The 64,384-nt window shown below is 44.4% G+C and overlaps 1 protein-coding gene across 1 annotated transcript; it reads right to left on the minus strand.

The window, feature by feature from the left end:
• Positions 1-2,072: 2,072 nt before the first annotated feature.
• Positions 2,073-51,851, minus strand: LOC139380594 (synaptic vesicle glycoprotein 2A-like). Its single transcript, XM_071123419.1, has 13 exons — positions 51,636-51,851; positions 28,078-28,845; positions 10,493-10,673; positions 9,805-9,956; positions 9,400-9,533; positions 9,079-9,168; positions 8,619-8,726; positions 6,659-6,747; positions 6,105-6,269; positions 5,715-5,848; positions 4,154-4,360; positions 3,544-3,703; positions 2,073-2,854 (listed from the first exon to the last, which is right to left on the minus strand). Exons 2-13 carry the CDS (start codon positions 28,682-28,684, stop codon positions 2,671-2,673), a joined length of 2,211 nt encoding a protein of 736 aa, XP_070979520.1. The 5' UTR covers positions 28,685-28,845; positions 51,636-51,851; the 3' UTR covers positions 2,073-2,670.
• Between the last annotated feature and the right edge of the window lie 12,533 nt (positions 51,852-64,384).

The raw sequence follows: 64,384 nt of genomic DNA on the forward strand, positions 1-64,384 counted from the left end.
GTGCGCTGTTCACAACTGCATGCGTGACTCATTTGGTACCAATGAATCATTTGGCTACTGTCTTAAAGTGGTCACTTGTAAAGCAGTTGTTGTGCCTACGTCACCTTCTGTTACCCTTCATGTGCTAGCTACTGATATATTTTATGTCACAAAGGTTTTGGTCTTTTGAAGAATGCAAGGCATTAACAACTGTGCATGTACAGCTAGGTACATTTAGTGCAATGGATTGGTCTTTATCTAGAATTCTGTTAAGTCTACATATGGCTGCTATCCTAAAAAATGGCAGTTTATGATCATTTCCTTTGTGGCTGAATCAGTGCTTGTTGCTTTTCTCTGTTTGATTCTTTGTAACATGCAATTGTGAACATACCACACTTGATCAATGTGCTAGCTATAAGGGAAATGGGAAATGTGTTTTGGTACCAAACCAATGTACAGGAAATCTATGGATCAGATATCCCATGAGGACACTGCCCTTAGCAGTGTGTTTAGTCCTAGTCTATCATGTATGATAAAAAACCTCAGCGGAGGTGTGTAACATGTTAAATGTACCCATATATCATGATGTTCTAAGCTTCTAGGGTGGAAATCAAAGGAAAGTTATACTACTTCTATTTCAATGCTCGGTGAAATGTTTCCCAATAGCATCCAATAGCATCCAATAATGTTCCCCATCTCATTGAGTTTTAATTGTCGTTTTGATCATCCGATCAATAAAGCAGCTTTCACTTGTATCGCCACATCAGTTAATCATACTCCGAGTATCGAATAAAACAACTAATAAACAAGCTATCAAGAATCCACAAAAGAGTCATCAATATTGCAGGTCAAAGTTCAATCTTGCACAGGCAAACAAGCACATTCTCACACCCATATCAGAATTATGCTCAGAATAAGATATGGGCTATGACGTACATGTTAGTGTTTAATGACAGTGCATATATGTGCTTCCCACTATAGTCTCTTTTGAAACACATATATTGCACCAAAAGTAAATATATCTAAATGTCTTTCAAACTCAAAACAAATATCAATTGAAATCTACTGAAAATATATCACAATGTTTCACTGAAGTTTAGTATATCCTTTCCATACCTTTGTGTCTTATTTTCAACTTCATTATTTTGAAGATTTTCACTTTACTTTTAACATCTACTTCCTGTATGGAAATATCACACAAAAAATGAAAACGGATGTTTCAGTTGTGCACATTAAAATGGTTTGATGTGTTTAAGGGATGCGAGAATGTTCCAGAAATCCAAGGTCAATGTTAGAACAGCCGAATGATATCAAAGGCAGTGTGATTTCTCTCGTGAAAAGGACTTGGATATAACATCTAACATCTGACTTATTGATCTACAGTAACATGATACACTTCAATGCCACTTTCATATCGTGTTCTATCTTTCTAGCAAACTGTCCATGAATTCACTTACATACTTAGTTACATGCATACCACTTTCCAAAAACACATTTTGTAAGAGCAAAACATAATGCCTAAGACAGATGGAACAAAGAAGGCATTTGTTACTACAGGATATATGAAGCAAGAATGCCGATTGAACTGTGGGATTTTAAACGTTTGTTTAAAACGTGACAATAGTAATAACTATTGTAACAAGTTGTGACAAGAGTCATATTTGCATCCGCAAACATTTGTGCTTTAAACGTGGAATGTTTGAACAAAAGTGTTGTTCTAAAAATGTACATGGAGAACAATATGGGCTGAACAAATTTCAACACAGTCAGAAATGGAGATTTGAAGGATTGATTTGAGCGACTGTTTATGATTGACTGAGATAGAACGGCTAGAAAGAATGTTTTAAAGGGGAAAAAGCTCAACAGATCACGTTTGTCAACAGTCTCATTCAAACCATAACGAAAGTAAACCTAGAATGTTCTAGCATCTATAAAATGGCAGTTATTTTGTACATAAAATAAACACAAGACCTTGGAAGGTATGATCATGAGGAGAGGCCTTGGTTTAACTGAATGTTCTGGTTTAACCCATTAAGTCAAAAATGGTTCAAATCAAGGTATGACGCATCATTTATGACTGACGTTCTCCCATAACAATGTAGACACATGTAGATGGGAAGTGAGCTGAGCTTATCGGAGAAATTGGTCTGAATACAGATCGGATGGCTAGTGGTCATTTCTATTACGGGCTATTGGCATGGCTCATGAACTAGACCCCATGTCCCTACCCCATAACCCCATAAATCTGTCTTCATTTTGGAGACCTGCATCTAAACTAGTTCCTCAACCCTCCTAAACACATACACTCAGTGATTAAGATTGCACTGAACAAGCATTAAAGTTGGAACAGCTTCTGTTGGTCTAGGGGCAGAGTTTGGTTGCACTTCCCTTCCTCGACCAACTCACAGCATATTCATGGGGATCAATGTCAAGCAGCGGCAGCACAGTTCCACAGATCTTAGTAGTATAGAGATGTGTCTATCTAAACAGTACATCCAATATCAGGCAATCCACAATATTTACAACTTAGTAGATCTGTGCAGCATCTGCATTGAACTAATTCCTGTGAATAGGCTGTGACTTCAATGGGGCGTACAGGGCAGAGTTTAGGGGTTTCTTGGGCTGCTTGTTGTTCACAGTGTGGCTTACTCATTCCGGCCCCCTACGTTGCCCCCTAGGGGTGTGGCCACATTATTGCAGCACCTGGCCCCGTGTCTCCGGCAGCTTGAACGCCAGGAAGCTGCCCGCTGCAAGCGCCCCGGAGGCAAACAGGATGGGCACAGCCTTGGTAATGCCCACGAAAGAGGTGAAGATGCTGATGCCCAACACGGCTGCCAGCTTACAGAGGGCGTTTAGAAAGCCAAACGCTGTGCATCTGGGAGGAGAGAGGAAGATCAGTCAGTTCCCTAATGACCTCTATTCAAACAGTCTCAGATTGAACTCATAATATGACACCTGCAGGAGGACTGTTCAGCCAGATAGGGAGCGCTACTACTCTTTCTGAAATTGGAAAATAATATTTAATCATGGTCAGATATTATTAAGCAATGAGGCATGTGGTATATTGACCATTTACCACAAACCCCTGAGGTGCCTTATTGCTTTTATAAACTGGTTACCGACATAATTAGAGCAGTAAAAAATACATGTTTTGTCATACCCATGGTATACGGTCTGATATACCACGGCTGCCAGCCAATCAGCATTCAGGGCTAGAACTCCGTTAATAATAATGAACAGCCAGTCTGCTATGATGAGATCTCAGAGTTTTGAAATGGCCAGAAATGTTTCAGTCAACCCAGTTTACTGGGATATACAGGATTTTTTAGTATAGGTTGGTTGAGGCAGTGCAGTGTTCACTCAGCCATGGGGTGGCAGTAAGGATTCCCACCCAGTCTCACACACCACTACCACCGATGCTCTTACACAGTACTACTTCCTCCATTTTCCTACATCTAGTGTAGCCAATCACATCAAGGCACCACTTTTGCCAGTAAACCCTGGAAGCTACAACCTTCCACAGTGCCAAGGTTTTGGTGTGGCTCTCTGGTTGGGGTTTCCTACCTCTTGTCAGAGGGGTAGAGCTCCACCGTCAGCACGTCCAGGGCGTTCCAGGAGGCGATGCTGATGCCCCCGAACAGACAGAGCAGAGCAATCATGGCCGACTCGCTGTTGCCGAACGACAGGAAGAAACAGCTGACACAAGAGATCACACTGGAGCCCGCTGGAGAGCGAGAGGAGAGGAGGGAAAGAGATGGGGAGGAAGGGAAAGGGAGGGAGATGTGGGGTAAGGAGGGGTAGAGAGAGGGAGGGGGAAAGGGGAGAAAGAGAGAAGAAGAGAGGGAAAATTAGTGAATCTATGAATATGTCATTTAATATGCCTGCTATTTTTGCTGAATCCATTTTGGCCGTTGTGAGACAGGAAATTCTGCCCAATCTACCATAGGTTTTAAACAGACAACATTTTGTTTTCTAGCTCTTAGTGGGAAATTAAAAAACGTTTTTAAAAAGAATAGAAAACAAAGTGATAACTGGATCAGGCCACAGTGTACTGTGCATTAGTTTGGTCCGCTAGTGATCTCTATGTGTCGAAGACATGCACCAACAGTACAGTGCAAAATCAAATGACACCATTGTAGCCGTGACAACACTGTGCCACTCCTCGCTCTATTACCCAACATCCTCAGCCGTCCAATCTTGTCCATGAGCAGCGCCGACACAATGTTGCCAGGCAACACGGCCAGGGTGCCCAGGAAGCTGACAAAGTAAATCATGTAGGCGCTGTTCTCGTCGCTGAAGTCGCTAAGCATGCAGCCCTCCTTGTTGTGCAGGAAGGTGCTGTTGACCAGTTTGCTGTTGATCAGCCTGTACTTGAACAGATCTGCAGGGGAGAGAAGGAGGGGCGAGAGGGGAGAGGGGTGTATTGACGAGAATTGTGGTTAAATGGATTCAATGTAGGGATAGACTTTAATGCATTCTGTAATGCTCGGATCTTTAATGTCAGCTATTTCATATGAACACAGTACAATAAACCACAGTCATTCTAACGGATGAACGACAGAATATGAACTGGGGCGTAAGGTTCACATCTCTAGGGCCTATTCAATGAGTAACTCAATAAAATACATTCATAATACTGAATTCTTTATTCTACTGTACATAAGAGAACGGTGTGTCCATAGTGTCCAAGCCTAACCTCTGACCTCCAATCTCTAGGTTTTGCTCTGCTGTACTTCTCAGCATAAATCCATCATGTGGTTGTTCCCATAGTGGGTTAACATTCTGCACTATGGCAACAATCTAGCAGCTTCTAGCTCTTAGTGGGAAATCACAGAGGGATTAAGAACTAAAGCAAAAGCAGTGAAATTAGTTTCTAACTCAAATGAGTAGCTCCTGCATGGCACTGATAGCAGCAGAGTTATTGCTTGACTAGTCTAATGATGGACAAACACCTAACAGAACGAGAGGGAGGCGTTTAGATAGTCCCTATCGTATGCTCTGATAACATCTTGAGAGAGAGAGAGAGAGAGAGAGAGAGAGAGAGAGAGAGAGAGAGAGAGAGAAATAGAGAGAGAAAGAGAGAGAGAGAGGCTAAGCCATTATAGGCTTGTGTTTGGCTGATAGTAGGTTCCTATCATTGAGTGTGTAATGTCAGAGATGAAATTGGATTCTGCCGCTGGATCGAGAGGACTTCAAGCTCATCAATATTACCCATCTTTTGTCATCAGCCATACAGATGAATCATCTTCTTGTGCAGGCTGCTTTTTGTTCTGGAAAAATCTATCATTCAGTTTGAGATGACTGACAGTTATGTAATATGCAGGCTGAAGTAAAATAGGATTTGGGGCTGTGTTGCTAGGATACCTCTCTCTGTCGGCATTGCTACATTATGTTACAGGGCCAGGGAGTAGAGTGACGGTAATTGAGCCATTTTGTCTTGTGTGAAGCATATAATTGGAGCTGATTCTCTGCTCTGTTTCTGGCTCTGTTTCTGTAAGAGAGGTTGAACACCTTAGTAAGAAATGCATAAGATCTATATGAACAACGTGAGACATTTTTAGCTCCGTAGACAAAATATGGTAGACAATTGTATTTTCTCTGTCAATCAAACACAGAAGCCACTAACACGATTGAGATTACAGTACTTCGATGAGTTAATGAAGGAAAACCCCAAAACAAGACATACACAACTTGTAATTCCAACAAACACTGATACAACACTCTCATCAGCAGACCTGTGTTGTAGAAGAGGGTAGCAATAAAGGTGCAGTTCTTGAAGAAGGTGTTGCTGGAGGTGATGTCTTCAAAGTAGCACTCCTCAAACAGAGAATCCTCAAACACCATGGACTTCATCTTCAGATTCATAAACCTGACAGAGAGATAGAGAGACAGAGAGAGAGAGATCGGGAGAGAGAGAGAGTGTGAGAGACAGAGAGAGAGAGATCGGGACAGAGAGAGAGAGAGATCGGGACAGAGAGAGAGAGAGAGTGTGAGAGACAGAAAAAGAGTTTGTTTAACATCAGATTGACTGATAGACCCTTGACCTATTTACTGTATGAATGGCTTGGTACCCTGCTGTGTTCCCATGACAACGCTGATGAAGGAAGAGGGAAAGGGGGACCTACTTGTTGTTGAAGTACTCTCCGTTGCGGTGCACCTGGTTCTCCAGGGTGAAGTTGAAGGTGACGTGCTCCACCTTCTCCTTGATGAAGACCTTGGTGCGCGAGGAGTACTCCTGCTTCTGGAGATACTTGATCATGTCAGGGAACCACACCGTCAGCCCATAGTAACTGAGGGAGAGAAGGGAGATGGATGTTAAGACAGACGTAGGGATCATGATGATATACTTAACATAATCCACTTAGAAGGGATAGGACACTAACTACATCATCAATATCAGTAATGTAAAACTACATTTTCACTTGAGACAGACAACATCTAATCAAAGTGTGTTGGTTACATATGCAGATTTGCAGGTGTTATAGCAGGTGCAGTGAAATGCTTATGTTACTAGCCCCAACAGTGCAGCAGAATGCCTCGCAAATACAATACTAGTACACAAATAATCTAAAAATCTAAACAAGAAATCAAGTTAATTTATTATACCATTAATTCCTTCTATGCGGATCTGACTTTGGCTGAATATTATCTGAAAACAGTTTTGGGAGCTTGACTTTACCTGAACGACATAGAGAACCACACAGCCATCATCATGAGAGTGGTGCGACGGTACTCGGGAGAGAATATGGCCAGGAAGTTGCTCCACACCTACAGGGAGGTTCACACACACACACACACACACACACACACACACACACACACACACACACACACACACACACACACACACACACACACACACACACACACACACACACACACACACACACACACACACACACACACACACACACACACACAATATATCTCAAAGGAAGTCTTCTACAATCTACAACAGCATTAAAAGAACATAAAGTTCCAAGTTCCACACAAGCCAACAGTAAACACAGCTAGTAAACACAGCTAGTAAACACAGCTAGTAAATATAGCTAGGGAATCTCTGTACACAGGCACTTTATAAACAACGGGGGCTGATATACAAACAATCGTTCCAGTCTCTCACTCTGTAGTTAAGAGCATATAAACATAAACCTACTCCATTCTCTTTGACAGTAATAGCAGTGGTGATTGTCATTCAGGGAAGTATGAGAGACTATAGGTGGAAGGTAGCCTAGCGGTTAGAGCGTTGGGCCAGTCACAGAAAGGTCGCTGGTTTGAATACCTGAGCCAACAAGGTAAAAAAATCTGTTGATCTGCCCTTGAGCAAGGTACTTAACCCTAATTTGCTCCATGGGATCTGTACTACCATAGCTGACCCTGACATTTCACTGCACCTATCTGGTGTATGTGACAATAAAATATATTGTTTTGGTATACAGATGCTATTTAGATAGGTAGAGTATGTTACCTGGTTGAACAGGTTAATAAGGTTGAGTATGTTACCTGGTTGAACAGGTTATTAAGGTAGAGTATGTTACCTGGTTGAACAGGTTATTAAGGTAGAGTATGTTACCTGGTTGAACAGGTTAATAAGGTTGAGTATGTTACCTGGTTGAACAGGTTATTAAGGTCGAGTATGTTACCTGGTTGAACAGGTTAATAAGGTTGAGTATGTTACCTGGTTGAACAGGTTAAGGTAGAGTATGTTACCTGGTTGAACAGGTTAAGGTAGAGTATGTTACCTGGTTGAACAGGTTATTAAGGTAGAGTATGTTACCTGGTTGAACAGGTTATTAAGGTCAAGTATGCTACCTGGTTGAACAGGTTAAGGTAGAGTATGTTACCTGGTTGAACAGGTTAAGGTAGAGTATGTTACCTGGTTGAACAGGTTAAGGTAGAGTATGTTACCTGGTTGAACAGGTTAATAAGGTTGAGTATGTTACCTGTTTGAACAGGTTAATAAGGTCAAGTATGCTACCTGGTTGAACAGGTTAAGGTAGAGTATGTTACCTGGTTGAACAGGTTAAGGTAGAGTATGTTACCTGGTTGAACAGGTTAAGGTAGAGTATGTTACCTGGTTGAACAGGTTAATAAGGTTGAGTATGTTACCTGTTTGAACAGGTTAATAAGGTCAAGTATGCTACCTGGTTGAACAGGTTAAGGTAGAGTATGTTACCTGGTTGAACAGGTTAAGGTAGAGTATGTTACCTGGTTGAACAGGTTATTAAGGTCGAGTATGTTACTTGGTTGAACAGGTTATTAAGGTAGAGTATGTTACTTGGTTGAACAGGTTATTAAGGTAGAGTATGTTACCTGGTTGAACAGGTTAAGGTAGAGTATGTTACCTGGTTGAACAGGTTAAGGTAGAGTATGTTACCTGGTTGAACAGGTTATTACGGTAGAGTATGTTACCTGGTTGAACAGGTTAAGGTAGAGTATGTTACCTGGTTGAACAGGTTATTAAGGTAGAGTATGTTACCAGGTTGAACAGGTTAAGGTAGAGTATGTTACCTGGTTGAACAGGTTAAGGTAGAGTATGTTACCTGGTTGAACAGGTTAAGGTAGAGTATGTTACCCGGTTGAACAGGTTAAGGTAGAGTATGTTACCTGGTTGAACAGGTTAAGGTAGAGTATGTTACCTGGTTGAACAGGTCAGCCAGCTTCATCCTCCACCTCTGGTGCCAGGCGGTGCCCTCTCCCATGTCCACCAGCTCATCCATCTGCTTAACTGTCTTGATGGTGGTCACCTAGGGGCAACAACACAACTCATTCACACTAACCTCCTTAACATAATTACTCCCAAAACAAGTTTATCAAAGCTTAATTCATCCTCAAAGAACTAATAAGTTCAAGCTAATTCATGCAAATTGAAAAAGGGTCCTCCTCACTGTAAACGTATGAGAGAGGCTGTGTTTGCTCAGAGGCAGTAATTGCAAGTTGATAAATGAATATGAAAATGTCCCCTCATTTCTTTTACCTGAATAAAAGACTGCTTCTCTTCACAGACTAGATGTGTCTGATAGGGGTTTGATAGTAGTTTAGGATGGATGTACTGTGTGTGTGAGTGCGTGTGCGTGTGCGTGTGTGTGTGTCACTCACAGAGAAGACCCTCTCTGGGTAGCCCTTCGCCCTCATGTTGGTGTCATGGACCTGCTTCAGAATCATCCAAGCCTCATCGTGTTTCCCATTCTACAACAGACAAGACAGACACATTTGTCTAATGAATAGCTAAATACATAGGAACTCATTCTAGTATATTTGTCAGGATAATCAGGATCCCAGTAGGTGTATGATGTATCTACTGTAGGTGTCATGATATTCAAACACAGAAGTAAGTCCCAAGTTAAACCCAGGATGAGAAACAATGCCTTCGGTAGCTACTATTTTTGTTATATTTTCATTGGTGGTTGGTGGATTGACCTCCAGGAAGAAGCGTGGGCTCTCGGGCATTGTGGTGAGGGCAGAGATGGCTGCCACAGAGGGGAAGGCACACACTAACACAAACACACGCCAGCTGTGGAACTGGTACGCAGAGCCCATCTGGAAACTCCAGCCTAGAACAGGGACATAAAGAGGTTGAAGAACTATGGTGCAAGGGTCATACCAGACAGCAGTATACAGGACGATAAGCATATGCATCCATGTTAGGAGCATACATTTTTTTTTTATGATTGTTTCTCTGTGTATAAATCGTGTGCATTCAATTGTCTTTGTGCAGTATGTGTAATCCTTGCTTGGAAACCAAACCCAACCGACTCACTGATTTGTTGATTGATTCATTGAATGATTGACTGGTTGGTTGATTGGTTCATTGACATTTCTCACCATAGTGGGGGATTATGGCCCAGGCCATGGCAGAGGCGTAGATGCCACCGATCATCCAGAACATGCAGAGCCAGCTGAGGTGCTCTCCTCTCTTCTCCTGGGCCAGGAACTCGGAGTAGTAGGAGAACACAATGGGGATGGAGCCACCGATGCTGCAGAGAGGGAGAGAGAGAGGGGGGAGAGAGAGAGAGAGGGGGAGAGAGAGAGAGAGAGGGATAGAGAGAGGAGGGAGAGAGAGAGAGAGAGAGAGGGATGAGACATTGAGAAAGAGTGAGCAAGGGACAGGGATGACAGAGCAAAAATGTGGAAGAAGAGATGAGGGGGAAGGGAGTTATGAAGACAGGCAATGAAAGAAAGAGAAAGAGAGAGAGCGAGAGAGCGAGAGAGCGAGAGAGAGAGAGAGAGAGAGAGAGAGACAGAGACAGAGAGAGGAAATAAAGAGTCTCTTCAGCATACTAAACCATTTCAATAATCTGTGCCAGCATAATAACATTCAACATCAATAATAGACAAGCTTTATACACATTTCATCCAGTTGATATAACCAAGCTGTGATCACTTCCAGATTCCAGCTTTGGGAGTCATTGCGGGGCCCATTCATTTTGGGATCATTTACAGTCGGCACTAGTATTTATAGCCGAGTCGTTCTCAGAGGAGAAGGGGTGTATGACACAGCGTCCTTCCTTACCCCACGCCGGAGAGCAGACGGCATAAAAGGAAGGAGCTGTATCCTTGAACGAAGGAGGAGAAGAAGGCAAACACACTGTTGATGGAGAGAGAAATGAGGAGGGTCTGTCGCCGTCCGATCCGGTCGGCCAGGCCGCCCCACAGGAAGGCCCCCACCATCATCCCCAGGTACACAATAAGACCTGAGAGAGGGAGAGAGGGAGAGAGAGAGAAGGGGTGGGGGAGTGGGAAGGAGAACAAAGGAGCAAGATGCTCTTATCCAGAGCGACTTACAGGAGCAATTAGGGTTAAGTTTCTTGCTCAAGGGCACCTGGACAGATTTTTCACCTAGTCATCTAGGGGATTCGAACCAGCAACCTTTTCGGTTACTGGCCCAAAACTCTTAACCGCTCTCTCACAAGCACAAGTGTGCACACACATACCACAGACATCAATGCAGACCCGCGTGTGTGTACTGTATGTCTGTAGCATGTGTGTGTACCACAGACCACAGACATCCAGTCAGTCTCAAGTTCTTACAGAGCTTGGCATACACACACTCTCACACACACACACACACACACACACACACACACACACACACACACACACACACACACACACACACACACACACACACACACACACACACACACACACACTCTATCTCTCTCTTTCAACCCCATTGACTTCCTGTCAGTGGCGTTGGCACTCGCTAAGCACCCAATGACACGAGATAGTGGGTGTGATTGATCTGACTGAAATAGGATTGCGTTCTGTTCTCTCTGGCGTTGGGATGTCTGTGTTTGAATATTTCCTCTGTGTGGTGCGGAGAGCTTTTTGGCTGCTTGATACTGAAGTGGATTGATTCTAATGTAACTAACTTGGATGAAGAGAATAAAAATCTCTTGATCATGTTTTAACGGCTATTGGACTTACCATGTCATTGAGAAACGATTTCTGTAGTCATAATGATTTTAAGATAAATAGCATTCTCACTATGTCTCAAAGCTGAACATTGTATGAGGATGATGGATGGCAGCCATTTTGTGCCAGAATTCTCAGTTGTTCACCACACAATGGCTATCACAGTGAATGCACTAAATCACAATAGAACAGTAACACAGCCCTAATGTTGCTAAGTGGCGCAGCCAGTGTTGGCCTGGCAGATAATAACACACTATGGGCCCATTCACACCAATAAGTCAACAAGCCCACAATCGGTTCAAGGGATCTGTAATATCAGCTGTGCTAATTCATCACTAAGGCTAGAAAACAAATTAGTGTTGGAGCTCAGGTGAATGCAGGGTCAGTGTTAGCTAACGTTCAAATAGCACTTTCATGGTACCAAGTCTAAAAGTACAGAAGCACTGTGTTAATGGTGAGTCAGAGACCTGGGTGAGGTTGTGTGTCCCACTGCCTTTCCTTTCAGCTGTGTGTGTGTGTGTGTGTGTGTGTGTGTGTGTGTGTGTGTGTGTGAGCAATTATTGCAGTGCCGAAATTACACTTAAGGTGATTTTCTTTGTGTACGCATGTGTGTCTTGTACAAAGCCTGCAATGTCTGAAGGGGACTTTCTTCCTCTTACTAGGAGGTGTGTACGAGACCTCTATCTCTGTGTGTGTGTGCAGCGACGGTGTAGAGAGGCAGCTGTCAACGCTGTCGTGTGTCCCCTGCCTTAACAATAGGCCTGAGCGGCAGGAGGGAGCTGGTGATGGTGATAGCTTGAAAGCCATCGCCGCAATGCAGTAGCAGTGGCAGCCAGTGTGGCCTGTGTGGCTGTGCCTCTCTCCTTCTCTTCCCTGGCCTATAGGGGGAGCAGAGCTCTGCTGGGGGAGCTGTCCGTGGTGCTGATCCTCAATCTACCCTAGCACTCACTGTATCACTCTGTGCTTCCCAAATGGTACCCTACTTCCTGTATAATGCACTTATTTTGACCAGGGCCCATAGGGCTTGGGTCATAGGGATCTGGTCAAAAGTAGTGCACTAAATACGGAATAGGGTGCCATTAGGGACGCACCCTCAATCTCTATATCTGTATTTCTGTCGTTAAGTTCGCCACCAAGGCCATTGCAGCCACAGTCAGCAGCACATCCCAGGGACTGGCCGGAATGCAATAGCCCAGCCACAGAGGAAATCACATAGGGTGTGATAAATGCTTTATCTTTTAATGTTGTGAGAGATTGTTCCTGGTGAATTGAGTCAGTCTGACATGGCCTGAAAAATACATCTACAGGCATTTTATTACGAATACAGTGGGAGAATATTACAACGCCAATCCAAGGTCTGAAATAGAAGATCTGACAAAATAAATTCTTTGCCATTTTAAAATAAATGGTTCCTGATGGAAACTGTATAAAACATCTACACTCACAAACAAAATGCTATAGTTGAGGAGGTATTCACAAATGGCTTGTGAATTCTGCCATGATACCCCTTCCATATTTCATATTAGGCATTTTACAAATTCTGGCATATTGGCTACGGATCCCATGATGAACCTTACAGTAGCCTACTGTAGTACTCATAAACATCGCTGATGTTTATTTTTCATTCCAACGTAATTAAGTGAGTTTATTACGATATTAATTATGTCGTGCCGGCTTGCATCCAATGGTGGTCTGTTATAATTCTGCCAACCCTGAGTGCTGTTGCTAACCAAAGTTGAATCTGTTTACTGTACCCAAGAGGCCCATGGAAACAGTAGCGGAGATTCACATGGGAGGCAGTTAGATAGAGATAGAGAGAGAGAGAGAGAGAGAGAGAGAGAGAGAGAGGAAGAGAGAGAGGTAGGAGGAGCCTTCCAGACATCTGAGCTCCACATGATTCAAAAGAGAAAATAGGATGTGGGGAGGGGAGGGGAGAGGAGGAGAAGAGAGAGAGTGATGAGAGGAGGGAGTCCACACAATCTGTGAGCTGCAGTGCGGTGACAGAGCTCACTGAGGCTTTAGGGCTATGGAGGAGTGTGTGTGTGTGTGTGTGTTTGTGTGTGTGTGTGTGTGTGTGTGTGTGTGTGTGTGTGTGTGTGTGTGTGTGTGTGCGTTCGAAGCGGGGTTAAGGGGGCGCTATTAATAGCCATTTTCCCCTTTCTGCGAGAGCGCACAGGGCTTTTTTTGAGTGAGCCAGGGGCAGAGGATCCTTCATAGAGTAGAGAGCATTGTGCCAGTTGATTTAGTTGACCATCACCATTACAGTCAAAATGCTACTGCTCTCACAAATTCTGTCCCCTCGTAAAAAAGCAGTAAATCTATCATGGTGTTAATGTTTCTTTGCAAAAGCTAAAAAACGTCCTACTTTGCTGTACATGGTTAAAATGCTGATGTTGCGCCTTTGCTAAAAACACTAAACATAGGACATTCTGTTCACTCACAAAATATCCTAAATGCTAATATAATACTACCAATGCTAAGATCGTTTTCTAATACACTACTACATCCATCATACATCACTAAATGCTAACATGACTCTACCTTTGCTAAAAAGCCGTACATCTTCCATTGCTATTATACTAACACACTGCCTTCACATCCCTTAAATGCTAACTATGTTCCTCCTTGCTTTGCTGAGTAAAACAGACACAGCTCTGCTCTGCGGTCACGGTCCAGCCCTTTTTTAATCATCCCTCTCTCCCTCCTTCCATCTCTCCCACCCTTCCGTTGATATACTAAGCAGTTTGTGCCAAGTTAATCTAAAGGCCAAGGAGACACCGGGAGAGAAAGGTTCTCTCTACCCTCAGGGCTACCAGCTGATCTGAAAACAAGAAACAAGCACACAATGAAAAGACCAAAGGGGACAGTGGGAATTTTCCCAAGGTTATGGCTATGTTAACATCCACCTTGAAAACATGACCACGGTAAAGAGAAAAGGCACCATAACTAACGGTTAGAATTTAGCCACACTGTCAACAAGACACAATGAGTCTTGATATTGGTGGCAGTAGAAATGAAGTGTATCTGCTCAACTGTGTTAAATCTGTCTGACAGTGAAATCGTACAGCTACATCTCCAGCAGTTCCCCAGAAATCTCTTGCTGAGCGGCAGACAGTACTACCGTAAAATGGCAACCAAAGATTCTCCATTTGCGTTCTGTACAGAGAAATGTAACGATGCATCTGTAGCTATGTACCTTCCTGTCTTTAATGAAAAAAGGGATGTTCCAAGCACAGTGTCACAATTTACAAATTCACCTCTTTGACTAATGTGGATGCTTACTGCTGCTGGATGGGTGCAGCAGGGGGGAATATATTATGGTCATTATCACACATACAGACGCACGCACGCACGCACGCACACACACACACACACACACACACACACGCACGCACGCACACGCACGCACGCACACACGCACGCACGCACGCACGTACGCACGCATAAACGCACACACACGCACGCACGCACGTACGTACGCACGCATAAACGCACACGCACGCACGCACACACACGCGCGCACACACGCACACACACTGTGTGGTTCCGCCAGAGTGCATCAGGTTGAAGAGACTGGCTCTCTGACAACACTAACAGCGGTCTATTCTGCCTACTAATACAATGGCAGGCAGGGTAATACAATGGCAGGCAGGGAGGAGGGAACAGCGAGGACACTAGGACCCATGGGAGGCACAGTGGCATACATGAGAGACGCACTTCAGCCTGAGTCAGGCATGTTGTGTAACAGGGGAGAGACCAAGGGCCTTGTTTCCATACCGGCTCCCCCAACACAGCACGTACAGAGACCCAGTGAGGGACAAAGAGACAGAGAGAGAGAGAGATCGAGAGAAAGAGAGAGTCCACACACATGCCATTCACACAGACACAAACACAAGCATATACGCCTGCCAGAGCACATGTGGGAGAGTGTCACTACTGGGAGTCCATACTTACACATCCATTACATACGAAAGCATGCACACATACCATTTGTAGACTAGAAAACAACCCACACATGCGTGACTGGATGTCAAATGAGTCATCTCTATGTCAGTGTGATGTGGATGATCAGACACTGAATACATCTAAATATGAAAACTGTCATTTACAAAATAATCAATATGGACCAGTATGACTTTTGGCCGAACAACAAGAGAGGAGAACGTAATGGTGATGGAGAGAGATTGTTTTGAATCCATTCTCAATCCTGCTGCGCTATAAAAAACATGATACCCCTTTTAACACCCCATTCAATACGCTGACCTCACTCCCCACATCAAACAAAAAGCAACAAGACAAACAAAATGAATCGATAAAAACATGCACAACACAGCATGCCAGTAAAATGGAGAATGAGTTGAATGTGTTATGACCATAGCCCTCGTTCATTGTGTCCTTGCTGAATGGCCAAAGAGAGGTGTCGTGTTAGGCATGGAATCTGACTGGACATTGTCCCCCAGGAAGGGAAATGGTCACATGAGTAACTTCGCACAGCACACACCATTATCTTAATGAGCCTATGCTATGGTCTCCAGTGTGCAGTATATTCTGCTACAAAACACCTGAACCAAAGCATGTATAGGATTTGGCTTGGATTTCAGAGACGGTTTGAGAATTAAAGGGGGCGTTCAGTAGTTACAAGGGCAGTGAATCCTAAAGGCCTTGAGATACTGTAAACCCATATAAAGTGTGTTAAAATAATAAGAGTATGGGTAAATGTGGCATGGGGAACATTTTATATTAAAGGGATACTTGTGGATTTTGGCAATGAGGCTCTTTATCTACAGTCGTGGCCAAAAGTTTTGAGAATGACACAAATATTAAATTCCACAAAGTTTGCTTCAGTGTCTTTCGATATTTTTGTCAGATGGAACACTGAAGTATAATTACAATGCATAATTACAAGTGTCAAAGGCTTTAATTGACAGTTACATGAAGTTGATGCAAAGAGTCAATATTTGCAGTGTTGACCCTTCTTTTCAAGACCTCTGCAATCCGCCCTGGCATGCTGTCAATTAACTTCTGGGCCACATCCTGACTCATGGCAGCCCATTCTTGCATAATCAATGTTTGGAGTTTGTCAGAATTTGTGGGGTTTTGTTTGTCCACCCGCCTCTTGAGGATTGACCACAAGTTCTCAATGGGATTAAGGTCTGGGGAGTTTCCTGGCCATGGACCCAAAATATTGATGTTTTGTTCCCTGAGCCACTTAGTTATCACTTTTGCCTTATGGCAAGGTGCTCCATCATGCTGGAAAAGGCATTGTTCGTCACCAAACTGTTCCTGGATGGTTGGGAGAAGTTGCTCTCTGAGGATCTGTTGGTACCATTCTTTATTCATGGCTGTGTTCTTATGCAAAATTGTGAGTGAGCCCACTCTCTTGGCTGAGAAGCAACCCCACACATGAATGGTCTCAGGATGCTTTACTGTTGGCATGACACAGGACTGATGGTAGCACTCACCTTGTCTTCTCCGGACAAGCTTTTTTCCGGATGCCCCAAACAATCGGAAAGGGGATTCATCAGAGAAAATGACTTTAAGCCAGTCCTCAGCAGTCCAATCCCTGTACCTTTTGCAGAATATCAGTCTGTCCCTGATGTTTTTCCTGGAGAGAAGTGGCTTCTTTGCTGCCCTTCTTGACACCAGGCCATCCTACAAAAGTCTTCGCCTCACTGTGCGTGCAGATGCACTCACACCTGCCTGCTGCCATTCCTGAGCAAGCTCTGTATTGGTGGTGCCCCAATCCCGCAGCTGAATCAACTTCAAGAGATGGTCCTGGCACTTGCTGGACCTTCTTCGGCATCCTGAAGCCTACTTCACAACAGTTGAACAGCTCTCCTTGAAGTTCTTGATGATCCGATAAATGGTTGATTTAGGTGCAATCTTGCTGGCAGCAATATCCTTGCCCGTGAAGCCCTTTTTGTGCAAAGCAATGATGACGGCACGTGTTTCCTTGCAGGTAACCATGAACTCAATCAGCATGACAGAGTGATCTCCAGCCTTGTCCTCATCAACACTCACACCTGTGTTAATGAGAGAATCACTGACACGATGTCAGCTGGTCCTTTTGTGGCAGGGCTGAAATTGCAGTGGAAATGTTTTTGGGGGATTCAGTTCATTTGCATGGGGGACTTTGCAATTAATTGCAATTCATCGGATCACTCTTCATAACATTATGGAGTATATGCAAATTGCCCTCATACAAACTGAGGCAGCAGACTTTGTGAAAATCAATATTTGTGTCATTCAAAACTTTGGCCATGACTGTACTTCCCCAGTGCCAGATGAATTTGTAGATACCATTTTTATGTCTCGGTGTCCAGTATTAAACTTTTTTATTAACCTTTATTTAACTAGGAAAGGCAGTTAAGAACAAATTCTTATTTACAATGACTGCCTACCCCGGGCAAACCCGGACGACGTTGGGCCAATTGTGCGCCGCTCTATGGGACTCCCAATCCCGGCCGGATGTGATCGAACCAGGGACTGTAGTTACTCTTGCACTGAGATGCAGTGCCTTAGACCGCTGCGCCACTAGGGAGCCCAGTATGAAGGGCGATAGAGGTAGTTTCTCGAACCAATGCTAACTAGCATTAGTGCAATGACTGGAAGTTTATGGGTATCTACTAGCATGCATGCCTCATTGCCAAAATCCCGAAGAATCCCTTGAATAGGCATCCTCTGTGAACTCAAGCTTGCTATTGTAGGGAATAGAGAGATGCAGTCAAAAACTGATAAAGAGAGTAAGAGGGCTAAAGAGAGTTAAGGGGCTAAAGATTGTGAGGGGCTAAAGAGAATGAGAAGAATAAATAGAGTGAAATGACTAAATAAAGTGAGAGGACAAAAGAGAGTGGGAGAACTAAAGAGAGTGAGAGAACTAAAGAGAGTGAGAGGGCAAGAAGAGAGTGAAGGGGCTAAAGAGAGTGAGAGGGCAAGAGAGAGTGAGAAGGCTAAAGAGAGTGAGAGGGCTAAAGAGAGTGAGAAGGCTAAATAGAGTGAGAGGGCTAAATAGAGTGAGAGGACTAAATAGAGTGAGAGGACTATAGAGAGTGAGAGGGCTAAAGAGAGTGAGAGGGATAAAGAGAGTGAGAGGGCTAAATAGAGTGAGAGGGCAAGAAAGTGTGAGGGCTAAAGACAGTGAGATGGCTAAAGAGAGTGAGAGGGGAAAAGAGAGCGAGAGAGAAAAAGAGAGCAAGAGGACTAAATAGAGAGAGATAGCTAAAGAGAGTGAGAGGGCTAAATAGAGTGAAAGAACTAAATAGAGTGAGAGGACTAAATAGAGTGAGAGGACTAAATAGAGTGAGATAGCTAAATAGAGTGAGAGGGGAAAAGAGAGCGAGAGGGAAAAAGAGAGCGAGAGGGCTAAATAGAGTGAGAGGACTAAATAGAGTGAGAGGGGAAAAGAGAGCGAGAGAGAAAAAGAGAGCGAGAGGACTAAATAGAGAGTGATAGCTAAAGAGAGTGAGAGGGCTAAATAGAATGAAAGGACTAAATAGAGTGAGAGGGCTAAATAGAGTGAGAGGGGAAAAGAGAGCGATAGAGAAAAAGAGAGCGAGAGGACTAAATAGAGAGAGGTAGCTAAAGAGAGTGAGAGGGCTAAATAGAGTGAGAGGACTAAATCGAGTGAGAGGGCTAAATAGAGTGAGAGGGGAAAAGAGAGCGAGAGAGTAAAAGAGAGCGAGAGGACTAAATAGAGAGAGATAGCTAAAGAGAGTGAGAGGGCTAAATAGAGGGAGAGGGCTAAATAGAGTGAGAGCGAAAAAGAGAGTGAGAGGGCTAAATAGAGCGAGAGGGCTAAATAAAGTGAGAGGACAAAAGAGAGTGAGAGAATTAAAGAGAGTGAGAGAACTAAAGAGAGTGAGAGGGATAAAGAGAGTGAGAGGGCTAAAGAGAGTGAGAGGGCTAAAGAGAGTGAGAGAACTAAAGAGAGTGAGAGGGAAAAAGAGAGTGAGAGGGCAAAAAGAGAGTGAAGGGGCTAAAGAGAGTGAGAGGGCTAAAGAGAGTGAGAGGGCTAAAGTGAGCGAGAAGGCTAAATAGAGTGAGAGGGCTAAAGAGCGTGAGAGGCATAAAGAGAGTGAGAGGGGAAAATAGAGTGAGAGGGGAAAATAGAGTGAGAGGGCTAAATAAAAGTGAGAGTGATAAATAGAGTGAGAGTGATAAATAGAGTGAGAGGGCTATAGAGAGTGAGAGGGAAAAATAGAGTGAGAGGACTATAGAGAGTGAGAGGGCTAAAGAGAGTGAGAGGGATAAATAGAGTGAGAGGGGAAAAGAGAGCAAGAGGGAAAAGAGAGCGAGAGGGCTAAAGAGAGCGAGAGGACTAAATAGAGTGAGAGGGCTAAATAGAGTGAGAGTGATAAATAGAGTGAGAGGGGAAAAGAGAGTGAGAGTGCTAAATAGAGTGAGAGGGCTAAATAGAGTGAGAGTGCTAAATAGAGTGAGAGTGCTAAATAGAGTGAAAGGGCTAAATAGAGTGAGAGGGCTAAAGAGAGTGAGAGGGGAAAAGAGAGCGAGAGGGCTAAATAGAGCGAGAGGACTAAATAGAGAGAGATAGCTAAATAGAGTGAGAGTGCTAAATGGAGTGAGAGTGCTAAATAGAGCGAGAGGGCTAAATGGAGTGAGAGGACTAAATAGAGAGAGAAAGCTAAATGGAGTGAGAGAGCTAAATAGAGCGAGACGACTAAATAGAGAGAGATAGCTAAATAGAGTGAGTGGGCTAAATGGAGTGAGAGGACTAAATAGAGCGAGAGGACTAAATAGAGTGAGACAGCTAAATAGAGTGAGAGGGTTAAATGGAGTGAGAGGGCAAAATAGAGTGAGAGGGCTAAATAGAGTGAGAGGGATAATTAGAGTGAGAGGGAAAAAAGAGAGTGATAGCGATAAATAGAGTGAGCGTTTAAATAGTGAGCGGACTAAATAGAGTGAGAGGGCTAAATAGAGTGAGAGGGATAAATAGAGTGAGAGGACTAAATAGAGTGAGAGGGCTGAAGAGAGTGAGAGTGCTAAATAGAGTGAGAGGGAAAAAGAGAGTGATAGGGATAAATAGATTGAGCGTTTTAAATAGTGAGAGGACTAAATAGAGTGAGAGGGCTAAATAGAGTGAGAGGGTTAAATAGAGTGAGAGGGCTAAAGAGAGTGAGAGGGCTAAAGAGAGTGAGAGGGCTAAATAGAGGGAGAGGGCTAAATAGAGTGAGAGGGCTAAAGAGAGTGAGAGGGCTAAATAGAGGGAGAGGGCTAAATAGAGTGAGAGGGCTAAATAGAGTGAAAGGTAAAAAAAGAGTGAGAGGGCTAAAGAGAGTGAGAGGGCTAAAGAGAGTGAGAGGGCTAAATAGAGGGAGATGGCTAAAGAGAGTGAGAGGGCTAAATAGAGGGAGAGGGCTAAATAGAGTGAGAGGGCTAAAGAGAGTGAGAGGGCTAAATAGAGGGAGAGGGCTAAATAGAGTGAGAGGGCTAAATAGAGTGAAAGGTAAAAACAGAGTGAGAGGGCTAAAGAGTGTGAGAGGGCTAAAGAGAGTGAGAGGACTTTAGAGAGTGAGAGGGCTAAATAGAGTGAGAGGGCTAAAGAGAGTGAGAGAGCTAAATAGAGTGAAAGGAGTAAATAGAGTGAGAGGGCTAAAGAGAGTGAGAGAGCTAAATAGAGTGAGAGGAGTAAATAGAGTGAGAGGGATAAAGAGAGTGAGAGAGCTAAATAGAGTGAGAGTAAATAGAGTGAGAGGGATAAAGAGAGTGAGAGAGCTAAATAGAGTGAGAGGAGTAAATAGAGTGAGAGGGCTAAATAAAGTGCGAGGGCTAAATAGAGTGAGAGGGAAAAAGAGAGTGAGAGGACTAAATAGAGTGAGAGGGCTAAAGAGAGTGAGAGGGCAAAAGAGAGTGAGAGGGAAGGGAGTGAGAGGGCAAAAGAAAGTGAGATGGCTAAAGAGAGTGAGAGGGCAAGAGAGAGTGAGAGGGCTAAAGAGAGTGAGAGGGCTAAATAGAGTGAGAGGGCTAAAGAAAGTGAGATGGCTAAAGAGAGTGAGAGGGCTAAATAGAGTGAGAGGGCTAAAGAAAGTGAGATGGCTAAAGAGAGTGAGAGGGCAAGAGAGAGTGAGAGGGCTAAAGAGAGTGAGAGGGCTAAATAGAGTGAGAGGGCTAAATAGAGTGAGGGGGCTAAATAGAGTGAAAGGTAAAAAAAGAGTGAGAGGGCTAAAGAGAGGGAGAGGGCTAAAGAGAGTGAGACGGCTAAATAGAGGGAGAGGGCTAAATAGAGTGAGAGGGCTAAAGAGAGTGAGAGGGCTAAATAGAGGGAGAGGGCTAAATAGAGTGAGAGGGCTAAATAGAGTGAAAGGTAAAAAAAGAGTGAGAGGGCTAAAGAGAGTGAGACGGCTAAATAGAGGGAGAGGGCTAAATAGAGTGAGAGGGCTAAAGAGAGTGAGAGGGCTAAATAGAGGGAGAGGGCTAAATAGAGTGAGAGGGATAAAGAGAGTGAGAGAGCTAAATAGAGTGAGAGGAGTAAATAGAGTGAGAGGGATAAAGAGAGTGAGAGAGATAAAGAGAGTGAGAGAGCTAAATAGAGTGAGAGTAAATAGAGTGAGAGGGATAAAGTGAGTGAGAGAGCTAAATAGAGTGAGAGGAGTAAATAGAGTGAGAGGGCTAAATAAAGTGCGAGGGCTAAATAGAGTGAGAGGGAAAAAGAGAGTGAGAGGACTAAATAGAGTGAGAGGGCTAAAGAGCGTGAGAGGCATAAAGAGAGTGAGAGGGGAAAATAGAGTGAGAGGGGAAAATAGAGTGAGAGGGCTAAAGAGAGCGAGAGGACTAAATAGAGTGAGAAGGCTAAATAGAGTGAGAGTGATAAATAGAGTGAGAGTGATAAATAGAGTGAGAGGGCTATAGAGAGTGAGAGGGAAAAATAGAGTGAGATGACTATAGAGAGTGAGAGGGCTAAAGAGAGTGAGAGGGATAAATAGAGTGAGAGGGGAAAAGAGAGCGAGAGGGAAAAGAGAGCGAGAGGGCTAAAGAGAGTGAGAGGACTAAATAGAGTGAGAGGGATAAATAGAGTGAGAGTGATAAATAGAGTGAGAGGGGAAAAGAGAGTGAGAGTGCTAAATAGAGTGAGAGGGCTAAATTGAGTGAGAGGGCTAAATAGAGTGAGAGTGCTAAATAGAGTGAGAGTGCTAAATTGAGTGAAAGGGCTAAATAGAGTGAGAGGGCTAAAGAGAGGGAGAGGGCTAAATAGAGCGAGAGGACTAAATAGAGAGAGATAGCTAAATAGAGTGAGAGTGCTAAATGGAGTGAGAGTGCTAAATAGAGCGAGAGGGCTAAATGGAGTGAGAGGACTAAATAGAGAGAGAAAGCTAAATGGAGTGAGAGAGCTAAATAGAGCGAGACGACTAAATAGAGAGAGATAGCTAAATAGAGTGAGTGGGCTAAATGGAGTGAGAGGACTAAATAGAGCGAGGGGACTAAATAGAGTGAGACAGCTAAATAGAGTGAGAGGGTTAAATGGAGTGAGAGGGCAAAATAGAGTGAGAGGGCTAAATAGAGTGAGAGGGATAATTAGAGTGAGAGGGAAAAAAGAGAGTGATAGCGATAAATAGAGTGAGCGTTTAAATAGTGAGCGGACTAAATAGAGTGAGAGGGCTAAATAGAGTGAGAGGGATAAATAGAGTGAGAGGACTAAATAGAGTGAGAGGGCTGAAGAGAGTGAGAGTGCTAAATAGAGTGAGAGGGAAAAAGAGAGTGATAGGGATAAATAGATTGAGCGTTTTAAATAGTGAGAGGACTAAATAGAGTGAGAGGGCTAAATAGAGTGAGAGGGTTAAATAGAGTGAGAGGGCTAAAGAGAGTGAGAGGGCAAAAGAGAGTGAGAGGGAAGGGAGTGAGAGGGCAAAAGAAAGTGAGATGACTAAAGAGAGTGAGAGGGCAAGAGAGAGTGAGAGGGCTAAAGAGAGTGAGAGGGCTAAATAGAGGGAGAGGGCTAAATAGAGTGAGAGGGCTAAAGAGAGTGAGAGGGCTAAATAGAGGGAGAGGGCTAAATAGAGTGAGAGGGCTAAATAGAGTGAACGGTAAAAAAAGAGTGAGAGGGCTAAAGAGAGTGAGAGGGCTAAAGAGAGTGAGAGGGCTAAATAGAGGGAGAGGGCTAAAGAGAGTGAGAGGGCTAAATAGAGGGAGAGGGCTAAATAGAGTGAGAGGGCTAAAGAGAGTGAGAGGGCTAAATAGAGGGAGAGGGCTAAATAGAGTGAGAGGGCTAAATAGAGTGAAAGGTAAAAAAAGAGTGAGAGGGCTAAAGAGTGTGAGAGGGCTAAAGAGAGTGAGAGGACTTTAGAGAGTGAGAGGGCTAAATAGAGTGAGAGGGCTAAAGAGAGTGAGAGAGCTAAATAGAGTGAAAGGAGTAAATAGAGTGAGAGGGCTAAAGAGAGTGAGAGAGCTAAATAGAGTGAGAGGAGTAAATAGAGTGAGAGGGATAAAGAGAGTGAGAGAGCTAAATAGAGTGAGAGTAAATAGAGTGAGAGGGATAAAGAGAGTGAGAGAGCTAAATAGAGTGAGAGGAGTAAATAGAGTGAGAGGGCTAAAGAGCGTGAGAGGCATAAAGAGAGTGAGAGGGGAAAATAGAGTGAGAGGGGAAAATAGAGTGAGAGGGCTAAAGAGAGCGAGAGGACTAAAGAGAGCGAGAGGACTAAATAGAGTGAGAGGGCTAAATAGAGTGAGAGTGATAAATAGAGTGAGAGTGATAAATAGAGTGAGAGGGCTATAGAGAGTGAGAGGGAAAAATAGAGTGAGAGGACTATAGAGAGTGAGAGGGCTAAAGAGAGTGAGAGGGATAAATAGAGTGAGAGGGGAAAAGAGAGCGAGAGGGAAAAGAGAGCGAGAGGGCTAAAGAGAGCGAGAGGACTAAATAGAGTGAGAGGGCTAAATAGAGTGAGAGGGGAAAAGAGAGTGAGAGTGCTAAATAGAGTGAGAGGGCTAAATAGAGTGAGAGGGCTAAATAGAGTGAGAGTGCTAAATAGAGTGAGAGTGCTAAATAGAGTGAGAGTGCTAAATAGAGTGAAAGGGCTAAATAGAGTGAGAGGGCTAAAGAGAGTGAGAGGGGAAAAGAGAGCGAGAGGGCTAAATAGAGCGAGAGGACTAAATAGAGAGAGATAGCTAAATAGAGTGAGAGTGCTAAATGGAGTGAGAGTGCTAAATAGAGCGAGAGGGCTAAATGGAGTGAGAGGACTAAATAGAGAGAGAAAGCTAAATGGAGTGAGAGAGCTAAATAGAGCGAGAGGACTAAATAGAGAGAGATAGCTAAATAGAGTGAGTGGGCTAAATGGAGTGAGAGGACTAAATAGAGCGAGAGGACTAAATAGAGTGAGACGGCTAAATAGAGTGAGAGGGTTAAATGGAGTGAGAGGGCTAATTAGAGTGAGAGGGAAAAAAGAGAGTGATAGCGATAAATAGAGTGAGCGTTTAAATAGTGAGCGGACTAAATAGAGTGAGAGGGCTAAATAGAGTGAGAGGGATAAATAGAGTGAGAGGACTAAATAGAGTGAGAGGGCTGAAGAGAGTGAGAGTGCTAAATAGAGTGAGAGGGAAAAAGAGAGTGATAGGGATAAATAGATTGAGCGTTTTAAATAGTGAGAGGACTAAATAGAGTGAGAGGGCTAAATAGAGTGAGAGGGTTAAATAGAGTGAGAGGGCTAAAGAGAGTGAGAGGGCAAAAGAGAGTGAGAGGGAAAGGGAGTGAGAGGGCAAAAGAAAGTGAGATGGCTAAAGAGAGTGAGAGGGCAAGAGAGAGTGAGAGGGCTAAAGAGAGTGAGAGGGCTAAATAGAGGGAGAGGTCTAAATAGAGTGAGAGGGCTAAAGAGAGTGAGAGGGCTAAATAGAGGGAGAGGGCTAAATAGAGTGAGAGGGCTAAATAGAGTGAAAAGTAAAAAAAGAGTGAGAGGGCTAAAGAGAGTGAGAGGGCTAAAGAGAGTGAGAGGGCTAAATAGAGGGAGAGGGCTAAAGAGAGTGAGAGGGCTAAATAGAGGGAGAGGGCTAAATAGAGTGAGAGGGCTAAAGAGAGTGAGAGGGCTAAATAGAGGGAGAGGGCTAAATAGAGTGAGAGGGCTAAATAGAGGGAGAGGGCTAAATAGAGTGAGATGGCTAAATAGAGTGAAAGGTAAAAAAAAGAGTGAGAGGGCTAAAGAGAGTGAGAGGGCTAAAGAGAGTGAGAGGACTTTAGAGAGTGAGAGGGCTAAATAGAGTGAGACGGCTAAATAGAGTGAGAGGGTTAAATGGAGTGAGAGGGCAAAATAGAGTGAGAGGGCTAAATAGAGTGAGAGGGCTAATTAGAGTGAGAGGGAAAAAAGAGAGTGATAGCGATAAATAGAGTGAGCGTTTAAATAGTGAGCGGACTAAATAGAGTGAGAGGGCTAAATAGAGTGAGAGGGATAAATAGAGTGAGAGGACTAAATAGAGTGAGAGGGCTGAAGAGAGTGAGAGTGCTAAATAGAGTGAGAGGGAAAAAGAGAGTGATAGGGATAAATAGATTGAGCGTTTTAAATAGTGAGAGGACTAAATAGAGTGAGAGGGCTAAATAGAGTGAGAGGGTTAAATAGAGTGAGAGGGCTAAAGAGAGTGAGAGGGCAAAAGAGAGTGAGAGGGAAAGGGAGTGAGAGGGAAAAAGAAAGTGAGATGGCTAAAGAGAGTGAGAGGGCAAGAGAGAGTGAGAGGGCTAAAGAGAGTGAGAGGGCTAAATAGAGGGAGAGGGCTAAATAGAGTGAGAGGGCTAAAGAGAGTGAGAGGGCTAAATAGAGGGAGAGGGCTAAATAGAGTGAGAGGGCTAAATAGAGTGAAAAGTAAAAAAAGAGTGAGAGGGCTAAAGAGAGTGAGAGGGCTAAAGAGAGTGAGAGGGCTAAATAGAGGGAGAGGGCTAAAGAGAGTGAGAGGGCTAAATAGAGGGAGAGGGCTAAATAGAGTGAGAGGGCTAAAGAGAGTGAGAGGGCTAAATAGAGGGAGAGGGCTAAATAGAGTGAGAGGGCTAAATAGAGGGAGAGGGCTAAATAGAGTGAGAGGGCTAAATAGAGTGAAAGGTAAAAAAAAGAGTGAGAGGGCTAAAGAGAGTGAGAGGGCTAAAGAGAGTGAGAGGACTTTAGAGAGTGAGAGGGCTAAATAGAGTGAGAGGGCTAAAGAGAGTGAGAGAGCTAAATAGAGTGAAAGGAGTAAATAGAGTGAGAGGGCTAAAGAGAGTGAGAGAGCTAAATAGAGTGAGAGGAGTAAATAGAGTGAGAGGGATAAAGAGAGTGAGAAAGCTAAATAGAGTGAGAGTAAATAGAGTGAGAGGGATAAAGAGAGTGAGAGAGCTAAATAGAGTGAGAGGAGTAAATAGAGTGAGAGGGCTAAATAAAGTGCGAGGGCTAAATAGAGTGAGAGGGAAAAAGAGAGTGAGAGGACTAAATAGAGTGAAAGGGCTAAAGAGAGTGAGAGGGCAAAAGAGAGTGAGAGGGAAGGGAGTGAGAGGGCAAAAGAAAGTGAGATGGCTAAAGAGAGTGAGAGGGCTAAATAGAGTGAGAGGGCTAAAGAAAGTGAGATGGCTAAAGAGAGTGAGAGGGCAAGAGAGAGTGAGAGGGCTAAAGAGAGTGAGAGGGCTAAATAGAGTGAGAGGGCTAAATAGAGTGAGGGGGCTAAATAGAGTGAAAGGTAAAAAAAGAGTGAGAGGGCTAAAGAGAGTGAGAGGGCTAAAGAGAGTGAGACGGCTAAATAGAGGGAGAGGGCTAAATAGAGTGAGAGGGCTAAAGAGAGTGAGAGGGCTAAATAGAGGGAGAGGGCTAAATAGAGTGAGAGGGCTAAATAGAGTGAAAGGTAAAAAAAGAGTGAGAGGGCTAAAGAGAGTGAGAGGGCTAAATAGAGTGAGAGGGCTAAAGAAAGTGAGATGGCTAAAGAGAGTGAGAGGGCTAAATAGAGTGAGAGGGCTAAAGAAAGTGAGATGGCTAAAGAGAGTGAGAGGGCAAGAGAGAGTGAGAGGGCTAAAGAGAGTGAGAGGGCTAAATAGAGTGAGAGGGCTAAATAGAGTGAGGGGGCTAAATAGAGTGAAAGGTAAAAAAAGAGTGAGAGGGCTAAAGAGAGTGAGAGGGCTAAAGAGAGTGAGACGGCTAAATAGAGGGAGAGGGCTAAATAGAGTGAGAGGGCTAAAGAGAGTGAGAGGGCTAAATAGAGGAAGAGGGCTAAATAGAGTGAGAGGGCTAAATAGAGTGAAAGGTAAAAAAAGAGTGAGAGGGCTAAAGAGAGTGAGAGGGCTAAAGAGAGTGAGAGGACTTTAGAGAGTGAGAGGGCTAAATAGAGTGAGAGGGCTAAAGAGAGTGAGAGAGCTAAATAGAGTGAAAGGAGTAAATAGAGTGAGAGGGCTAAAGAGAGTGAGAGAGCTAAATAGAGTGAGAGGAGTAAATAGAGTGAGAGGGATAAAGAGAGTGAGAGAGATAAAGAGAGTGAGAGAGCTAAATAGAGTGAGAGTAAATAGAGTGAGAGGGCTAAATAGAGTGAGAGGAGTAAATAGAGTGAGAGGGCTAAATAAAGTGCGAGGGCTAAATAGAGTGAGAGGGAAAAAGAGAGTGAGAGGACTAAATAGAGTGAGAAGACTACATATCGAATAAACAAGGAGGAAAAGACAGATAAGGGAACCGGAATAGAGAGAGTGTAATACATTTAGAATAATCGACAGCAGGCTGGCCATTAGAACCATCTTACCCAACATGCCCTTGCTTTCCTCTGACAGACACATGTCCTTCTCTGCGCTGGGCAGCACAAAGCCCACCACGAAGATCTCCACACCGTCCGCCATCAGCGCCAGCCCCAGAACAAAGTACAGCGTCCACTGGAACTTCCCATGGCCACACTCCTGCAGGATGGTCTCGTACTGCTGGGCCAGCTCCTCCTGATCCTTCCTCCTCTCCGCCTCGAACTGGGCCAGGTCCCTAATCTGAGCTTGGGGGGCAATTCCGTCCACCGGAACCGTTTTTCCGGACTCTGCCCGGGGGATTCCCTGATACTCGCCCTCGTAGATCTCATCGTCTTCGTCGTGACCTTCCGTGGAGTCGCTGTGGCCGCCCTCGTCGTCGTTGGCCCGGCTGTCGTTGCGGTAGTAGCCGTCGCCATCTTGGCTCTGCTGCACGGGGTAGTCGTCATCGTCGTCCTCTTCCTCGAAGCGCTTGTACGAGCGCTTGGTGTACTCGTCTGCCATTTTGTCCACGCTGCGGCCCACCTTCTTGCCCGCCTGCTTCTTCACCACCTTGGCGATGTCTTTGGCGCCGCGGATGAAGTCCTGCCGTCCGTCTCGTCCATAGCCGTCGTCCATCTTGGCTCTGGCGGTGAGGTTGGTTGCTGCTAGGAATGGGAGATATCAGGAGTGGCACAAGAGCATGGGTGTGAACTGGGGATCTCTGTGGATCTGGAATTCAGCGCCACGGACAGCTCTTCTATCAGCTACAGCCAGAATATTTTCCTCCAAATTGAGACCTGGAATGAAAGAGAGGATTCTGTTAGAACGGCACCTCCAACACTGTGGACAGACACTACGCAGCATCAACTGTCCATCGCAGTTCTCACTCATTCTCACTCCAACTTCCAATCAAGAAATACAAACGATGATGTTTCCATACTGTTCCAATTTTCACAAGAGTATACACCTGCGTCTGTACATGACAGCTGGCCGGTGGCACCTTAATTGGGAGGATGGGCTCATAGTAATGGCTTGAACGGATAAATGGAATGGTATCGGACACATCAAACACGTGTTTGATACCATTCCATTCACTCCATTCCAGCAATTATTATGATCCATCCTGCCTCCTGTACTGCACATGCCACAGAAAGCCAAACTCAAGTGAAGTCAGTAACCGCATGGAGGTTCTCAATACCTGTATTCATGGTTCTCAACAAATGGCCTTATTCCTATGGCTGAACCCAGTCAGCCCACCTTATCTGACCTAATGTAATGTCCTTAATAAGTGGACATGACAGCTTTAAGTAGAAAACGACAGAAGAGCTCTTGTTCAAACTCAGTGGCCTACATTGATTGAGCACCAGTTATCTCATAGGTCTCTCCCAGCCCATCCACAGGTCACAGCATGGCATTTCCAATGGCTCTCGGCTTGAATCAAACCTTCAAGGGAACATACTGCTACACTGACGGCCCAGTTAGGAGCACTGCAATTACATTTGTTCCCAGGAAGTCTATAAAGAGACATTATTACTTCCTGTCTGACAATCTGGAGAATGGGGTGATATAAGCCTATATGTCTAGCAGATGAATGTATTAATATGATGAGCTACAGTAGGCTATTAGGTAACACTACCAGTTTCTTTTGGGAGATAGCTTAGTCCTTCAGCGATATCACTTTAAAATCATCTTGTGGTATTCAGTGAACTGATGTGACGTGGCAATAATGTTTTCTTAGTTTGTCTAGTGTCTGTCTAGTGTGGTCTAGTGTGGTCCAGTATGTGTCTAGTGAGTGTCTAGCGTGTGTCTAGTATGGTCTTCTGTGGTCTAGTATGTGTCAGGTGAGTGTCTAGTGAATGTCTAGTGAGTGTCTAGTGTGTGTCTAGTATGGTCTTGTGTGGTCTAGTATGTGTCAGGTGAGTGTCTAGTGAGTGTCTAGTGTGTGTCTAGTGTGTGTCTATTGAGTGTCTAGTGAGTGTCTAGTGAGTGTCTAGTGAGTGTCTAGTGTATATCCAGTGTGTGTCTAGTGAGTGTCTAGTGTGGTCTAGTGAGTGTCTGGTGAGTGTCTTGTATGGTCTTGTGTGGTCTAATATGTGTCAGGTGAGTGTCTAGTGAGTGTCTAGTGTGTTTCTAGTGTGTGTCTAGTGTGTGTCTATTGAGTGTCGAGTGTGTGTCTAGTGAGTGTCTAGTGAGTGTCTAGTGAGTGTCTAGTGTGTGTCCAGTGTGAGTCTAGTGTGAGTCTAGTGAGTGTCTAGTGTGGTCTAGTGTGGTCTAGTGAGTCTCTGGTGAGTGTCTAGTATGGTCTTGTGTGGTCTAGTATGTGTCAGGTGAGTGTCTAGTGAGTGTCTAGTGTGTTTCTAGTGTGTGTCTAGTGTGTGTCTATTGTGTGTCTAGTTTTCACATCAAGGATCCTTGGAGGATCATATTAACTCCACCCTACCTGATACCCTAGACCCACTCCAATTTGCTTACCGCCCCAATAAGTCCACAGACGACGCAATCGCCATCACACTGCACACTGCCCTAACCTATCTGGACGAGAGGAATACCTATGTAAGAATGCTGTTCATTGACTACAGCTCAGCATTTAACACCATTGTACCCTGTAAACTCGTCAATAAGCTCGAGACCCTGGGTCTCAACCCCGCCCTGTGCAACTGGGTCCTGGACTTTCTGACAGGTCGCCCCCAGCTGGTGAGGGTAGGAAACAACATCTCCACCCCGCTGATCCTCAACACTGGGGCCCCACAAGGGTTTGTTCTCAGCCCTCTCCTGTACTCCCTGTTCACCCATGACTACGTGGCCATGCACGCCTTCAACTCAATCATCAAGTTTGCAGACAACACTCCAGTGGTAGGCTTGATTACCAACAACGACAAGACGGCCTACAGGGAGGAGGGGAGTGTGGTGTCAGGAAAATAACCTCTCACTCAACGTCAATAATACAAAGGAGATGATCGTGGACTTCAGGAAACAGCCGAGGGAACATCCCCCCCATCCACAATGACGGGACAGTAGTAGAGAAGGTGGAACGTTTTAAGTTGCTCGGTGTATACATCACGGACAAACTAAAATGGTCCACTCACACTGACAGTATGGTGAAGAAGGTGCAACAGTGCCTCTTCGTCCTCAGGAATTTGGCTAGTCACCTAAATCATTCACAAACTTTTACAGATGCACAATCGAGAGCATCCTGTCGGGCTGTGTCACCGTCTGGTACGGAAACTGCTCCGCCCACAACCGCAAGGCTCTCCAGAGGATAGTGCGGTCTGCACAACACATCACCAGGGGCAAACGACCTGCCCTCCAGGGTACCTACAGCATCCGATGTCACAGAAAGGCCAATCATCAAGGAAAACAACCATCCGAGCCACTGCCTGTTCACCCTGCTATCATCCAGAAGGCGAGGTCAGTAAAGGTGCATCAAAGCTGGGACCGAGAGACTGAAAAACAGCTTCTATCTCAAGGCCATCAGACTGTTAAACAGACATCACTAACATAGAGTGGCTGCTGCCAACATACAGACTGAAATCTCGGGCCACTTTAATCAGTCTAATAAATTGATTTATTAAAGGAATCACTAGTCACTTTAAATATGCCCACTTTAACAATGACTACATATCCACATTACTCATCTCATATGTACACTACCGTTCAAAAGTTTGTGGTCACTTAGAAATGTCCTTGTTTTTGAAAGAAAAGCACATTTTTTGTCCATTAAAATAACATCAAATTGATCGGAAATACAGTGTAGACATTGTTAATGTTGTAAATGACTATTGTAGCTGGAAACTGCAGTTTTTTTAATGGATTATCTACATAGGCGTACAGAGGCCCATTATCAGCAACCATCACTCCTGTGTTCCAATGGCACGTTGTGTTCCAATGACCAGTTGGATGAGCTAACACAACGTGCCATTAGAAAACCCTTTTGCAATTATGTTAACGCAGCTGAAAACTGTTGTTCTGATTAAAGAAGCAAGAAAACTGGCCTTCTTTAGACTAGTTGAGTATCTGGAGCATCAGCATTTTGGGGTTCGATTACAGGCTCAAAATGGCCAGAAACAGTGTGCGCACACTGTTCATGGCTCTACACCATTAGAGCGAGACCAGCTGCGCTTGGCCCGCGACTGGAAAATGTTAGCTGACATTGGCCGGCAACTTGTGTTTCCTCCGGAGATCGCAACCACCACCCTAAGACCTGACATGGTGCTCTGGTCCCGTTCGCTCAATAAGGTCTTCATCATTGAGCTCACAGTACCCTGGGAGGACTCAGTAGATGAGGCTTATGAGCGAAAACATCTGCGCTATGCTGATCTAGCTGCCGAAGCACGGCATCATGGCTGGAACACAGAAGTCCGACCAGTGGAGGTGGGCTGCAGAGGTTTTGTGGCAACATCTACAACCAGACTGCTTAGAGACCTGGGAATTAAGGGCCAGAGCCAGCGTTCGGCAATCAAAGCTGTATCGGAGGCGGCAGAAGGCAGCAGTCAGTGGCTCTGGATGAAGAGGAAAGACCCCAGCTGGGCCCCGAAGTGAGAGGGCCAGGAGGTATGCGGTCAACAATGCTTGACTCAGGGAGGAGGACGCCCCTGCCATGCATAGTCCCATGGGATGTTAGCTATCAACAACAAGGCAACTCCTATGACTAATTGGGAATGGGACGCAAGCGTAGGATTGATCACCCTGTCGCTGGCCGCCTTTGGGGAGGGTGTATAGTGTGAAAGGCCGAAACACCCTAGGAACCAAAGGTACACTACTGACGATGCGCTCCCCAAATTTCACCACGCTCACTGTTCATTAACTCTTGGAAGTGCTTGCACAAAGGATAGTGACATCTCATCCTGTGTTCTTGGAATCTGTATTCAATACCATCTACTGCATCTTGCTTATGCCGCTCGGCCATCACTCATCCATATATTTATATGTACATAGTGTGTGTCTAGTGTGTGTCTAGTGAGTGTCAAGTGAGTGTCTAGTGAGTGTCTAGTGAGTGTCTAGTGAGTGTCTAGTGTGTGTCTAGTGAGTGTCTAGTGAGTGTCTAGTGAGTGTCTAGTGAGTGTCTAGTGTTTGTCTAGTGAGTGTCTAGTGAGTGTCTAGTGTGTGTCTAGTGAGTGTCTAGTGAGTGTCTAGTGAGTGTCTAGTGAGTGTCTAGTGTGTGTCTAGTGAGTGTCTAGTGTGTGTCTAGTGAGTGTCTAGTGTTTGTCTAGTGAGTGTCTAGTGAGTGTCTAGTGTGTGTCTAGTGAGTGTCTAGTGAGTGTCTAGTGTGTGTCTAGTGAGTGCCTAGTGTGTGTCTAGTGAGTGTCTAGTGATTGTCTAGTGTGTGTCTAGTGAGTGTCTAGTGAGTGTCTAGTGAGTGTCTAGTGAGTGTCTAGTGTGTGTCTAGTGAGTGTCTAGTGTGTGTCTAGTGAGTGTCTAGTGTGTGTCTAGTGAGTGTCTAGTGTGTGTCTAGTGAGTGTCTAGTGTGTGTCTAGTGTGTGTCTAGTGTGTGTCTAGTGAGTGTCTAGTGTGTGTCTAGTGTGTGTCTAGTGTGTGTCTAGTGAGTGTCTAGTGAGTGTCTAGTGAGTGTCTAGTGAGTGTCTAGTGAGTGTGGCCCCTTTTTCACATTTCCTTCCCTATTTTTTCCTTTTTCTCCACTCATCTCAGCCTCTTTCTCTATTACCGTTCTCCTTCCCTGTCTTCCTCCTCTCTCCTTTCTCCATCCTTCATCTCTTTCCCTCTTGTCATTCTCCCCCTCTCCTCACACTCATTCTCTGTCACTCCTTCCCTATCTCTGTTTCTCTCTCTCCCTCCCCCGGCTCTCTCTCTCTCTCTCTGTTATTTGTGGGTAAGGATAATTGGTTCTCAGCTTCACTCTGTTCTTTCTGTTGTGTATTCCTCTCCTCGTGGCCCTATCAGCAACGCTAACCTGACTGGGCTGTGCCGTTTAACCTCCCAGAGTCTCTCTGCTCCTGCTAGAGTCTCCAGAGATAGCAGGCAGGTTAAACCTTGACCCGGAGAACAAGGCCGACAGAAAAAAGGCCAGTCTAAATCTGGCAGCTGAGTGGTCTGCTATTTTCCCTGCACCTCTGTCACCATTAACACACGCAGGTCCGTCTAATTTGTCTCACAGGGGAATACAGCAATACAGCCAAGGGAAACAGATGCAGTCAGATTGTCAGATTACTATACAGTATCTTTAGAGAGAAAGTGTGCGCACACTGTTCATTGAAATCCCGGCACAATATATAGCCCAGACTACTATACAACCTTAAATATGATGTTTCTTTAGTGAATACTAATTTGATTATCTCAGAAATGTGACTGTATGCTGTTAGTTTGATAATAACACCCATCTGAAATGGTGGTGTGTAGGAGACAGTGTGAAGCTGATCCCTTGATAGAGTGGTGTTGGTGCCCACTGTGGCTGCCTAGTGCTATTGGATTCTCTGGCCCTTTAAAGAGGAGGAGACACAGCAGGAGAAGAGAACAGGCCTCAGGGAGGATCCATAGACCATAGCTGAACCCAATGACCATGCACACACTCTGAAATAATGTAACAGTCCCCACCTTTCTTTGGTTAGTGGCCCCCCTTTTATCTGTTAACACTATTTTACAGTGCTATTTCAGCTTGTACCTGTTATACAAGGGGTACTCTCTGGTGCTGGGATTCAGTACCTGGTACCTAAAAGGCACATACGTAACTACCAAGTCAACTGTGTAACAGGCTACTATTACAGCCTTACCAAACAGACTACTCCCTGTACTGTATTAGAAGTGTCCTGGTTAAGTAGCATGAGATCAGATGGGATAGAAACTGGAGGAGATGAGGGAAGGGGCTGGGGGGGGGTGGAGGGCTGGGGAACAGCTCACACAACAGACTGGCAGAGATCACTGAACCCAAAGGTCTTCTGGGAAGACTGGGTTTCCAAGAAACACTCACTTAGACTGAAAATGAACCCCGGAAACAACAGCCGCTATATCAGTCATCTATGACCTCTGTCTTTTCTACCAAGTCAATATAGTGTGGCTATATACAGGGGGTACCGGCCATTTGATTAGATGTTCAGGAGTCTTATGGTTTGGGGGTAGAAGCTGTTTAGAAGCCTCATGGACCTAGACTTGGCGCTCTGGTACCATTTGCCGTGCGGTAGCAGAGAGACAGTCTATGACTAGGGTGGCTGGAGTCTTCCTCTGACACCGCCTGGTATAGAGGTCCTGGATGGCAGGACGCTTGGCTGCGGTGATGTACTGGGCAGTATGCACTACCCTCTGTAATGCCTTGCGGTTGGAGGCCGAGCAGTTGCCATACCAGGCAGTGATGCAACCCGTCAGGATGCTCTTGATGGTGCAGCTGTAAAACCTTTTGAAGATCTGAGGACCCATGCCCCCAAAAAAATTATCCTGAGGGGGAATAGGTTTTGTCGTGCCCTCTTCACGACTGTCTGGTGTGCTTGGACCATGTTAGTTTGTTGGTGATGTGGACGCCAAGGAACTTGAAGCTGTCAACCTGCTCCACTACAGCCCTGTCGATGAGAAAGGGGGCGTGCTTGGTCCTCCTTTTCCTGTAGTCCACAATCATCTCCTTCGTCTTGATCACATTTCACTGTTGTCGGTGATCAGGCCTACCACTGTTCTGTCATCGGCAAACTTAATGATGGTGTTGGAGTCGTGTCTGACCGTGCAGTCATGAGTGAACAGGGAGTACAGGAGGGGACTGAGCACGCACCCCTGAGGGGCCCCCGTGTCAAAATCAAATTTATTTATATAGCCCTTCTTACATCAGCTGATTTATCAAAGTGCTGTACAGAAACCCAGCCTAAAACCCCAAACAGCAAGCAATGCAGGTGTAGAAGCACGGTGGCTAGGAAAAACTCCCTAGAAAGGCCAAAACCTAGGAAGAAACCTAGAGAGGAACCAAGCTATGAGGGGTGGCCAGTCCTCTTCCTGCTGTGCTGGGTGGAGGATCAGCGTGGCGGATGTGTTGTTACCTACCCTTGCCACCTAGGGGTCGGCCCGTCAGGAAGTCCAGGATCCAGTTGCAGAGGGAGGTGTTTAGTCCCAGGGTCCTTAGCTTAGTGATGATCTTTGAGAGCACGATGGTGTTGAACTCTGAGCTGTGGTCAATGAACAGCATTCTCACATACAGGTGTTCCTTTTGTCCAGGTGTGAAAGGGCAGTGTGCCGAGCAATAGAGATTTCATAATCTGTGGATCTGTTGGTGCGGTATGCAAATTGGAGTGAGTCTAGGGTTTCTGGGATAATGCTGTTGATGTGAGCCATGACCAGCCTTTCAAAGCATTTCATGGCTACAGACGTGAGTGCTACGGGTGGGTAGTCATTTGACAGGTTAACGTAGTGTTCTTGGGCACAGGGACTATGGTGGTCTGCTTGAAACATGTTGGTACTACAGACTCAGACAGGGAGAGGTTGAAAATGTCATGAAGACACTTGCCAGTTCGTCAGCGCATGCTGGTAATCCATCTAGCCCTGCGGCCTTGTGAATGTTGACCTGTTTAAAGGTCTTACTCACATCGGCTGCGTAGTACGATTCAATCTTAGTCCTGTATTGATGCTTTGCCTGTTAGATGGTTCGTCGGAGAGCATAGTGGGATTTCTAATAAGCTTCCGGGTTAGAGTCCCACTCCTTGAAAGCTGCAGCTCTACCCTTTAGCTCAGTGTGAATGTTGCCTGTAATCCATGGCTTCTGGTTGGGGTATGTACGTACAGTCACTGTGGGGACGTCATCATCGATTAACTTATTGATGAAGCGAGTGAGTGAATTGGTGTACTCCTCAATACCATCGGATGAATCCCCAAACATATTCCAGTCTGTGCTAGCAAAACAGTCCTTTAGTTTAGCATCAGCTTCATCTGACCACTTTTCAATAGACAGAGTCACTGGTGCTTCCTGCTTTAATTTTTGCTTGTAAGCAGAAATCAGGAGGATAAAATGAAGGTCAGATTTGCCAAATGGAGGGCGAGGGAGAGCTTTGTACGTGTCTCTGTGTGTGGAGTAAAGGTGGTAAAGGAGTAAAGGTCCCTCTGGTTGCACATTTAACATGCTGATAGAAATTAGGTCAAACTGATTTAAGTTTCCCTGCATTAAAGTATCCAGCCACTAGGAGCGCCACCTCTGGATGAGCGGTTTCCTATTTTCTTATGGCAGTATACAGCTCATTGAGTGCGGTTTTAGAGCCAGCATCGGTCTGTGGTGGTATATAGACAGCTACGACAAATACAGATGAAAACTCTCTAGGTAGATAGTGTGGTCTACATCTTATCATGAGATACTCTACCTCAGGCAAGCAAAACCTTGAGGCTTCCTTAGATATCGTGCACCAGCTGTTGTTTACAAATATACATAGGAATTCGCCCCATGTCTTACCAGAGACTGCTGTTCTATCCTGCTGATAGAGTGTATAACCCGCCAGCGGTATGTTATTAATGTCGTCGTTCAGCCACGACTCTGTCAAACATAAGATATTACAGTTTTTGAAGTCCCGTTGGTAGTATATATGTGCTTTCAGTTCATCCCATTTATTTTCCAGCGATTGAACGTTGGATAACAGTACGGATGTCAAAGGCAGATTAGCCACCCGTCGCTTGATCCTCACAAGGCACCCCGATCTCTTTCTGCAAAACCTCTCTTTTTTTTCTCTCCTGCAAATGATGGGGATGAGGGCCTGTTCGGATGTTTGGAGCATATCCCATCCGACTCATTAAAACAAAATTCTTCATCCAATTTGAGGTGAATAATCGCTGTTCTGATGTCCAGAAGCTCTTTTCGGTCATAAGAGATGGTAGCAGCAACATTACGTACAAAATAAGTCACAAAGGCTTCCATTAGCAGATACTGTGACACTGAAACATGGTTGCATGTCAAGGTAAATGATTTAGATTGCATTGAATTGCATGTTAATATTCTCTACATATCATGTCCTCTCCTTGTTCGCTGCTGGGCTAATATAGGCCAGAATGTTGTATGTGGATTTGCTTCATCTACTTCACACGGTAAAGTGTGCATTAGGTGCCACCAGAGTGGTACATAGAAACCTGATTTCCATATAAATGGCAGTGAGTGAGATGGCCCCTACTGGCCCTTGAAATCCCTGCCTCTGAGTCAGACCCTATCTGCTAGCTACAGATGTTCTTTTGCTGCTGAGAATTTTCCTGCACAGCATGAAATGCAAACTTGTAGTGTATTTGAGTTTTAAAACGGCTTCTAAAGTTTGTAAATTCCACTTTGAAATTTCAGACTTGATTTGCCCTTACGAAAAAATGTATCAACCCCTACAAAAATGTCCATTAATTAATTATAATCTGCATAATAATTTACATTTCCTGTTGCTGTAGGATTACTTTCCTGCTGTAGCAAACTGGCTCAAATTAAGATCCTACATCTGTATGGCTCGGGAATCCTGAAGCCATTGCATTTAAACCAGGGTCCATTGTACCACAAGCATCTTTCATGGAAGAGAAAGCACAAGAGAGACAATCTTCCATTCCTACTGAACGGAGCTTGATGTGCAGGTGGGAATATGAATTGTGGTAAAGCCAAAAATACTTGAAAAACATAAGGAGGTAAATATGAAATGGAAATCCTCCTGTAGGACCTTTGGCAGGTGAACAAGAGCAGACATACAGGATGCATAAAACATGAGGCCTGCTGTAACAAGCAGGTTTCCCAGGAAGGGAACAACCTTGTGTTTGCATTACACATGGAGTTAGTGCGTAAAGAGGAGGAAGCTCAAGAATAGTTCTATATGCTGATTTGTATGCCAGCAGCCTCTCTAAGAAAACAACATTGAATCATTGCATACTTTGACAACAGTATATTCATTGGCAATGAGATTGGAAACGTGGGCTGAGAGGGAATCCAATGAATCAATGTTGATAAGAATTATTTTCAAAGAAGAGAAAATTATATCATTTGAAACAGACAGACAATGTATCAGAATATGTCACCATGCAAAAAAACTTTTGTCCCTTGTGCCTGCCTGTATTGGTGGAGGAGTTTCCTGCCTTAACATCATTAGTGGTTAATGGGCCATAGTTTACAAGGATCCTTACACAGAATGACTCTGTTGGGAGCCGTCTGCTTTGGTAAGACATCTCAATCTAGCAACCAGAGGACATATTTCATGTGTCGTCAGAGAAGATGAATGAGGCCCTCCCAGAGGACATATTTAGTTCTGTGTTTGGATAAGAAAACGTGACACTAAAACAGAGGAGTAAAGGCTGTATTAAACCTCCCCCACCTACTGAAATATAGTTACTCCTTACTCCCTAAAGGTCTAACCTCTGTTCCTGATCTTTAATAGTTTAAGAGGGCTATTACTCACCTACCCCATTCTAGAGACCCTGGTGTACCTTACTTTAATGGTCCACTGAGCTAGGCTATTCTGTAAAAGAGCTGCTCCAAAACCAAAAGCATATTGTATCATCTCTTAGCAATTCAAGATCTTCAGGGCACATAAAACCGCCCACCTCTGCACTTGGTCTAGAAATCTTGATCTTCACACAGCGCCTCAGTCAATCTTCTATCCCTCTCGGAGACACCAGCCGGTTGGCTGGCTGTCCTTTGTCTCCATGGTCACGACTTCAACACCAGGAGCCACTCACTACTAAATGCAATGAGCTAACCATCACCATCAGATTTCTCTTGAACCATCCCCACTACTGATAGATATGAGTAGGTACAGATAGGCTTTTTAGCCTGGAATAATAAACCATTCTCTACTTGAGAGTTATGCTGCATCAAGTATGTGGCTGTTAGTACTAAAAAAAACTTGAACTAATCTGTGAGTCATGATGTGGACATTTGGCCACAACAAGACAACAAATCCGTTTGGAAATATGCAACAACAAAGGGCTTAATATACGGGATAAACAGCAAGAAAGTCGATAAGATAACAATGTAATTAATTATTCCAAAGTAAAGCACATCTCCTATTGGGCCTGGCATCTTCAATGAAGTGTAAATTGATAATAAATTAGGTGTCCAAAGGGAGCCGGACCAAAACCCTAGCTGTCGTTCGCCAGTGATGAAAGACTTAATTATTTAAACCTATTTCCTTCTAGTGAGCTGAGAGGATGCCAGGGGGTCAGTGGAGCTCCTCTCTACACCACACACGAAACCGGAACAGAGCAGCAGCTTGCTCACAATAAAAGAGAGCAGAGAGAAACAGGAAATAACCTACCCTGAAGCTAAGATAACGCTAGCTAGCACGTTAAAACTGAGGCAGTGCACTAAAGCAGAACAGCCTTTTGCTCTGGCTGAAGCTACTGTATTTGCTTAACTTAAAAGGCCCTACCACGGCTAAAATACAGCTAGTAAATGTAGACTCGAGCACTGGGCTAGGCAACAGTCAACAGCTGAAATTGTGTGGGTCAATTTCCAATCAAATCATTGCTAATGCTAAGGAGCAGTTGCTAAATGTGATACAACACTGTCAATTTCCACCCTAAAACCATTGTGCTAATAGTAATGGAGGAATATATGCCGAAGTTAAAGACAACAACAAGTTCAGACAGTTCTGTGCCATTAGGGTATGTCACCGTGGCTTAAAACGATTCCAGTTTAGTGCTAATGCTACCAGGGCTATTAATCCACCCAAGAAAGTTTATGAGTTGGAAAAACAATGTATGTTAAAAGAGAATACTAGAGACATAGGCCCAACTTTATGTCATGCAGTATAGGCCCAACTTTATGTCATGCAGTATAGGCCCAACTTTATGTCATGCAGTATAGGCCCAACTTTATGTCATGCAGTATAAGGTGTGAGACAATCAATAAAAGTCACAAGTCAATGAAAACAGATACAATGGAGTAGGCCCTATAACTCAATATAAGGCTTGTTTGTACAGTACAGTTGTCTGGCTGGCTGTCCAAAAGCCTTGTTTGTTTAATCACAGTACATGAGACCCTACATACCTTTCGGTGTATAAATTTGTACAGTAAGCTGCATCGATCTTTGTGCACAGTGTCTCCCTCTGTTCAAACAATGGAGTAAGGAGGGAATATGATGTTTCCGTTTCAGTCGACTCTCTCTGACTCCTCTGTTTACAGTTCACTGGAGCACAGATTGTCAGTTACTCTGCCAAGGACAAGAGTCAAGATCCCATTACAAAATGGCATGAGTGGCTTGGGGAGTCTGTCAGTAAAAGCTAACTGTTGTCATATATCCTACTAGCAAGAAAACCCTTCCACAGAAAACCCACAACTGTGCTGAATAGGGACACTTCAATTTAGCCTTTGGCTACACTTGGATAAGCTAGGTGAATGTGCATATAAATCGGTCATTTAGATCCACTTCAAACAGATCTCCATTTGACAATGTGGGGTATATATCCACCAAAGAGAGAAATGCATGTGATAAAGGAGTGACATTTAATTCAGCGGAGGCTTTATAAACGTTTATCAGGAGACAGTGTTGCCGGGGAGAAGTCAGCCAGTAATGGAGTAAGAAGATGGATGACAGTAGGACTAAAAACACCAAACAGATAAATAGTGCACTGTGTAGACAGGTCTCTACTCTCCCACTCAAATCATATCTTCCTGACTAAACTGTGGTTTGATGAAATCCCACAGATTCTGTATGTGGTTGGACAACTCAATTTACTTCCACGAGAGTATAGTTTGCCTCAACAATATAGTATTGTTTGGCTGTCCAATACAGTCGTCTGGCGGGTGCTTACATGAACTAGCTAATCAGGAAGATTATCCATAATGCTGGATGGAGTTTACAGTAAAGTATTATTTGAGGACAGAAGAGTGAATGAGATTGGCTCTTCATGGATGTTTTGATCTACAGAGTTTTTTGTGACAGGGTACAAACAGCAGGGCTTTAGCATTGTGTCAAGATTACATCTATACAGTTGAAGTCGGAAGTTTACATACACTTGGAGTCATTAAAACTCGTTTTTCAACCACTCCATACATTTCTTGTTAACAAACTATAGTTTTGACAAGTCGGTTAGGACATCTACTTTGTGCATGACACAAGTCATTTTCCCCAAAATTGTTTACAGACAGATTATTTCACTTGTAACTGAATCACTATTCCAGTGGGTCAGAGGTTTACATGCACTAAATTCACTGTGCATTTAAACAGCTTGGAAAATGCAAGAACATTTTGTCATGGCTTTAGAAGCTTCTGATAGGCTAATTGACATCATTTGAGTCAATTGGAGGTGTACCTGTGTATGTATTTCAAGGCCTACCTTCAAACTCAGTGCCTCTTTGCTTGACATCATGGGAAAATCAAAAGAAACCAGCCAATCCCTCAGAAAAAAAAATTGTAGACCTCCACAAGTCTGGCTCATCCTTGGGAGCAATTTCCAAACTCCTGAAGGTACCACATTCATCTGTACAAACAATAGTACGCAAGTATAAACACCATGGGACCCGAGAAGAATGTACTTTGGTGCGAAAAATGTAAATCAATCCCAGAACAATAGCAAAAGACCTTGTGAAGATGCTGGAGGAAACAGGAACAAAAGTATCTATATCCACAGTAAAACGAGTCCTATATCGACATAAACTGAAAGGCCGCTCAGCAAGAAAGAAGCCACTGCTCCGAAACCGCCATAAAAAAGCCAGACTACGGTTTGCAACTGCACATGGGGACAAAGATCGTACTTTTGGAGAAATGTCCTCTGGTCTGATGAAACAAAATAGAACTGTTTGGCCATAATGACCATCGTTATGTTTGGAGGAAAAAGGGGAAGGTTTGCAAGCCGAAGAACACCATTCAAACCGTGAAGCATGGGGTTGGCAAGCATCATGTTGTAGGGGTGCTTTGCTGCAGAGGGTGTGGTGCACTTCACAAAATAGATAGCATCATGAGGTAGGAAAATTATGTGGATATATTGAAGCAACATCTCAAGAAATCTGTCAGGAAGTTAAAGCTTGGTCGCAAATGGGTCTTCCAAATGGACAATAACCCCAAGCATACTTCCAAAGTTGTGGCAAAATGGCCTAAGGACACAAAGTCAAGGTATTGGAGTGGCCATCACAAAGCCCTGACATCAATCCTATAGAAAATGTGTGGCAGAACATTTGTGTGTGGGCGTGTGTGAGCAAGAGGCTTACAAACTGATTCAGTTACACCAGCTCTGTCAGGAGAATGCACCCAACTTATTGTGGGAAGCTTGTGGAAGACTACCCAAAATATTTGACCCAGGTTAAACAAATTAAAGGCAATGCTGCCAAATACTAATTGAGTGTATGTAAACTTCTGACCCACTGGGAATGTGATGAAAGAAACAAAAGCTGAAATAAATCAGTCTCTCTACTATTATTCTGACATTTCACATTCTTAAAATAAAGTGGTGTTCCTAACTGACCTAAGACAAGGAATTTTTACAAGGATTAAATGTCAGGAATTGTGAAAAACGAAGTTTAAATGTATTTGGCTATGGTGTATGTAAACTTCTAACTCCAAACGTACCTCCACTTCTAATCACACACTCTCTCTCTCTCTCCCTCTCTCTCTCTCTCTCTCTCTCTCTCTCTCTCACCCTCTCTCTCACCCTCTCTCTCTCTCTCACCCTCTCTCTCTCTCTTTCTCACCCTCTCTCTCTCTCACCCTCTCTCTCTCCCTCTCTCTCTCTCTCTCCCTCTCTCTCACTCTCTCACTCTCTCTCACCCTCTCTCTCTCTCTCTCCCTCTCACCCTCTCTCTCTCTCACCCTCTCTCTCTCTCTCTCTCTCACCCTCTCTCTCTCTCTCCCTCTCTCTCCCTCTCTCTCTCTCTCTCCCTCTCTCTCTCTCTCTCACCTCCATATTGGCGCTCTGCCACCTCATCCAACTACAGATGTCTATAATAACACCCCCCCCCCCCCCCCCCACACACACACACTGTCATCACTCTAAATCACTTTTGGAAGCAGACCGCCTTCATAAAAGGACATGTTTGTCTCAATGATTATAGACTGGACCTATAGGTTGTTAATTCCCAAGCATAATACGGTGCAAACAGTGCCATCTGCACATTATAGAACAGGTCTTTTCCGATGATGACACTTCAGATGATAGATGCCTTTTATTAATAAGATAAGAAGTGTCCTTAGTTACAACCCAAAACAGATCAGGTCACCACCGATGACAAAGCCACTATCAACTCTCATTGGCTGTGTTTACACAGGCAGCCCAATTCTGATATTTTTGTTCCTAATATTTGGTCTTTTGACCTGATCTTTTCACATCAGATCTTTTTCAGAGCCAAATATAACAATAATGTGCAATTGAAAACCCACGTGTTCTTACATCGGTTCAAAATACCGCCTTCAACAAGGCAAAAGGAAGTGTCCTTTCCAGCTGTGGATTAAGAAGTACAGCTGTCGGTTGGCATGATCACATATCTTCCCTTCAGCTATGCTATTCTGGTGAGAAGACATGCTAAATGTCACAGCATATTAACTAGAACTTCCGAAAGGTATGAATGAAATTAGCAGAACATAATAAAAACATTTATCAGAATTGGCCTGCCGGTGTAAATGCGGCGGCCATTGAGGCTGACTCAGAGGTAACATAATAGAACATTTAATGGAAAAGCTCATCAACACCAAGTTACAGTACAATACTGTACAATAGAGGCTGTTCAGCAGGAGCAGCAAACAGAGAGTAGACAATATCTATTTATTTAGCTGTCCAGCTCCAATGCCATGTTTGGATGTGTGTAAACACACTCCTTTCATGGCTCATACAGTAGCTCCACTCAACCAGACAGTATGCATGGTTCTGCAGAGAAAGAGAGAGAGAGGTCCCCTCTGGAAAGGGCGCAGCCCAACATGGGTCACGTCATCACTGTCATCATTCCCTGGGTGGAACCTCTCAGTGTGCGTAGTCAACCTGGGCTCACTACAGCAGTCAGCAACACCATGTCATCCCAGCATCCATTTTAGTTCCCCACACTGCTATATGGATATTCCAAGAAAAAACAGCTGTGGATGCATTCCCAGTGCCTATTATGACAAATGTCATTATAAGCATCTGTGGAAGTTGCCCTTGCTACAGAATTGTTGAATATACACAATATTGTACTATTTGAGAGGGCTTCTACATGTCGGTTTTGAGAGGCAACAAGGGAATGAAATGGGTGATATATGCAGAGGGAGATAACTCAATGAGCTTGTATACCCTTCAACGATGTAACAGTCCATAGGTTTTAACAGTACAGTACTTGAATTGGATGTTGGTGGTATCCATGTCAAGGGTAACTACTTTGTACCACTCCTGTCCACCTTTAAACGGGGGCTCTGATTCTCTAATAGAAGCTATTGGCATTTGATTATACCTACTGTAATGCCTGAGTGGTAATGCCTACGTATGAAAAAATAGATATGTAGAGGGTTTTTACAATTTTCATGGTCGTTTCATGACTCATAACAACAATGTTGTAGTCAATCTACTGTTTCAAACGTAGCAGCAGGTGTAGATGCTAACACAATGATGCCCGGCTTTGAACTGAAATATGAGAAAATTGTGACTATGTGTGCTGGATGTGACAATTGTGAAAGGTTGGAGAGGAAAGTATAAAATGTCCTTGCTGGTGAAAGGGAATCTTACGAACAGGAAATTGCACACTGCAGTGAAACACCAGAGAGGAGAAGGTGATTTCTCTAACAGAACCCAAAAATATACTGCAGGGATTATGGGAGGAGAAGATTATGATGCTGGGGACTGGGGTACTCTCGATGCAGATATCCTCACCACTGCATTCTGTAGAAACTATGGCAAGCTCTCCATTCTCAGTGTTATGCATTGGCTTAATACCATTTGTTGCTGTTACAAATTTAGCCCATGTGAAGCGTTTGAAATTGCTACTATACAGCGACAAGGTTTGCTCGTTTTCCTACTGCGTGCACTGAGGCTATTTGTTTTGCTACCGCTTTACAGTTTGGTTTACAACATTGCATTCCTCTGGGGTAGATACCCCTTATGGCAGATTAAAAGCAAATGTGCTGTCAGTGGAAGACGGATGGTAAATGTGCTTTGAGAACTCCGTCGAGACACAAAAAAAAGGCATTGATTATCTCGCAGTTGTACAGTCAATCTATAAGAGAGTAGAAATGTAAAACACGTAAGTATGTATTTGACCGATGGCCTGTGTTTCTGGGTTGCTAGGCGGTGATGGAAGTGGACTGTCTAAATTTAGCAACACCTGCACTGATCAAGTGATCTCAGCGATATGTATTGGATATTGCTGGATGAGAATGAGTTGAATGTCTGTGTTGCTGGTCCACAGGCTATTTCAGACTGTTTTAGGGTGTGTTATGGTAATGCAGTAAGCCACAGTGCTCACAGCCACCGCGGAGTCAAGTTGTAACTTGTGACAAGGCTCATCTTTGAGGACAGCCCAGAGCACACCCTAATCAGCAGAGGTAGCAGGCAGAAAATAAGAACACCAAAATGTCCAGCTCCCTTCCCTGTCGTCTGGCTAACTGTGGAGGCTGGAGCTGCTGTCGCATATCCATGATACTCTCCCTCTTCAATGGATAACCTCCATTATATTGTTATTGTACAATTAGCCCAACTCTCCCTTAGTATAGCCACCCAGAGCTTGATCCAGAGCCCCTTGTGTCTCAATACTTTACAGTTTGTCAAGCTTGCGGGTACTTGATGTACCTTATTGTACTTCTGTGCCACATCACTGCTCAAGGAGCCCAAACAGCCACTGTATTTAATGAATACTGCCTTTAATGCCACTTTACAAATGGCTCATCTGGCCTCAACGGGTTGTTGAACAAGCACAAGCAACATAGGGAGTAATATCAAAACTTCAATGAAGATTATGCATTGAAGAGGAATGTATCATCATGGGCATGACTGTAACTGTCGCCAACCTGAACTGCCATGCCATTCTCAATGTATTCTGTTTGACTCTGTACTCTACAGTTCACACACCTTTCAGAAGTAATCTCTCAAGGTTACACTACAGTGAGTATTGCAGCATCAGAAGAGTAGTGAATCAGCCAGGAGACTCACGGAGGAATTACTGCAAGGTTAGAGAAAAACATACATTTATAAACTCAACCAAAAAAGAAACGTCCCTTTTTCAGGACCATGTGTTTCAAAGATAATTCTTAAAAATCCAAATAATTTCACAGATCTTCATTGTAAAGGGTTTAAACACTGTTTCCCATGCTTGTTCAATGAAACATATACAATTAATGAACATGCACCTTTGGAACAGTTGTTAAGACAGTAACAGCTTACAGACGGTAGGCAATTAAGGTCACAGTTATGAAAACTTAGGACACTAAAGAGGCCTTTCTACTGACTCTGAAAAACACCAAAAGAAAGATGCCCAGGATCCCTGCTCATCTGCGTGAACGTGCCTAATAGGCTAATTGTCGGAGTAGAGGACCTTGTGCATTTCAGGTAAAATAACAACCTAATGTTTATATCCCAGGACAAATTAGCTAGCAACAGCAAGCTAGCTAAATAGGACAAATTAGCTAGCAAGTGCAAGCTAACTAGCTACAGTGCCTTGCGAAAGTATTCGGCCCCCTTTGAACTTTGCGACCTTTTGCCACATTTCAGGCTTCAAACATAAAGATATAAAACTGTATTTTTTTTGTGAAGAATCAACAACAAGTGGGACACAATCATGAAGTGGAACGACATTTATTGGATATTTCAAACTTTTTTAACAAATCAAAAACTGAAAAATTGGGCGTGCAAAATTATTCAGCCCCCTTAAGTTAATACTTTGTAGCGCCACCTTTTGCTGCGATTACAGCTGTAAGTCGCTTGGGGTATGTCTCTATCAGTTTTGCACATCGAGAGACTGAACATTTTTCCCCTTCCTCCTTGCAAAACAGCTCGAGCTCAGTGAGGTTGGATGGAGAGCATTTGTGAACAGCAGTTTTCAGTTCTTTCCACAGATTCTCGATTGGATTCAGGTCTGGACTTTGACTTGGCCATTCTAACACCTGGATATGTTTATTTTTGAACCATTCCATTGTAGATTTTGCTTTATGTTTTGGATCATTGTCTTGTTGGAAGACAAATCTCCGTCCCAGTCTCAGGTCTTTTGCAGACTCCATCAGGTTTTCTTCCAGAATGGTCCTGTATTTGGCTCCATCCATCTTCCCATCAATTTTAACCATCTTCCCTGTCCCTGCTGAAGAAAAGCAGGCCCAAACCATGATGCTGACACCACCATGTTTGACAGTGGGGATGGTGTGTTCAGCTGTGTTGCTTTTACGCCAAACATAACGTTTTGCATTGTTGCCAAAAAGTTCAATTTTGGTTTCATCTGACCAGAGCACCTTCTTCCACATGTTTGGTGTGTCTCCCAGGTGGCTTGTGGCAAACTTTAAACAACACTTTTTATGGATATCTTTAAGAAATGGCTTTCTTCTTGCCACTCTTCCATAAAGGCCAGATTTGTGCAATATACGACTGATTGTTGTCCTATGGACAGAGTCTCCCACCTCAGCTGTAGATCTCTGCAGTTCATCCAGAGTGATCATGGGCCTCTTGGCTGCATTACTGATCAGTCTTCTCCTTGTATGAGCTGAAAGTTTAGAGGGACGGCCAGGTCTTGGTAGATTTGCAGTGGTCTGATACTCCTTCCATCTCAATATTATCGCTTGCACAGTGCTCCTTGGGATGTTTAAAGCTTGGGAAATCTTTTTGTATCCAAATCCGGCTTTAAACTTCTTCACAACAGTATCTCGGACCTGCCTGGTGTGTTCCTTGTTCTTCATGATGCTCTCTGCGCTTTTAACGGACCTCTGAGACTATCACAGTGCAGGTGCATTTATACGGAGACTTGATTACACACAGGTGGATTGTATTTATCATCATTAGTCATTTAGGTCAACATTGGATCATTCAGAGATCCTCACTGAACTTCTGGAGAGAGTTTGCTGCACTGAAAGTAAAGGGGCTGAATAATTTTGCACGCCCAATCTTTCAGTTTTTGATTTGTTAAAAAAGTTTGAAATATCCAATAAATGTCGTTCCACTTCACGATTGTGTCCCACTTGTTGTTGATTCTTCACAAAAAAAATACAGTTTTATATCTTTATGTTTGAAGCCTGAAATGTGGCAAAAGGTTGCAAAGTTCAAGGGGGCCGAATACTTTCTCAAGGCACTGTAAATTGCCATAAATGTTTAATGCTTTTCGACCTGTCCCCAAATGAATTTTTTATATATATATATATTTTAACCTTCATGTCGTGATCGCGTTTGGTGTAGGGGGACAACATAAATTTATGCACGATGGGGCACGATGGCGCACGCACGCAGCCGGTATGGGTTCCGTGTTAAGCATGCTGCAAGGAGGCATGAGGACTGCAGATGTGGCCTGGGCAAAAAATTGCAATGTCCGTACTGTGAGACCCCTAAGACAGCGCTACAGGGAGACAGGACGGACAGCTGATCGTGTAACAACACCTGCACAGGATCGGTACATCTAAACATCACACCTGTGGGACAGGTACAGGATGGCTGCCGAGTTACACCAGGAACACACAATCCCTCCATCAGTGCTGAGACTGTAATAGGCAGAGAGAGGCTGGACTAAGGGCTTGTAGGCCTTTTGTAAGGCAGATCCTCACCAGACATCACCAGCAACAACGTCGCCGATGGGCACAAACCCACCGTCGCTGGACAAGACTGGAAAAAAGTGCTCTTCACTGATGAGTCACAGTTTTGTCACACCAGGGGTGATGGTTGGGTGATGGTCGGATTTGCGTTTATCGTCGAAGGAATGAGCGTTACACCGAGGCCTGTGCTCTGGAGCGGGATCGATTTGGAGTTGGAGTGTCCGTCATGGTCTGGGGCGGTGTGTCACAGCATCATCGGACTGAGCTTATTATCATTGCAGGCAATCTCAACACTGTGCGTTACAGGAGAGACATCCTCCTCCCTCATGTGGTACCCTTCCTGCAGGCTCATCCTGACATGACCCTCCAGCATGACAATGCCACCAGCCATACTGCTTGTTCTGTGCGTGATTTCCTGCAAGACAGGAATGTCAGTATTCTACCCTATGGCCAGAAAAGAGCCCGGATCTCAATCCCATTGAGCACGTCTGGGACCTGTTGGATCGGAGGGTGAGGGCTAGGGCCATTCCCCCCAGAAATGTCCGGGAACTTGCAGGTGCCTTGGTGGAAGAGTGGGGTAACATCTCACAGCAAGAACTGGCAAATCTGATGCAGTCCATGAGGAGGAGATGCACTGTAGTACTTAATGTAGCTGGTGGCCACACCAGATACTGACTGTTACTTTTGATTTTGACCCCCCTTTGTTCAGGGACACATTATTATATTTCTGTTAGTCACATATCTGTGGTACTTGTTCAGTTTATGTCTCAGTTGTTGAATCTTGTTATGTTCATACAAATGAACACATGTTACGTTTGCTGAAAATAAACGCAGTTGACAGTGAGAGGACGTTTCTTTATTTGCTGAGTTTATATCTGAGTCACCAACAGCCTTTGCAAGCTACAGCAGGACTTGATTGACATCAAGCATAACAAATGAAAGGGAGGGTAGTGATTGTGAATAAAGGATTGTAAAAGAGATAGGTAGGTGTCAATTGTTGTAAAATAATTTTACAATCAGATCGAATATTTTTCCCAGAATGGCTTTTCTATCAGGCCAATAAGTCAATCAGTACCCGTAGCCTATCCACGCATAGACGTTACCTTCAAAAATCGACCATATGGGGTTGTGTCATGTTTTTTAATGGCAAGGTCATTGTAGCAGAACTAACGCCACACTGCAATGACATACAAAAAAAATACAAAAAATTCGTCAATTCGTTTAGTCCTAAACCAGACTCGTTCATCTTCAGGTTCACAGAGCGCAAGGTCATTTATCGCGTTCTACGCGTAATGAATAGGTCGCAGCCGTTTATGCCGCTTCTTTTAAAATCCAAAATAAACAGTCTACATATAGCCTATGTTAAAAACATTCACTGATGCTCAACATTGTGTGCAGCCTATACCTTATAGTTCAGGTGAATATATCCAACCATCAAAACAAATGCAAGCAGTCCAGACTGGTGAAGGGGCGAGGCGAAGGTGAGAGTCACTATGTAAATCAACGCCACTTAACCATAAACTAAACTATGGAAGAGTCTTCACCACTATACGTACACCAACTGTAGCCTATATTTAGTCAGGTTATGTCATGCTTGAGTAGAACTCAGTTTTCAATAGTAATAATGGCTAAGATGTGATAGCGCAGGGATGGAGCTGGGATGCAGGTTTACATTATTACGCACGAGACCACGGGCCAAATTTGGTGGCTTTCGAAATGCTATTCGTTCTTTGGAGATATGTTGTTTTTGTTGTAGAAACAGATGTATATCACTTGTATTTTACTCACAAACGTCGACTTCTCCTCTGGCTCTTTCACTAACAGGCTATTAAGGGATGGGGTGGGGGTCATTTTCTATCGGTTGTGCGTTCTTGCTATCGCTCAAAATAACATCGGGAGCTCGGCGTGGACAGCCGTGGGAAACTATTGACTAGGCTATTTAACACAATTATTGCAATACTAGCCTAAATGCTCTTGATAAATATCGAGTATGATGAAATAAGCGTGAAATAAATGTAACCAAGACTTATAATCATCCTTACCTTTGGTAGAAAAGGTTCGCGTTTTTCCACTTGACCTTATTAATTAACTGTATTTGTTTCTTAAGGTTGTCACCGTGTCCAAAAAAATATAAAGGTGTTAAATCCGGTCTATGAAAATTGTTCTGTGGTCACCTACCCAGTTTAGAATACAACCTAACCCTGTTATGTGCACAAGGCTGACGTGGTACGACAGCGCTACCCTACCACACAGCATCCTTCTTGGAGCATCCCCCTCCTCTCGAGCATCCATCCCTCTCCTCTCGCGTACCCCATTCTCTTCAGAGAGGGGGTTCCTCTTTTGCTCCAGTGTGGACGTTAGAATGTCAATGGAGCCGTATGCTGTTTGTGACGTGGCATTCATTAATTCTTCAAACCACGGAAGCATTTGAAGACATATTATGATATAAGGTTTTTTTCGTTTTTATAGACGCTATAGATTTCTTACCAAACTGATATGGATTCGACTTAGATTTTCGCCATACTCACCAAATTGTTGAGGCAATGATCTGTGCACGAGATGTCTCTGTCTACACGTGCTGCAGCTCGTGGCAATAATTGACCATGAAAAATGATACTGTTTGATATTGATTTGGATGACTCAAGTGGTGTTTTTAATTAAAGCAGCACTGGCTTGAATTTTAATGTGTAAATCTTGTGTAGAACTGTACTTTCAGGTATTTATTTTGGGTGTCATCTTGAATACTCATTAGGCTATCAGTATCGACTTTAAATTAACACATGTGCAATAAAAGACTGATAAATAATTTGGGAGAAGTGAAAGGTGTAACATATTTTCAGGAAAGTTATTGCTGTAAATTAATCTGTTAAACTGAGATGGAGAAACCTTACCACTGTCTGTGCAAACCATAAATTGTAACACCAAAATAGACTAACATACACTACCAAACTGTACACTGCACCATACGTCTAACCCTGATAGGCCTGAAAATAAAAGAGAGCCGCACACTCTTGGAGCTCAGATGCAAAAATGTAATACCAACGTTTCGACAGCCAAGCTGTCTTCATCAGGGTATAATCGATAATCGATAATAACCCTGATAGGCCTACCTATTGCCATGCCAACTGCAAACCCTCTCCATCATGATCTCATCAGACCAGATGAGTCCCTGGCCTTTAGCTTCAGGCCTTACTATAGTCGCCAACCACAGTCTATTTCAGAGATGGCCAGTTGCCATTTGAACAGGTCCTACAGGCTGGTATCTATTGACCACAACAGTCCTACTCCTATCTTTTCCCCAATCTCTGCCCTGATTCCACATTAAATTAGCCTGTACCCTTTAATTCACAAAAAGTGAGAAGAGTGATAGATTGAAGCTGCCAGAGTGACAGGTCACATGACCATGATGTTGATGGGAACAGGACATCAGGACATCCCATAGTACTCCTAACCTCTGGTGCACTGCACTCAGTCCCAGTTGGATGCTCAGTGCATGACTGGCATTATGTTAGAATAGCTATATGGCTTCTCTTACACTCTTCCACCCACCCTGGCTGACATATGTGAGGAGTACAGTGCAACGCATCACTATCTTCCAATCATTTCCAGCACGGTTTGTTGGTGAGAGATCTGATTGGTCGGGGTCAAAAGTCGACAGAATTAAGCTGCCTTGTTATTTAATCAGCATTAATGTGAGAGATCTGCATTAGAGCTCCAAGTGACTTCTCACTCATAGCACGGTCCAACTTGGAAAGCATACTTGAAACGCATACAATTAGGGTCAGAACAGAAGTCAGGAAATGGAACTCTCAGGGTGCTGTGATACCATCCAAGAATTCATTAGGGAGGCCATGCTGGTTTTAATGAAACACATTAAAAGATGTTTGGGGAAGTTGTGGTGCCTATTGCTACAGTAAACAAAACATGTTTCTATAAGGTCTTTATATGATTTTCATGTTGTGAAATTGCATGTTAACAATACTGTATTGAAAAGTGACCAAAATCTTATTTCCGTTACTATCTATAATACTTTAACTAAATTCATATTGATATAATACTATAATCACTGTATCACTGCAACCACACACAACCCTGAGTAAAATGATAATCCTATATTGCAGTAGGTGCTTATAATGCCATACTGTATCTCACCTAGACATCATTTCCACAGATGGTCCAGACTCCAGTGGAGGGAGGAGGAGCAACACCTATCCATGCATCACCCTCAGAGGAACCAGAGGAACAGCTGCACAAATTGCCCCTAAACCAGTCAGCAGATGGCTGGTGTGAGATCCACATAACTGACAGAAAAGATTACAATCTTAACAAACAAATGTGCAAATGTGCTTGCCCAGGCTAGGTAGCATTTCATGTGGCCTACAATAGAATGATCTTCATTGCTATTTGCATCAATTTGACTAGTATTTGGCTGTTATTACATTTAATTAAGAAAAATATAGGACTGCATCATATCTTTGTACAATAACAAAAGTGAGCCTAGCCAGTGCTGGTTTACCAAGAACACCTAATTTAATTACAAAGAGATCCAATTTCCTGAGCACAATAGTGGCATCATGGGCCAATATTACTATGCATTTCCTTCCCTGCCCTATAATTTCATACTTTATGATAAACATATAAAACAAATAATAGAACACTTGCATTGGAACCACTCTTTTTTTTTTCAAACATGAAGTTAAAACCATTGACCATAGCTGACGTTAAAACTCAGTGGGACAGTAAGTCTTGTCAAAGAATACTCAGGTATGTATCACCACCCTGTGGCTACCTTGTGAAGTTATGCCTTCACGTAGCGATTGCCGCATCCTAATGACCTGATATTCCACTTGAACACATGCACATGGCCCATAAAGAGAAAAACCCTATGCGCGTTTGAAGTCAGCATTAAATTAACGTATTGCTATATGTCGAAACGCCAAGCGTAACCTATAGACTTTCCATGTATGATAATAAATAACGTTAACGTCAATATCAACGGTTTTCATCGTTTTGGTCAAATCCAGTCTACGTCGTGTGCGCTTTTAATCTATCCTGATTACTCCAGCTGCTCTACTTCGTATTCAGTTTCTGTTCGCGTGCCGTGAATACCTGGTGTCAATGTAACCTACTCTAGTTAGAGGAACATTCGAAAGCAATTGCCATTGTAACGTTATTCATTTTCTCTCACTGGAACTGGTACAACGATACTGCTTTGTTATGCATTTTGGATTTGCCTAATTTCCATATTTAGATAGGGTGGTTTTAAAGACAACAGAGAGTGTAACATATGAAATAAGACCGACGCATAGAGGATGTGCCCCAGAAACCAGGTCGATGAAATATTGGCACTACCATGAGAGGAAGCGGTATGGACCTTTTATGGAGAATCTTAGCGGCTCTGAGCTTCGATTGTTTTAAAGGTTCGGCGTCTTCACAGAGGTGAGTGTGAGAAAATTCCATCAAATTTTCCCACGGGCAATGACCATAATTGTTTCATATCCCACAGTTTTTATGCCATTCTATATTACACTGAACAAAAATGTAAAGGCAACATGCAACAATTTCAACGATTTTACTGTTTTACAAGTCATGTAAGGATATCAGTCAATTGAAATCAATTATTTATGTCCTAATCTATGGATTACACGACTGGGAATACAGATATCTTTAAAAAAGGTAGGGGTGTGGATAAGAACCAGTCAGTATCTGGTGTGATCCACACATCTCTGTCACATAAAGTTGATCAGGCTGTTGATTGTGAAATGTTGTCCCACTCCTCTTCAATGGCTGTGCGAAGTTGCTGGATACTGGTGTGAACTGGAACACGCTGTCATACGTCGATCCAGAGCATCCCAAACATGCTCAATGGGTGTCATGTTTGGTGAGTATGCTGGGCCATGGAAAAACTGGGACATTTTCAGCTTCCAGGAATTGTGTACAGATCAGAGTGCTACACATTATCATGGTGAAACATGAGGTGATGGTGACGGATGAATGGTACGACAATGGGCCTCAGGATCTAGTCACGGTATCTTTGTGTAATTCAAATTGCCATCGATCAAATTCAATTGCGTTCGTTGTCCGTAGCTTATGCCTGCCCATACCATAGCCCTTCCGCCACCATGGAGCACTCTGTTCCCAACATTGATATCAGCAAACTGCTTGCCCACACAATGCCATACAATGCCATCTTCCCGGTACACTTGAAACCCGGGATTAATCCGTGAAGAGCACCCTTCTCCAGCGTGCCAGTGGCCATTGACGGTGAGTATTTGCCCACTAAAGTCGCTTACGATCTGACTGCTGTTTGATATCAAGACCCTGGTGAGGACGACGAGCATGTAGAGGATCTTCCCTGAGACCGTTTCTGACAGTTTGTGGATAAATTCTTCAGTTGTGCAAACCCACAGTTTCATCAGCTTTCTGGGTGACTAGTCTCAGACGATCCCGCAGGTGAATAAGCTGGATGTGAAGGTCCTGGGCTGGCGTGGTTACAAGTGGTCTGCGATTGTGAAGCCGGTTGGACGTAATGCCAAATTCTAAAACGAAGTTGGATGCGGCTTATGGTAGAGAAATTAACATTCAGTTCTCTGGAACAGCTCTGGTGGACATTCCTGCAGTCAGCATGCCAATTGCATGCTCCCTCAACTTGAGACATTTGTGGCATTGAGTTGTGTGACAAAACGGCACATTTTAGTGGCCTTTTGTCTCCAGCACAAGGTGCACCTGTGTAATGATCATGCTGTTTAATTGGCTCCTTGATATGCCACACCTGTCAGGTGGATGGATTATCTTGGCAAAGGATAAATGCTCACTAACAGGGATCTAAACAAAGTTGTGCACAAAATTGGAGACAAATAAACTTTTTGTGCATATGGAATATTTCTGGGATCTTTTATTTCAGCTCATGAAACATGGGACCAACACTTTACATGTTACGTTTTACATTTTGTTCAGTATATTATGGAGTCAGAGCCGAAGTGTCAATATCACAGTAAATAATATTTCATTTCAGCTTTAGGACTAGATTAATAGCATAGGGGATAATCTATTTGATCCCCCCTCTATAAGAGTTTGTGAAATGTAACAATATATTTGCTATGAAGAAAAAATCCATCCTTTAGTTGTTATGACAAAAGGTTTGTGACGCAAAAAGGTTTGCCTCCCTTCTCCAGCATTGTCTTCATGAGGCAAATTATGAGAGGGATGAAATACTGTGTCACATGACCACAAATGTAGCCAGAAATGCATCTGTTGGAAACTCTTTGTTAAACCAAAGCATATCATGCACTATATATCTTACTGAATATGCAATGATATCTGCATGTATATGTGTTCTATTCAGGGTTGCTGAATGATAGTTTCTGTACTTATATGATTCTATTACATACCATTTTGCCCCACAGCATTTGTTTAGACTAAATTGATTTTCAAGATTCTCTGAGTACCACACTGTATAGTCTATACACCCCCTACCATTGCAATTCAGCAAACACCTTGTCATGCCTATTCCTGCTCCCTCCCTCAGGCGCTTGACATTACCGGTCTACTAACCACCGGTCCTAGCAATCCACATTGTGCAAGCCTGCTCCCCATCGTTAAGCACACCTGGACTTCATCACCACCCTGATTACTTTCCCTTCATATAGCGCTCCGTAAGCCTCAGTCATCAGGCAGTATTGGTTTTGGTCACGTTCAGTACACATATCCTGTTTTGTATTTTCTTCATGTTTATTATTATTAAACTCACCTTCTGCGCCTGCTCCCTGACTCCCTGCATATACGTTACTCACCTCTTACCCAGAGTCCAACCCCTAACTTCTCATCCCCTCTGTAGGTCTCCAGGCAAGCTGAGCTCCAGCCAGGCAGGTAGTCTGGAAAGCAGCTCCCTGACTGGCTCGCTCTCCCTGGGGCCAGACCTGCCTCACTGCCAGTGCTGCATCTCCTACGAAGCCCGCCTGAAACGCCTGTCCTGCGGCCATCTCTACTGTGACCCTTGCACAGACCAGATCGTCAACCTGGCCTTCGAGGACATCGAGGGCCTCTCTGATTACCCCTGCCCCATGTGCAAGTCCCTCCGCAAGCTAGGGGACCTGGGCCCCCCCTCTTATGGGTACCTGGGGACCCCCTCCTTTGGGCCATGTGGGACCCTGAAGCAACAGATGGCTAAAGAGCATGGGAGCAGGTGGGGGTAAAACTGAGGCAGTTTATACTGTACATCAAGGGGTGTGGGTAAAAAAAAGAGCATGTTGTCCCCTCTCCAGATTAAATAATGTAGGAACCATTTTGTCTTTTCAGTTATGTCTTTAGTGTTTTGATTTGAATATTTTAATGCACTGCCTTACACTGAGATTGTGATCTGGTAACGTGGTGGGAAGTGGCTCTGTCTTGGTGGAAGTGAAACTAATGGAAGTGCATAACATTACAGATAAAGTCCATTTGTGTGCCATAACAAAAGTGGTTATTGCAGGGTGATTAAGCCAGATCAAAGATAAATATTAGATGTTTGTCAGAAAGTTCTTTATATTTATGTGTACTGATTATTATTACTAGACATTTGCACTTTATTTTATATTTTGAGTGTACTTACAGCTTATGCATTTTAATTTAACTGAATTGTACAGTGCCATACTAGTTTTAAAGTGTTCAATATCATATCGTAAATATTTATTTTGCTAAAAAATAAAGTTTGTGAATTGTATTACTCTGTTTGAAGACTTGAATGATTGCAGTACATCATCATCTGGTCATCTGGGGTCCACGGCATGAAAAATGTGTCTTCCAGAGCTTCCTGTCCTCCATTGTGATCTCTGGACTGACTCTTCTGCAGAACGGAATATGTTCCGGGATTCATCCGATGGCATTGAGGAGTATACTACCACATCCGTCATTGGCCTTCATTAATAAGTGCATCGATGATGTTGTTCCCCACAGTGACTGTACGCACATATCCCAACCAGAAGCCATGGATTACAGGCAACATCCGCACTGAGCTAAAGGCTAGAGCTGCCGCTTTCAAGGAGCGGGAGTCTAATCCGGGTGCTTATAAGAAATCCTGCTACACCCTCCAATGAACCATCAAACAGGGAAAGCTTTAATACAGGACTAAGATCGAATCCTACTACACCGGCTTTGACACTCGTTGGAGGTGGCAGGGCTTGCAAACTATTACGGATTATGAAGGGAACCCCAGCCACGACCTGACGTGAGCATACCAGATGAGCTAAATGACTTCTATACTCGCTTCGAGGCAAGCAACACTGAACCAATACTGAGGGCGCCAGCTGTTCCGGAGAACTGTGTGATCCATAGGTGATGTAAGACCTTTTTTAAACAGGTTATCATTGAGATTACCAGGACACATACTCAGAACATGTGCTGACCAGCTGGCAAGTGTCTTTACTGACATCTTTGATCTCTCCCTGACTCAGTCTGTAATACATGTTTCAAGCAGGCCACCATAGTCCCTGTGCCCAAGAACGCAAAGGTAACCTGCCTAAATGACTACCGCCCCGTAGAACTCACATCTGTAGCCATGAAATGTTTTGAAAGGCTGGTCATGGCTGAAATCAACATCATCATCATCCCGGAAACCCTGGACCGACTCCAATTCGCATACTGCCCCAACAGATTCACAGATGATGCAATCTCTATTGCACTCCACACTGCCCTTGACAAAAGGATCACCTACGTGAGAATGCTGTTCATTGACTACAGCTCAGCGTTCAACACCTGCGCTGCAGGCATCTTATGTGACCCAGGATTCACAGCTGTAAAGAAGTGTGGTGATACAGACTGCTTGATAGACAGCAACTTTGGTGTGGAGGTGGAGATCCCTGTTTTGGAAGACTGAGTTTCCTGAAGGCAGTTGATGCTTTATCCTATTTTGAATTTCGAGGTCGATGCTGCAGTCCTCTGAGAGGATGCTGCCCAGGTATTTGAAGGATGGGACTATTGCAAGTGATTTGTGTTCAATGGTGAAGACAGGCATGGTGGGTGGAGGGCTAGATCTCCATTGGTAGACCACCTCTGTCTTGGTGGTGTTGATAGACGGTCTCATCCTGCTATAGACCCTCACAGCTGCTACAAGGACAGACTGAAGGTCTTCCAGAGTGTGGCCACGAGCACAGTCATCAGCATACTGCAGCTCAAGTACCCACGCCGTCAAAACCTTGATGGTTGCTTGGAGCTTCCTGATGTTGAATAGGTTTCCATCCAGCCTGAAGTCCACTGCAAACCCGCTGCTGTCCTCAAGCACCTTATGGAGAAGCTGGGTGACGCATAGGAGGAAGATGTTAAAGAGTACAAGTGCCAGCACACACCCCTGCATCCCACCGATGCGTACTCCAAAGGGCACTGACTCGCCCTCCTATGGCCACCCGAGCCATCATCTCATCATGGAACTGGCAAAGGATGTTTAAAAAAAAAAAAAGTTTACCCCTTTTTCCTCCCAATTTCGTGGTATCCAATTGTTGTAGTAGCTACTATCTTGTCTCATTGCTACAACTCCCGTACGGGCTCGGGAGAGACGAAGGCTGAATGTCATGCGTCCTCCGATACACAACCCAACCAGCCGTACTGCTTCTTAACACAGCGCGCATCCAACCCGGAAGCCAGCCGCACCACCGTGCACCTGGCAACCTTGGCTAGCGCGCACTGCGCCCGGCCCGCCACAGGAGTCGCTGGTGCGCGATGAGACAAGGAGATCCCTACCGACCAATCCCTCCCTAACCCGGACGACGCTAGGCCAATTGTGCGTCGCCCCACAGACCTCCCGGTCGGTTATGACAGAGCCTGGGCGTGAACCCAGGGACTGATGGTGCCATCAGCTGGCGCTGCAGTACAGCGCCCTTACCCACTGCGCCACCCGGGAGCTGGCAAAGGATGTTGACAAATTTATCTGGACAGCCAAAATTGAGTAGAATGCCCCATAGTAGTTCCCTGTTCAGTGTCGAAGGCCTTGGAGAGGTTGACAAAGGCAATGAAAAGGTCCTGATGTTGTTCACAGCACTTCTCCTGGCGATGCCGTGTGGTGAATATCATGCCGACTGTACTCCTGTTCTTTCTGAAGCTGCATTGTGACTCTGTTGTTTACCAGCCTGTGTAACATCACCTTGGCCAGGACCTTGCCGGCAACAGCGATGTACAGGTGGAGCTCTCTGGTGCAGAAGTAACCTCCCTTCTTAGGTAGCTCTGCCGGGATGCTGTCAGCACCAGGAGCCGTATTGTTCTTGAGGGAACGGATAGCTGATAACACCTCTTGGAATGTTGGCGAATGGTTGAGGTCTTGACTGGCTGGCAGTTCTTCCAGAATGGAGTGGTCAGTAGGACAGCGTTGATTGAGTAGTGCTAAAAAGTGATCAGCCCACCATCAGGATATGGTTTTGGTCCTTCAAGAGATTCAGACCATCAGCTGTTTTCAGGAGGGTGAAGATAGAAATTGTGCATGTTGTTTTTGTCGGCCGACATTTGGATTTCCTGTGCCTTATTCTTCCACCATTCGTTCTACAGAGCACACAAGGTTGTTTGCACTTCCTTGCGCGACGCATTTTAACCTTTATTTAACTAGGCAAGTCAGTTAAGAACAAATTCTTATTTACAATGACGGTCTACCACGGCCAAACCCTCCCCTAACCCGGGCCACACTGGGCCAATTGTGCACCGCCCCATGGGACTCCCGATCACAGCCGGTTGTGATACAGCCCGGGATCGAACCAAGGTCTGTAGTGACACCTCTAGCATGCCATTGATGGTGGAGGGTAGCAGATGTGTGGCTGTTGAGAGTAGCTCTGTGCGCTTTGCGCATATTGTCCAGTGGGGATGTGATGGTGACAGTTCTCATCGAACCAGTCCTGATGTTTCCTACCTTTGTAGCCAATGGAGTGGGTCGCTGCCTGATAGAGCACTGAGCTAATAGCCACTTCTGGTCCATGGGGTCATCTGCGCTCAGAAGAGGCTAAGTCTCCCTCAGCCTTTTAGCGAGAGGGCGAAGGAACTCATCCCTTACTGCAGCTTTCTCAAGCCGAGTACAATGCAGAGGCCTCTTACTGGACTTCTGCAAGCGTTGGGGGGACGTATTCTCACCTGGAGTGTAGCCAGTATCATACAGTGATCTGTCCAGAATTCAGCACCTGTAACAGTTTTGCTTCCGTCCCTCTCCTCGCCCCTACCTGGGCTCGAACCAGGGACCCTCTGCACACATCAACAACTGCCTCCCACAAAGCATTGTTACCCATCGCTCCACAAAAGCTGCAGCCCTTGCAGAGTAAAGGGAACAACTACTTTGTCTCAGAGCGAGGGACGTCACCGATTGAAAAGCTATTAGCGCGCACCCCGCTAACTAGCTAGCCATTTCACATCGGTTACACACCCCTCATAGTATGTGTCAGCAGGACATCAATCGTGTCTGAATGCATCACTATGACGTAGTCGATCAGGTGCCAGTGTTTGGAGCGTGGGTGCATCCATTATGTTTTATTTGTTCTTCTGCAGGATCAAGGTGTTAGTGAAAATGAGATCGTGCTCTGCACATAGTTAGCAGTCTTGTGCCGTTCTCATTGACCTGGCCAACACCATGCCTACCCAGTACTCCACTCGATATCCTGTTGTTCCATCCCACCCTAGCGTTGAAGTCACCCAGCAGAAAGATTGTGTCATTCCTGGGGATGTGGTGAATGGCCTCATGTAGTGACTGGTAGAAGCAGTCCTTTGACTCATTTTCAGATGGTAACGTTGGTGCTTATGCACTGAGAGGAGTAGTAAAACACATCTTGGCTAGGGGGATATGGAGAGACATGACTCTTTCACTTATGCCGACATGTGTTTCGGTGAGGCTGGGTAAAAGGCTGTTCTTAATTGCCAGTCCCACACCATGCTGATGTTGTCCACCTGGAGAGTAACTTTCCAAAAGAAGGTGTAGCCTTCTCCCTCCTCTTTCAGGGAACCTTCATCCAGGAACCTGGTCTCGGGTGTCAATGATGTCAAATCAAATTTTATTTGTCACATACACATGGTTAGCAGATGTTAATGCGAGTGTAGCGAAATGCTAGCGCCTTAGTTCTGCACAAATCAAAGCTGTTCTCTGATAGGGTCTATCGCTATTATCATCAGTGTCCAAAAGAGTTTGGATGTTCCATGTCGCCAGTTTCAGGGGAATTATTTTCGTTAGTATTTTTTGACTGCTGAGTGGAACTCCCGATAGGTGCGGTAGCCTATCCAGGATGGAGCGAGTGGGCAATTTTTAGACCAGCTTTTCTAGGCCTCTTCCCAGCTTGGGTGAGCAGTGTGGTTCCTAAATAGGGCTGCTCAGTCACACAGGGGTCTGTCAAGAAAAGCTGCCACTCAAGTCCTAACTGCTGGCGAGAATAATAGTCCTGTGCCGCTGGCGTGCATTGGTCTAATTAAGGGATCCCGGTGCATTCACTCCTGCCCCTGTCACCAGACACCCCAATGCCAGCAGACTTTAGTCCGGTTTCTGGTTGATGACTTCACCGAGGTCAGAAGTGGATACCTGCGCAAAGGAAGTTATTTAAAGTGCCACTGATGGTGCACAATCCCCAACAGCACTGCGTCACTGTAGGTAGGTGAATTCCAGTGGCAAGGAGGAAAACCCAGGATGTCCGGTATCTTCCACAGCTGCAGGAGGCTGCCAGATCCCCACCTACCGCTCACCGCCAGCACGCTACTTTTCTCTCAGGGTGTGCTCCCCTAGCCTTTGTCGTACCAGACTAACCCACAAGGCAGCAGAGCAGTGGTTGATGGCTGCCAGGACGTGTCCACACAGAGGTGGGCCTGTACAGATGCATCTCTGCGGCCCCTGCCGGTTAGCCTGGAGTTTCAAGACAACCAGCTAACAGGGAGGTTGTCAGAGAACTGGCAGGGTGGTGCCAGGACAACACCTCTCCCTCAAAGTCAGCAAGACCAAGGAGCTGATCGTGCACACCCCCATCCACATCGACGTGGCCGCAGTGAAGAGGGTCAAGAGCTTCAATTTCCTCTCTGTCCACATCACTAAGGACATAATATGGTCAGCAACGCCTCTTCTCCCTCAGAAGGCTAAAACGATTTGACATGGCCCCTCAAACTTTTACAGATGCACCATTGAGAGCATCTGGTATGGCTGCATCTGGTATGGCTGCACCACTGTATCACCATCTTGTATGGCAATTGCACTGCCTGCAACTGGAAGGCCCTACAGAGGGTGGTGCGGCCAGCCCAGCGCATCACTGGCGGCGAGCTCCCATCCATCCAAGACGCACATGCCAGGCGGTATCTGAGAATGGCTGAATACTTGCCAAAGACTACTGCCACCAGAGACATGGACTGTTTTCCATGCTCCGTCTGGCAGGCGGTACAGGTGCTTCAAGGCCCAGAGTCCGAAACAGCTTCTATCCCCTGGCCATAAGACTAACTGGTCATCCCCAAAGCCAACACCTCCTTTGGTCACCTTTCCTTCCAGTTCTCTGCTGCCAATGACTGAAACGAATTGCAAAAATCACTGAAGTTGGAGACCTATATCTCCCTCACTAACTTTAAGCATCAGCTGTCAGAGCAGCTTACCGATTGCAGCAGCTGTACACAGCCCATCTGTAAATAGCCCATCCAACCAACTACCTACCTCATCCCCATATTTGTTTTAGTTTTTCTGCTCTTTTGCACACCAGTATTTCTACTTGCACATCCTAATCTGCACATATATCACTCCAGTGTAAATTGCTAAATTGTATTTACTTCACCACTATTGGCCTATTTATTGCCTTACCTCATTACTTCATTTGCACACACTATACAG

The sequence above is a fragment of the Oncorhynchus clarkii genome, chromosome 2, assembly GCF_045791955.1.
Source record: "Oncorhynchus clarkii lewisi isolate Uvic-CL-2024 chromosome 2, UVic_Ocla_1.0, whole genome shotgun sequence".
Taxonomy (NCBI): Eukaryota; Metazoa; Chordata; class Actinopteri; order Salmoniformes; family Salmonidae; genus Oncorhynchus; species Oncorhynchus clarkii.

Excerpts from the sequence above, each read along its gene's own strand:
- LOC139380594 (XM_071123419.1), bottom strand. The coding sequence starts at position 28,684 with ATGGACGACGGCTATGGACGAGACGGACGGCAGGACTTCATCCGCGGC. Across the intron at positions 9,957-10,492 it reads CGTCTGCTCTCCGGCGTGGG|CATCGGTGGCTCCATCCCCA; the intron begins GTAAGGAAGGAC and ends CCCTCTCTGCAG. Across the intron at positions 9,169-9,399 it reads GCCCACGCTTCTTCCTGGAG|AATGGGAAACACGATGAGGC; the intron begins GTCAATCCACCA and ends TGTCTGTTGTAG.